We start from the raw sequence: 72089 nt of genomic DNA, 5'->3' as shown, positions 1-72089 counted from the left end.
TAATATATTTGTTATTCATATCGCCTTCTTTTATTTGAATTCAAACCCTTAACATTGGTATGTGTAATTAGCCCTTTTTATACCGCCTTAATGCAGTTTTTCTCCCGCTCGATTGAACTAATCTTTATAAAGTAATTATTCCGAGCAGCCGAAGTAAATCTTTGCGGTATTTTTTTCCCGGGGCTTTTAACATCAAGCTCATCAATCTTTTTATCCTTGTTTGACACTCAGATTGTGCATTGTCTACCAAGACACAAAAACCTTTCTTTATTCTAAAAGAGAGCTTAATTGTATTAATATAAATAAACGAGCTAAAAATCATGTTGTAATGTTTTGTTTTGGTTTGCAATCGATCACGCGCTTCATCAACACGAACGCGTCCTACTTCAACACACATATAGTTTGGAGGCTGAAGTAAAATTTTCCTGAAACTCTTAAATCTCAGAAGGAAAAAAAATAGAAATACTATTCACCGGCCTAGGTACGTCGGTCCGTATTGGGAGAAACTGTGCCCTCGGGCGGTACTCAAGACCTCGGGCACAGTTTCTCGAATACGGACCTCCCAGCCGGTGAATAACATATATATATATATATATATATTTAAGTGCGGTGGTGAGGGAATGTGAATGAAAACGATGCGATGGTGAATGACAAATTATTTTTTAGACTCAAAATTGTGTTTAAAAAAGTAATGTCGCATGCCTAAAGTCTCACGAGGTTTTAGTTTTATAGGAATCATGTACCTTGCTCTGAGGTCGCTCGTTTCCACTTTCTTAACTTCCGCTTGATTGAGCTGTAGCGCCAACATGGCCATTACGTGAGGAAAATTTTACAATGTTTAATCAATTTAGTGTATAAAGATAAAATAAAACTGAACTGAAAAGAAAAGAAAAATCATAGAACAAAATAGGAACCTATGCACCCTGCTTGGTACACTAAATTCCAGTCCTCCGTCTTGAATATTAGAGAGGTTAAACGTCTAACGGCAAATGCGAATTTGTGCCTGGTGACGAAGTTTGCCCTTTACTTGTCGTTTACTGTTCATTACTTCTACACATAAATTAGCAGTTTCATGCAATTTCTTATGCATACGAATTGTTTTGAGCTGTTTTTATCTGCTCATTTTCTATTTTGAGAAATTCTCAACTTGAATCTGACGTTTGTCGTTTGCAACATACTTGAGGCTTAAACTCTCTATCTACTTCCGTCTCAGTGGGTTCCAGTCCTCGCTCCTACTTATTTACCAAAGTATGGCACAAAACCTCTCCGATATCAATGACTCTCCTTTTTTTGAGATCGGCGTGACGCAGCTGCGCTCCGTCGCAGAAATCGCGTCATCACAACCGTTCAACTGTTGTTCTCAGAGACTTATAGTCGGGTACTGGTATTGGTTAAATAATTTTCAAATTGTCATAATGCTCGCTCTCAAGTCTACATACAAGGGTTTTAAAATGAGGAAAAGCAGGCGTAATGTAAGATAGCCGGGTGCATAATTTATTCATTTACGACAAATTTGCTTTTCATTTTTATGTTATATTTTTTTCATTTGGTTTCGACTCCGTCTTATTTTTTATAAAGTTGTGATAGGTTCTATGCCTGCGTTGCTTTCAATATGGTTCTGCACCGTCCTATATCTGCAACATAGCCGAGAAACCGGGATATATTTCTTTTATTTAAATAGCCACTCCTGATAACATCTTAACTTGGAAGCACGTTTCATTTAAAAAAAATGACTATTAACAGAAGGTAAAGACAGCAAAAAAATTGTTGTGACATTTGCTAAATTAACGAAAGAATGAGAGCGAAATTGCTGCTTAACAAATAGTGATATACATAACTGAGAAGGCTAGGTTATAATGAAAATTATTAGAAATTAAATACAGAGAGTAGAGAGCTGGAACTGAACGGAAAGCAGTTCAATAAAGGATGAAATAATCAAACTTTGTTTTCAAAAAATTATAACCAAATGACGGTTGGTTAAAATTCACCTGTTTATGTTAGTTCTCTGGAGACGGGCTAATTTATTGCGAAATAAATGCAAAAAGATTAACTCTGACAACAAAGGAGTGTATTAAAAAAAAAGAACATGAATATTATCGGTAAGTTACTGCAAGGAAAAAAACTTATATCACTACGTTAATTGCCTCTTGCGATGAGTTTTTTACTTGTTTTCTTTTTTTCTTCGATGGTCCAAGATACATATCATGTGCCGCAAATTTTCGTGGAAAATGATTTTTGGTTTATTTCGAGGATTTTCCAAAGATCCTTGACATGAAATGGAAATAAATAAATGAATAAATAAATAGGTAAATAACTAAAAAAGGCTGAAAAAAAAAATTAAAAAAAAAATTAACGCACATCCCACTGACTACGTGACGACTCTGTTTAAGGAGTCTTTGCGGTAACTGTGCTTTTTTTTACAGAAGCGTTAACCCTAATGATTAGCGACCTTTTTTCTCTTTGACTTTGAGTACGACTTCAAAAAAGCATCATTCTGTTTATATTCCCCGAGCTTACTCGGTTTTCTGCTGTTGATTAACACAAAAAGTACGTACAAAAGCCAAAAAGGATAAGTGGGGATTGCATGGCCAAAAGAGTTGGTGTACCAGAAAAGTGATTTCAAAAGCAAGGGAGCTACTTTTGAAAAGTCATGCCCATACTTGTATTCTCGTGAACGTACTCTTATCTGAAGTTCGTTATTAGTAACCTGAAGCTTACAAGCCTTGAAACGTTTCTGGCATAAAGTGTTACACTAAGGTTTTGGTTTGACGGATGAACGAATGGCAAAGAAGATATAACGCCGCCGTAGCTATGAACTCCATATCGATGATTTATGACAAACGGAAAATATGACTTAAGATAACATCCCCTATGAATAGCTAGACCACTTAAGAATCGTACCTTAAATGTTGCCAACGTATTTTTACTTTTCGTTGTTGTCATTCATGTGGAATCCAAGAGTTTCAAAAATTTGTTGTCGAGAGGCAAACTCTTAATGCGCGAAATGAACTTCCTCTTAATTTTCACGCTTCAAGGTATTCCTCAGTTGCTTACTTATAATTTTCCGGTAAAAGTGACCCCGAACTAGCACAGGTAAACCTTCTCATGGATGTTACCAACATCCGTGTGCCACTGATCAACCTGAAGCCGGAATTCTATATGAATAGTCAAAAGCTGGGATCAATAGACAATTCTATCGATCGTCTATTACGCCAAGAAAAACAAACAAACAAAAAAGCTTTTGTTATTAATTCGCTTCAGTTTCGGAAAAAAAGTTCTCTTTATTTGACCTGATGTATTACTTACTATAGATAAGGGAATCCCATTTAGCAATACACCAATGCAAGATTAACTTTTATTTTATTTTTGAATATTCTGCTTTTGATGCAAATATACCTGCTTTTTTGCTTTGCTAGGAGTACTCAGTAGAACACATGTTAACACCATTTATGGGCCAATTGAGACGTCGTCGTTTTATTGTTTTTTAATTATTTTATCTTATTTTTCTTTCTGCCTTACATTAATTTTTTTTTTGACTGCTTTTCACTTAACATGCTATTTTGTTTGTATTCCTGTTCAAGGCAAATTTCCTGAAGAAAAGAAGGATACCCACGGTAACAGTAACGCTTAGTGATTATGCAAGAATGCTGGAGAGTTTATAATGAGACTGGTAGACTTTTTTCTGAAAAAGAAGAAAGATTCTGGTCTGCAGCTTCCGCCATTGAGATTATTGTCGTCTTTTTACTGAACGCTTTCACACTCGCCATCTACACAAGAACCCGTCACCTGCGCAAGCGCAGTACATTCCTGATTATAAATCTTACTGTGGCTGATTTACTGGCGGGAGCAGTGGTTGGACTTTTGCCAATACTAGGACCAGATAACGATAAGGGGGACCTGGAACTTAACCAGGCTTTCACCTGGCAATCATTCGTGTATTTGACATTGACACATCTAATTCCAGTTGCTCAATTAGCTAATATTTCACTGATCTCGTTAGAGCGGTTACACGCAACACTTTTCCCCTTTAGGCATTGTCTTGTTGGAAAACGTTTTTACCTCACTATTATTTTGTGCAGTTGGTCGTTCGCATTAACTTTGTCATCTGTGACCGCTCTTCTTTATTTGCGCCCATCGCCAGCGTTTCTGTATTTATTTGCACCTTACACTTTCCTTATTGTTGTCATTCTCACACTTTCAAATGCTATAATCATCTCAACTGTAAAAAAAAATCCTCTCTCGCCTAATGCTGGACCAGCGCTCTCAAAAGAAAGGAAACTAACGGTGACCTTATTAATAGTTACTGTGGTTTCTATTCTGACCATTCTTCCTGCGGTTATTTGGACTGTTATCCTCCACCGCATAACTATAAGGAGTAAATTATGTCCTGCAGTCTTTTACCGCTTCAGTAAGTCGTTTTTTGCACTGTATCTTTTCAATTCTATAGTCAATCCCCTAATATATGCAGTAAGAATGCAAGAGTTTAGGAAAGCAGCCACAAAACTTTTTTGTACTAAGACACCAGAACTAGCGTGAGTCCAACCTCTTACATTGCATGTACGTACTCAAGCAATACCTGTTGAAGAAAGAACATAAGTAATGGGAGATTTCCTTAGAAAAGCTCTAACAAGATTGCAGAGGTCTTCTTGCCTAGGAATCGTTTGTAAGTTAATCAATGTAAGAAAGATATGAGTGGCGAAATAATAAAAAAAATGTAGTAAAATAATTAAAGTAATAATTAAGAAATAGCACGCAAACTGCCTTGATAAACATTGTTGGAAAACAAAATATGACATTAAACTTCATAGTAACACAACTTCAGGAGGAATTATATTGGCTGCAACGTTTGCATTTCCGTACGTATGTGTATCTTAATGCTTCTTTGCCATTCCAATCCTCACTGTGTCTTTGATGTAGAGTGGAACCCAGCCGTCTAAGGACACCCGTCTACGTTTGTCCCACAGAAAGAAAAAAGCTCAATTACTTATAGGCTGTGTTTTCACTAGGACAATTTTGACTAGATAAAGCCGGAAAAGTCCGGAAATACAGTGAAAACACCTCGTCTTGGTTTTAGCTAGTTAAAAAATGCAAGCTGTTTTCACAGGCAAAAACAAGGGATTTTCTCGCTTTTACGAGCGGAAACTCACGCAGAGTTATACTACCTCCCGAGATGGTATAACTTGTCCTGATAAACGCCGTAGCCAATCGGGTCGCGCGTAGTGGCAGATGCCTGCCAAATAATCTGGTAATATTATTTTCCAGACTATTGCCTCTTTGTTGAGCTTGAGAAATTCAACATGGAAGAGAATTCCAACAGCCATTTCTTTCGATTTACAATCCCACAAACCCCACTGGATTCTTCATTTCTTCGGCCAGGTCCTTAAACCAGAATTGTGGTCTTGGATAACCCACATAGTCTTGCGCTTATCCCAGTTATGGCACTCAATGTTGTTTCGTTGTTGGATTGACAGAATTAAAAGATTTCGTCGCATCTTCCTCATTTGTAAGGACATTAGCCTCATTTGCTGAATAAAACTCCTTCTCCCTCGCAAAAATACAGCGCAAATAATCACAAGAGAAGTCCGGCATTACAAGCACTTCGTCCCCTTTCAATTTTTATTGTGGCGCGCTTTTGCAATTTGAATCCTCTGAATAAGTGGCTTAGATTGCCGGTTAAATTTCACGGTGAAACCAGTTGTCACGTTTAACTAGTAAAAGTCGGTTTGTAAACAAATCCTAGAAAGAATGTTCAGCTAGTTAATCGCCCTAGTGAAAACACAACCATATTTTCTCTAAAATTACCTTGCTTTTCAAAACACGGAAACTCGGTTAATTTGGACACTATGGCATGTTCCGTCGGTGTCCGTATTGACCGGTTTCCATTGTAGTTACATTAAATGTCATATTATCCTTATTTCACTGCGATGGTGGACCTTTTTTATCAATGATCTCAGCATTTAAAAGGGAATGTGAATGAAAACGATGCGATTGTGAATGACGAATTATCTTACAGGCGCAAAATTGTGTCCCATCTCTAAAGTTTCACTAGGTTTTAGTTTTCTAGGAATCATGTACCATGCTTCGAGGTCGCTCGAGCTCGTGTCCTCATTATTCTTAACGTCCGTTTAATAGGCAAGTGCTTGTTTTCGTGCGAAAGCGAGGTTAATGCGGGTAACTTCTTGGCAAGAAGACAAACAAAATGAGTTATGGGAAAATGAGGAAAATCTCTTAAAGGTTTAATGTTTCGAGGGGCTCCAAAATTACTTATAGGCTTAAGAAATCATTGTTACGTACCGCAAAGGGAAGATCAGCTCTTCGTCACCGAGAAAAACAACGAGCGAAAGCAGAAATTGTCCGCAAGAGTGGGTTGGTGAGCGAGTTCAATAAAAATGCGAAGATGGTCTCGAAATCCTCAAAACATGGTAAAACCCTGAAGCCATTTTAATGTCCATTTTCAGTGATCGTTATAACTTCTTTAAGTAAGCCTTTCATTGAAATTTGGTGGCTATCAAAAAAAATGCAATTAAGTAAAACAACTACTTTTTAGTTGACATTTTCTAACGGAGCGGATAAAAAATCTTATGTATTTGAAATAAACCGAACAAATATGTTTAGTGGAAAAATATCTATCACGACGGGGCTGAAGATCTGCATATATTCCTTGCACTGTAAGGAAGTTAAATCAGGATGTACAAAGACGATTTGAAAGGTATAAGTTTATTATACATTTAGCTTACATCGTTTATAAAAACATTCAGCTACATGTAGAAAAACGATCGACGTATGCACATTTCGGTTGATTAGAAGTTGAATACAGACTTATTATACAGATGATAATACTAATCCATTTTACAGATATACACACGAGTACAACAGGATAATAAGAGATATGAAAATAAAAGAGAATCGAATATTGACTTTTAAACATAAGCATAATTTACCATTTTCAAGCTGAAGTTTACTTCTTCTTTTGGCTGCAGTTAGTCGTGGCTTTTTTCATGTCTCTGTTTGTTCGACCAGCTCTTTCAACAGTTTTGCTGTTTGAAACAGATATCCCTTCAGCGTACTGGTAAAGTTTGAGCTTTGAAATCTAATTGTTTTCATGATTTGTATCGTTTTCCAACGACTCAGCCGCACTTTGCCTATGTTTGATTATGTTTTTGTCAAGAAGTTGATCCGCATTAGCCTCGCAATCATGCTCGTCCCAGGTCCGTCGTGGAATACGAAACTTGCCTATTGGACAGTAGCGCCAACATGGCCAATACTTGGGGAGAATTATACAATGTTTACTCAATTTATTATATTAAGATGAAATAAAACTTAACTGAAAAGAGAAATCATATCACGAAATAGGAACCTATGCACCCTTATGTTGATGTTCTTAAAATAGACTTGCCTAGATTTGGTGCTCCAACACCCAGTTCCGATATGTCACGCTCTCCACTTTTGAGATCGGCACGGTCGCTCCGTCACATAAATCGCGCGTCGCCACAACCTTTCAACTGTTGATTACAGAGACGTTTTGACGTGGTCCGTTATTGATCAAATAATTTTCAAATTGTCATAATGGTCGTTCTCCAGCCTAGATACATAGGGTTTTAAAACGACGAAAAGCAGACTCAACATAAGATGGACGGTGCATAATTTATTCGTTTACGACAGGTCTGTAAGAAACCGGGGTATATTTAAATATTAATAGCCACTCCGATAACATCTTAACTTAGGAGCACGCTCATTTTCATCAAAAAAATGATGAGGAACAGAAGGTGAAGACAGCATTAAAATTGTAAGTTGTGACATTTGCTAAATTAACGGCAAACCTCTTTTTCCTTTTAGCGCGAACGCGTAATGACAGCGAAATTGCTTAACCAATAATAATATGTTGAGCTAGAAAGTTTTATGAGAATTATTGGAAATAATACAGAGTGCAGAGAGCTAGGACTGAACGGACAGCAGTTCAATAAAGGATAAAATAATTAAACTTTGTTTACAACAAATTAAAGCCAAATTACGGTTCCATAAATTCACCTGATCAGTTGACAAGCTCTCTAAAGTTGGGCTATGTTATTGCGAAATAATTGCAAAAAGTTGAACTCTGACAACAAAGCAGTGTATGAAAAAAAAGGAAAATGGATATAATCGGTAAGTTAGTGCAAGGGAAAGAAGCTATATCACTACCTTAAGTGCGAAGAGTTCTTAACTTGTTTACTTTTTGTTCTACGATAGTCAGTGATATATATCATGTGGAGAAAAATCTTCAGTCGGATATGACTTTTTAGCGGATTTCGAAGTCCTTCTAAAGATCCATGACATGAAGTATTTTTTCGCATTCATGTCATGGATCTTTAAATAAATAAATAAATAAATAAATAAATAAAATAAATCCGCGAAAAACTATTCTACCAACCATGTGACAACCGTGTTTAAGGATTCTTTATGGTAACTCTGCTATTTTAAAAGCGTTATTATATATGCCTAGATATATAAAGGCGATCATTTTTCTCTTTAACTCGCTACTACAGTGTAGTACGAATTTTAAATTTCAGTCTTGTTTTATTCCCAGAACTAACTCAGTTTTCCTATCGTTGATTAACATAAAAAAGGGCAGAAGCCAAAAAGGAGAAGCGAAATGGTATAGCAGATGTACTAACTGAAAAGTGATTATTAGAGGCAGTGCACACTAGCTGGGTTTGAAAGGTCATGCCTGTAATTGTAGTATCGTGAGCGTATGTCTTATCTAAAGATTATTGTAAGTAACTTAATTAGAAGCGTGCTAGTCTTGAAACGTTTCTGGCATGAAGTGTTTCATTACGTTTTTGGTTGAATGGATGAACGAATGGCAAAGGGGATAGCGCCGTCGTAGCTATGAACTCCATTTCAACCATTTAAGTGACAAACGGAAGAATCGAACTAAAATAACATCCCCTACGAATTGCCATGTCATCTAGCTAAGAATCGTTCCTTAAATATTGCCAAGGTACGTGTCTTATCCACAAAAGTTGTTCTCAGCATTGCATTTTTTGTATTCTTTTATTGCAAATTTCCTTTAGAAATGAGGGATACCAACGGGCACCGTAACACTTGGTGAGGATGAAATAATGCTGCAAAATTTGGAGTGAGACAGGTACAATAATTTCTGAAAAAGAAGAAAGAGCCTGGTTTGCAGCATTGGTCATCGAGTTAGATCGAGTTTGTCGTCATCTTTTACTGGTGGGGACAGTGACTAACATTCGAACCAGATAACCTGGAGAGGGAACTGGAATTTAAACAGGCTTTCAGCTAGCAATCATTCGTGTATTTGACAGTGACAGAGCTATTTCCAGTTGCTTCATTAGCTAATATTTCATTGATTTCCTTAGAGAGGTTACACGCAACACTTTTCCTTTTTAGCCATTGCCTTGTTGTAAAGCGGGTCTACCTCATCATTATTTTGTGTAGTTGGTAGTTCTCCTTGACTTTGTCATTTGTTATTGCTCCTCTTTATTTGCGCTTATCACTTGCACATCCATATGTCAATACATCTCACACTTTTCTCACCCTTGTCGTTGTCACAGTTTCATATGTCATAATTATCTCAACTGTAAAAAACAATCCTCCCTCCGCTATTAAATGCTGGACCAATTCTTTCAACAGAGAGGAAACTAACGGTGACTTTATTTATAGTTACTGTGGTCTCTTTTCTAACCATTCTTCCTCGCACTATTTGGCATATTATCCCACCCCATATGTCAAGTAAAGTCTGTCCTGAAATATTTTATCGGATCGATTGCTCGTTTTTTGCACTATATTTCTTCAATTATATAGTCAATCCAGTAATATATGCAGTAAGAATGCGAAAGTTTAGGAAAGCAGCCAGGAAACTTGTTTCTACAAAGACACTAGAACTTAACGCGAGTCCAGCCCATATAACCTCTTACATTACATGTACGTACTCACGCAATACCTGTTGAAGAAAAAACATAGGGAATGAGAGATCTCCTAGAAAAAAAGCTCTAACAAGCTTGCTGAGGTCTTGTTGCCACTGGATATCTTTTGTAATCCTTATCAATGTAATAAAGATATGAATGACGAAACCTAAGGGGTGGGAAGGAAAGCAGGGTATGAGGTGTGGATTTAGTTGTCTTTGTCGGCCCTGGAGTGGGGCATTTTTGCTTTCCCAGGGGAGAGGATATTTTAAACTTGCTTCGGTCGACGTGCACTGGGATCAACAAGATATTGCGGTATCAAAGTAACAGTACTACAAGCTTTATTTTCAAAACCGAAAACAACGTCACGTTGAAAACGTACAGCTCTGTTTGATTTTCAAGAGGTCTTTTACTGGAGGGATATAAAATCTTAATAATGTAGGATTTTGCATTTCCGTGACCATGTTTATTGATAATGCGGAAGAAAACGAAGAAAGAGCCTTGTTTGCAATTGGTGTCGTCGAAATTACTGTCATCTTTCTACTGAACGCTTTCACTGTTCCCATCTACATGTCAAGAAACCGTCACTTACGCATGCCCAGTACGTTAATACTTAATCTGACTGTGTCCGAATTTCTGGTGGGAACAGTGACCGGGCTTTCACTAATATTCGCGATTATTTTGTGAAGTTGGTTGTTCTCGTTGATTTTGTCATCTATGTTTTCTCTTCTTATTTTGCGCGCATCGCCTGTATTTCCATATGTATCTGCATCTTACTTTTTTCTCTGCCTTCTCATTCTCACAGTTTCATATGCTATAATCATCTCAAATGGCAAAAACAATCCTCACCATCCTAATACTGGACTCACACTTTCAAAAGAAGAAAAACTAACGGTGACCTTATTTCCAGTCAGTGTGGTCTCTATTCTGACCATTCTTCCTATTTATTTAGCTATTCGGACTGTTAATTCCTCCACCGCTTATGGAGTAAGTTATGCCATGCAGTCCTTTTCCGTATCACTTACTTATTTTCTGTGCCAGATTATTTCAGCTCTATATTCAATCCCCTAATATATGCAGTAAGAATGCAAGAGTTTATGAGAAGCAGTCCGGAATCTTGTTTTTACTAAGACACTACGAGTAACGCGTGTTCAACCCAATGAACAACTTACATAACATGTTCATACTCACGAAATACCTGTGGAAGAAAAAACATGGGAAATGGGAGATCTCCTTAGGAAAGCTCTAACAAGCTTGCTGAGGTCTTTTTGCTACTAGATATATTTTACAATCTTTAATCAGTGTAACAAAAATATGCGTGGTGAAATAAAGAAAAAATAATAGAATAAAATAGAGTAAAATAATAATGAAACAACTGAAAAAAAAAAAAACAGTGGCAAAAACAAACAAACAAAGAGACAAAAAAACCAGGTAAACTGCGATGGCAAACATTGTTGCAAACAAAATAAAACATTTCATTTCACTTTTAGAGTAACATACAATTTGAGGAGTGGAATTATTTTGGCTGCAACTTTCGCATTTCCGTACACATTTTTTCTTTTTATTAGTTCAATAACCACACAGCAGTTAAATAAGTCACACAACAGATCAATAACCACACCAGTAGTTCAATGACCACACATTAGTTCATTGAGCGTAAACTATATGTAGCTGCGGGAAAAATAGCCACAAATACGTTTATTTTTTAATAAGAATGCGTAGCATTAAGTAAGTGGTAAATACTCATTTAGCTACGGTACGAGAACTAAATTGATATATGTTACACTGTAATTAAGTTCTAGTGAGCTCACTAATATAGACAGGAACATAGACTGATGTTAATTTACAAATTTTAGTCTGCTCAGAAGGTCTGTCATTCTCATCAGGGGCACTGTGAACAGAGCTGGAAAGACAGTCGTCTCAATACTTCCTTGCCATTCCAATCATCACTGTATCTTTGATGTACAGTGGAACCCTGCTCTGCGGAAACTCGCTTGATTCGGACACCCGTTTTTAAAGGTGAAAGACAGTTCTGTTTTTCCGGAAGATATATTTAAAAAAAACTCAACGACATATATTTTTTCGAATTCAAAAGTAACCTGCATTTTAAAATACGGAACACGGGTTAATACGGACACTATGGCATGTCCCTTCGGTGTCCGTATTAACCGGTTTCCATTGTAATTATTTCAAATGCCAAAAATAATCCTTATTTGAGTGCTCTGGTTGGATCCGCTGGTTTACCCTTTGTCAGCCGATGATCTCAGCATTTAAGAGGGTCGGAATGTGAATGAAAACGGCGATGCGATGGTGAATAAGGAATTATTTTAAAGGCGTACAATTGTGTTAAAAACGAAATAGCGCGTGCTTTAAGTCTCACGAGGTTTTAGTTTTATAGGAATGATGTACCCTGCTCCGAGGTCGCTAGTTTCACATTCTCAACTACAGCTTGATTGGGCTGTAGCGCCAACAACGGGCCGACGCGTGGGGAAAATTATGCACTGTGTACTAAATTTAGTATATTAAGATAAGATAAAACTGAAATGAAAATAAATATCATATCACGAAATAGGAACCTATATAAGCACCCTATGTTGATGTTCTTAAAAATAGACTTGCCTAGTACCTAAGCCTCATTATTCAAAGCAGCTTAAACGTTTTGGGCAACGTGGTCTGTACAACATACGCCACTATCGATATATCAAAATTCATCATGATGGTGAGTCCAGGAGGACACAAACGAAAAAAAAAATTTTTTTTCAAATAAATAAATAAAGGAAAAACCATGTTAGTAACTTTGCTTATAGCCTCTTAAACTCTCCATCATGTTGAATTTTAAAATATTTGAAAGAGGATATTCATTTAGTTTTTAATAAGCTCGTATGTCCAAGTAAGGTTTTTCTGATTTTTTTCCCCAGGCGATAAACCATCAGCACCGTGAAGTTTTCTGTAGCTGTTCGTTTATCCCTCGCCCGCACTTTGAGACAAGTTTAGTTACGAGATATGACATCATAAGTGGCAGGTGGCCACAAGCCATTTTTGAGTGAAAATGTGTGTTTTTCAACTTCTTTCAGCAACAAAAGTAAAGCTTGTGGATAAAATGATGCAAAGTACTTAGTTACGTGTTATTTTACTAGTCAAGCCAGCAATCAATTCTCGTGGTTTTTACCTGATTTCTTATTCTTGAAAAAACCAAGATGGCGACCATGTGTGGTGACGTCACAGACCTCCAGCAACGCCACCACCCATAAAACATACCTCATATCGTAAGGTTTCCACTGAAGGCAAAATTATTTCGAAATACTCGAACATATCAAAAACTCCATCAACTCCCCCCCCCCCCCCCCCCCTGTACCACTGTGAGGGTATGCTTTGCGTGTGCCTCCGAGGGTTAAGAATAACTTTATCTCTTGTTAGGTCCCAAAACTTATATTATATGTTTAATAACCTCTCTCAAATAAGCAGGTGTCACATTGATTAGGCTATGATGGAAACTGCCAAGCTTCCTCTAATATATACTTGAAGTCTTGAATTAAAATTCATGTTTTCAAAATAAAGGAAAACAACTTGATGGGCAATTTACTTTTCACCTGTTCATTTTGAGTTCCCTCAAAGAATAGGAAAAAATATATTTTAATCCTGGCGATAATCAGCAAAAGGAAGGGAAAATACAAACAAGGAAATTACACAGTTTGACTACAAAGAGTCGAAGAACTCACTTTTCGACAGTAAGTCCTTATTCTGTTGTTATGTTTAAAATCACTCGCTAGATATTGTCCATTGATTCTTATTGTATGCGACAAACAACCGAACCGTTTCTCACTTGAATTTTGTCTAGTTTTTAACATTAACGGTTGGCAAGAATAATTTGCGTATATATAAATAAGACCATGAAATCTACAATCCATCATTAATTTTCTGCCATTATAAGAGGACGCTTCGTTCTATTTTCGATAAATACTAAAACAGTAATTATAAGTTAGTGATCCTGACACCCACAAGGATCAGCCTAATTCTTCCAAAATTCAAAATATTCAGGTAAAATATTTTCAAGTTTTCAGCAAGCTTACTCCTCCTCTTTCAAACCGTCTTGCCTACTTCTCGGCAAGGTTTCACTGCAGAAGTTAATTTTTCCTGCAGATACCTCAAAAAGCCGATAACATAGTGCGATATGTTTTGTGTATTTCTACATTTCTTCCTTTCAGTATTAGTCAGAAGTTCAGCTTTTTCGTCTTCGGATAGCCGTGAACCCTTTTTTTTTTTTTTAACTAGGCGCGAACGGCTTAAAATTTGTCTCCAGGCAAATTTTCCATCAAATTGATCGAGCCAATCAGAAACGGCGAAATAATTTGAATGAATAATAACACGGATCAATGTACCGTGTGACATGGAGTCTCCTCGGAATCATAACTTGATTTTGCTTTCTTACTTATTGCCACCCACTCTTTTTTATACAACTGAAAGATAAATAAAAGAGTAAGATAAAGAAAAAGCATTTTCGGTGTTTAGGGGAAAACAACTTTTAATAGCTAGCTATAGTGAAGGAAACCCACTGAGCGGGTGATGTATTAATTGCCCTTGAATATAATTGAACATCAATGAAAAATTACAGGATGGTGTTTAAGTCCAGTGACAGGCTAGAGCAGTCACCAATTAGAACTCTGTGGACCTTTAGAGTATTTATTATATTTGTTTATCTATTTACTCCTGCTATCTATCTATTTATTTAATATTTTTTAAATTTTTCAAGCTCGATCTCAGGTAACGTCATTCAGTGTGTTTCATTTCCAAATGGTCGTAGAAATACACTCCGAAGTTCGACTCTTTCGTTAATTCTTATCATTATCAATAGGTATCAGAGTTTCCTATATGCAAGACAACAACGTGTGGGTGAGCTATAATTTTTTAGGACATTGGAAATTTGTCAATAGAGGAACCACACAAGGTAGTGTAAGCGGACCGTATCTTTTTAATATATTTTTGAATGACTTGGAGATTTTCTTTGCCCTGTTCTTTTTAAATATTCCGATGATTCCACTATAGTTTCGCCTATCACTAGGAACAGCGACCCGTCTGCCGACTTAGTAGGACAGTTCTTAACCTGGTGTAAAGACGACAAAATGGTCTGCAACCCTTGTAAATGTAAAGAGCTGGTTGTTAGAAAGAAAAAATCACAATGTACTCTACTCTCCAATAACAATATTCCTCAATGTAATAGCTTCGTTTTACTAGGAGTAACTCTATAGAGTGACGGGAAATTTAATGAGCATGTAAGAACCAAGCTTGTCAAAGCCAACAAGTGTTTACACGTCTCACGAACACTAAGAAAGGAACACTACTTTCAGGCAGAGCTAGATCACCTTTTTATATCTATTGTTTTACCTAATTTTAGCTATGCGCTTTCAGTCTATGGGGCATCGGAGTCCGATTTTACGGTTATACAAAATTTTTTAGACTGATGCCATATATAACAAACGCCGTTTTATTTCATTTCCAGTTTTTATCAAGAACCTTTTAAATAAACAAGATCGAAACATTTTACAGAAATCAAATATCAACGGATTGTCACCCACTGAAAGATATAATTCCTGTCCAGAAGACATGTACATAATCTTAGGAAAAAAGGCCGCGCACGCCCGAAAATTAATACAGAGCGTTTTATGAACACCTTTGTAAATAGGTCGATTTTTAAGCTCCATTTATTGCTCTTGATTTATTGTAATGACATACTTTTTTAAATATACATATATATATATATATATATATGTAGATATTTCATCACAGTTTCTTTATCGTCCGCATTATTGTAACATAAGATATGTAGTTTTATCTTTTGATGAAATGAAGACTCATTATTATTTTTATTATTATTAGTGGTTGTTTTAATTTACACTCTTTTTTTCCTCCGTTTTTTCAGGTAATAAAGTTACATGAATGTCAGAGAAAGCAACGCTCTGGCTGTAAGATGAATCTGAGTACATTTTATTTGAGGGTAAACGAATGCCGTGCTACCAATGAATTTTAAGAAGTGTTCATCTTTTCTGAAACAGAAGAATGGATATGGTTTGGAAGTTTTGTCACTGAAGTAGCTTTCATTGTTTGGGTAAACGCCTTTACACTCGCCACCTTCGCAACTAACCACCAATTACGCAAGCGCAGTACGTACCTGATAATAAATCTGACTGTGGCTGATTTACTATTTGGAACAACTGAAGGCCTGTTATCCATATTGGAACCAGCTATCCTTGCGAGGTACCTGCTATGTTCTACAGAAGAGTGGTTCAGCTGGCAAGAACTTATGTTACTGACTTTGTATTACCTGTTTCTGGTAGCCTCCTTGGTCTATATTTTATTGATTTCTTTAGAAAGGTTACATGCTACAATATATCCTTTCAAACACTGCCTTATTGGAGGAAAGGTTTACTTTAGGATTATTGCTTTTAGTTGGCTGCTGGCATTGGCTCTAGCCTTTGTGTTTGCTTTTCTTTTATTGCGTGTTTCGTTTGTATTCCTAAACGTATATGCATCTTTCGCTTTTATCACCCTTCTAATTCTCGCAGTCTCTTATGTTAGGATTATTCTAAACGTCAAGAAATATCCTCACTCGGCACAGAATTTTGGCTCGTTACTTTCGGAAGAGAGAAAACTATCGCTAACGTTATTTATAATTACCGTGGCTTCGTTTCTGACCATTCTTCCTGCTGTTATTTGGGATGCCATAATTGCAGGCTTGTGGCAAGATAAAGTTTCACCAACGATAGCTTATCGTATCTCTTATACTTTTGCTGCACTGTATTTATTCAATCCTATCTTGAATCCACTTATTTATGCTTTAAGAATGCAGCAGTTCAGGAGAGCTGCTAAGAAACTTATCTGTAAGAAAAAAATCAGAATCAATACTATCGAACCTGTTGAAAGTCTTGCGATGTAGCAGTCTGTCCTTCACCCACGACCCTGTGCGTCTATTACCCAAGTTAGTCACTTTTGAGTATAATATTCTGTCTTTTGTTTAGTTTTTCTTCCAGCGAAATCCGCTGCGCTCACTTGAGTCCCCACAATCCAATAACTGACAGTTGATTGCCCCACGTCAGGTACTCCGGATTCCGAAATCGGAAAATCTTTGCTTGTGGAATCCAGAATCTGGGAATTTTTTTTTTCTCGGATTTTTGCAATTGGAATCCGGAGTCCTTGGCTTTGGAATCTGTAAGCCAGCTTGAATTATCAGGGATCCTGCAAACGATTGGAATCTGGAATCCAAATTCCACTGACAAAGAATCCGGAGTTCCATTGCCTGGAATCCGGAAGCCACAGCGACCACAGTGTGAAATCCAGAACTGTCTGGGACTGGGTTGGATTGCCTCGCATGGGAAGCTGACCTAGATACATATGATTGATAGATCCCTGAGATGAAGGCGCTTTGGTGTCACTATTCAACTACAGTGTCGAACCCTCCATAAGCGACCAAAATGTGAAGATTATGGTGGTCGCAGTTTTCTGGGTAGAGGTCCCGAAACATCTACATTGAGTGTAACTGCAAGTTACAATATATGTAGTTCCATGAGACAAACAGTAAACAGATCGGTTGGTCGCTTACAAGAAGTGGTCGTTTACGTGGGTTTCCTGAGTTTTTCGGGTGGAGAATAAGTCTGCGTTCGCAGGCTATAAATCTAATTAACCGGAAAAATTTGGGAGTTTTAGGATAGGGGGCCACTTATACAAGGCGGTCACTTACAATTTTGTCATGCATATTTTTAAAGGTATTTCTTATCTCTTCCGGAATTGAAATATGTAGATCAATATATTTCGACATATGTAAAAATAATAAACTAGTACATATAAATAAATAAATTCAACTCTCACTGCATCACTCTTCTCTTTTCTCATCAGTCATTGCCGGAAATCCTTGGAGTCCTACTCTCCTTGGAGGTTTTCTTGCCCTAAAGGGGGGTGAGGGGTAGGGGGGGGGCGGAGATTGGGGCATTCCCTTATATAGTTTTCCCTATTCCCTATTGTTGAAACGGTGAACAGTGAAAACAATGAAATCATTCCGTGTTAAATAGGAAAACTGACTGCTGCACTGGATAGAAGCCCAGCGTAATGCGAACATCAGTCCCCGTTTATTCATACAAACACAAACACTTAGGTAATGCAAAGGCAGTGAAGTAGAAAAAATGTAACAAGTTCCAAGTAAAGTTCTTTGATCAATAATAAAGATGATATCGTGTCTGCTGCCCGTCAGGAAAAACCCCCTTCACTAAGGAGGAAACCTGAACCCTCCCGAAAGCAGAGCCAGACACTTAACATGAACCTCGAGGGAGAGAGGTTGAACTAGAATACAGAATTATGAGTACATCATCCACCAACGGAAATAAATTCAAATGACACAAAAAGAAAAAAGCGTTGACAAACGAAACTCAGGCAGCGATGTCAGCTTAGAATGATCACCTCAGTAAAATCCCGCCCCTTTATACATGAGTCTCCGTGACAGCTGTCAATAAGCTGGAACCGTGAAAACAATAATTTGCTGCTATTCTTAGAACCGCAGCAAATAACAAGTTTTCCCTATTCCCTATTGTTGAAACGGTGAACAGTGAAAACAATGAAATCATTCCGTGTTAAATAGGAAAACTGACTGCTGCACTGGATAGAAATACAAAGAACGGGAGTGAAAATGTAACTAAAATCAAATTCCTAGAGATTTGGTAACTAGTAAGCGATTATCAAGAGAATCTTCTACATAACCGTCCTTGGCGGTCTCTGAACGCCATCTACCATGGCGTTTCCAGCATCTGTCTAAGACTTGTGCGTTGGCTGCTGTAGTAGCTCCGCCTGATCTGAATGAGTGCAGGCTTATGTTGGCCGTATTGGGCACAAATTCGCGCAACAGCTTAACTAGGGATTCCCTTGCACGGGTATAACTGAGAGGTTTTACTTTGTCTATAACTTTATATCTGGATCTAACTTTGACTATAGGTTTGAACAAAAAATCTGAAACCTTATATGTACTGATGCCTGTTAATTTCATGTACCTTTCTAGATTTGACACAGGACAGGTAACCTTGCCGGATCTACTGATCACCACTTCATTCCCCTTACGATATTGATCAGTCTTACTATGGGACACTTTGATGGTTAAATGAGTGTCGGTTATGCTAATGTCACCGATAGTAAGGTTTGCTAGTTCACTGAAACGGAAGAACCCCGCAAATAACAGTAAGGCCATAGAAATATCCCTACGTATAGGCAATTCATCGGAATGCTCATGTTTAATACAACACGCTGTGAGGGCCTCCTTTGAAATGGGAGATTTCTTCGAAGTGGGTTTGGCATTTTGACGCTTGGCCCCCTCCACCATATTTTTGACAAAGGTGCTACTCATAGGATTGGGAACCCCCGCAAAATCATGAGCCCATTTTAAAGCACAATAACTAGATTCAATCACAGAGGCTGATACCTGAGAGGTGGCCAAGTGGCTAAAAAACAGAGCTGCATCAACCACGGAGACAGGGAACACAACTAACTTGTTAGTATTAGCAAACTTAACCCAACGATTTAAAGAACTTGTATAATTAACTACTGTTCCACAGGCTTTGGATGAAAGGGCTGTTTGCTGCAACCCTTTAAATAGTTCAACAGAAGTAACTTCTCCATGACTGGATTTCAAACGGTCTTGAATTTCTTTCCATGGACCTTGGCTGAAAATATTCAGACCTGTAAGAAAGAAAATAGACTGTGTGTGATGTGATATAGCATTACATATTTGTGCAAAACTATAAGCAATTAACCAGTATTACAATGATGTTAAGATAGCGCTACCAATAGCTTAAAGCATATTAGTATATAATGTATCATCTCTCAACTTGGTGTGATGTCATCCATGGACTCCTAACTTCAATGCCACCCGTAAACAAGTAGTACCTTTCCTATGAAGAGAGGTAACATAAAATTGTATGTTCTTTAATTGCCACCTGTGGGCAAGAAAATGCCACCTGTGGGCAAGAGAAGGCCACCTGTGAGCAAGGAAGAGCCACCTGTGGGCTTATTGCTGTACGAGTACCCGCGGAAATACTATGTATATATATCAATATTAGCTTAACCTTTGGTACAGTGTTCACACAAACCTTTCACTGACAAACAAAACCCCCTATCACTGTGGCCTTTGCGCACAGACTGCCAATTAACATACAATGCTATAAGTTTAAACTCCAGCTTTTCACCGTGAAACAAAGAATTGTAAGACCTGCCCTTAGTCGTAGCAGCTAAATGGAATTCAGGTACTCCAACCCAGTCAATCACGCACTTAGAAAGATGGGTGCCATCTGGGCAAATGCAGGGCCAGAACGAAGCCCCTTTCCAAAGGGGTATTATGAGCACTCCCTTAGCTTTGCACAACTCAAAGTGACGCCATGCCCTGATTATTTGGCTCGGAGGGGGTACCACCCAATTGTTTTCTCCCTGCCAATTTTGAATAAAGGCATCAACGCCTTCAGACCCTGGGTTCCAGAAGCGGGAATTGAACCTAATGCATTTAGTGTTGTACCATGTGGCAAACCTATCAACTGTGAAAGGACCCCACAAGGTGTTAAGCCACTGAAAGATATCTGAATGTATGCCCCAATCATCGACATCGGTGAGTTTGCTGAGATAATCAGCAAGTTGGTTGTTATCCCGTGGGACCCAGACTGGGATGACTGAAACCCTGTGATTGTTGCACAAATTTACAATTTCTTCAGCCAATGTTTGGAGGTCAGGTTTAGTACTGCCTCTGTCGATTATGTGCATCACATTTTGATTGTCAGTGTACCACTGTACTTTGTGTCCTGTGAGGATGTGTCCAACGGATGATAACATATAATAAACAGCTCTGAGCTCTCGCCAGGTGGAGCTCTTTCTTTTTTCATCAAGGGACCACTGTCCCTGGCATACTAAATTTTGCTTGTCGGAAATGACATAACCTCCATACCCAAGTTGGGAAGCGTCTGAATAAACAACAGAATCAAAGACTTCGGTTTTGTCAAAAAGGTCTCTACCATTCAGCTGACTCACATTATTGTGCCAAAACTGAAGCTCATTTATCACCCTTGGGGAGCAGGAAATGAAAGAATCCCAAGAGTCCCTAGTTTCTATGGTAAGGTACATTTGCCTAGTGTACAAATACACCGCGGAACCAATTGCTTTATGCATAGATATTATGCGACCCGTAACTTCAGCTAAGCGTCTGGCCGTAACCTTCTGGGGGTTTGCAAGAACAGATGAAATGGATTCCCTGAGATTGGACACCCTGGTGTCGGTTACATACAAGCGATTTTCAGACATATTAAGAATATAACCTAACCAAGTCTGAAAAAGGGATGGGTTCCAAACACACTTGTCTACACTAAGAAGGAAGCCTAATTTGGCGAGATCTGCTCTTACTGCTATGGCATCCGTGGAGGCAGACTCCTTACAAGAATTGCCACCTAGGCCGTCATCCAAAAACATGCAAATTCTCCTGCCTGCACTTCTCCAATAATTAATTACAGGTTTCAACACCTTGGTGAATATGTAAGGTGCGGTAGACATACCGAATGGTAGTACGTTATAAACAAAATAAGTTGGTTTGCCCTGATATGGCCATTGGAACCCAAGGTAGGTCATATGGCTGTCAAAAATTTCAACATGATGATAAGCACTTTTGATGTCGAATGTATACAAGTAATATCCTTCCCCTAACAGTTGTTGAGCAGTACTGATGTCTTCGCATTTGAATTTGTACTTGAAAAGATGAGGGTTTACGTGTCTTAAGTCGAGCACAAGGCGTTTCTTCCCCTCGGCCCGCACGGACACAGTTAAAGGGTTCACTACCCATGGTGGACTGTGGACAATTGAAATACAATTGGCAGCTATAAGATCCTCTAGAGCCTTGGTGACAAAACAAGCATTATCTATGGCGGATTTGTTATTCGACAAAATGCATGACTCAGGAATAGTAAGCAGTGGTAATTTGTAACCCTCTGTAATAACACTCAGTACCGAGCTAGGGGACCCTATTTCCTCCCATGCTGAAAAATGAGATTTTAACCTCCCGCGAACACTTTCTTTTCCACATTCCAGCTCGGAAAAATCTCCCTTTGCGGGTGTTGTAAAAATACATGAATCTATTGGATCATCGAAAAACTCTGAAAATTCGGAATTCCCTGACACGGGTTCTACATCATATAGATCATAAAAATTAGCACTTAACTTCTTTCCTTCTTGTACTCCGGCAACCGCCAACAGAGGACATTCATTCCGCCAATGACCTGGTTTACCGCAACTAAAGCATGTGCCCCGTTTTGGAGCCGTCCCACTTGAAAATGGAAATGAGCCTATGCCTCTTGGACCTCCCGTGGAAGAAGAAAAACGGGGAGAATAGTTTCCTGCGGATAGAGAGAAAGGGCTGGATGAAGGCGATGAGTTTGCAATTGTGTTTCCCGGTGATCTAGGATTCCTGAACCAGGGGCGAGCCTTCGTGGCTTTGGCGGCGCGAGATTCGGCTATTTTCCGTTGAGCTTCTTTTTCTGCTTTCTTCATTTTCTTGGCGTCCTGATCATCGTCCGCGAGCTCGTCATCAAGGTATTCCCCGACAGTTTTCCAGCCGTAGTCAGATTTGTCTGCTATGAGAATTAGCTTTTGGCGCTGATCGATAAGTTCAATACCTTCGTTAAGCTTGGCGATGCATGCCTCGTTCTTTCCCGCCACAACGGCGTCCTTGGCCTCGTTCACCGCAGACTTCACTTGTTCGTTATGCTTATACTGTTGTTCGTGTCCTTTCTTCTTAAAAATGCGAGGTCCAGTGAGGCGTATTTTCTTTAGTTCGCTCATTTGCGTGTTTGAAGACTCCTCAAGCTGTCTCTTCATAGATTCCAACTTGTTGTCCATGATGGACGAGAGTTTTTCCAGCATTGTTGATTGTTGCCGTTCCAGTTCGGCTTGGATTGTAGGATCCATGTTCGGTGTAAAGCACCGAAGAGAAATGTGACTGCTGAGCTTCGAATCCAAAAAGATTAGGGCGATAAAAATCGAGAAAAGCTAAAAAAGCATTGACAAACGAAACTCAGGCAGCGATGTCAGCTTAGAATGATCACCTCAGTAAAATCCCGCCCCTTTATACATGAGTCTCCGTGAGAGCTGTCAATAAGCTGGAACCGTGAAAACAATAATTTGCTGCTATTCTTAGAACCGCAGCAAATAACAATTTTATATAGGTATGTGCTGCCCAAAGGGTCTGGGTTTTGCAACGTTTCGGTCTAAAAAACGGGTATAGACTTTGTCTACTTTCGTCTGGAATAGTGTACAGCTTTCGAGGGAGCTATATATGGGAGTGTATAAACGCATTTGTCGTTTCAATTCCAAATGAATAAGCCTATGCCAATTCGAAATGCAGTTAACGAAATATTTTTTGGGCGTTCTAATCTTAGTAATGACGAAATAATTTCTTAGAGACCAGGTTTGTAAACAGGTGTGGAAAATGAGATTTTTTTTACCTGTAATAGGGTCAGGATTTAGATAACCGAGGGGCGAACCCCAGAAGAATTCGCAGGAGTACCACACGGTTTTTCTTGCACGAAAGATTAATCTGTAAGTAGCTTGAAATCCATCACTCGTCCCATGTAAGAGCTCCTTTGGGAATCCAAGACAGTCTTGGACTCTGGATTCCACGCAATGGATTCTACATTCCAGGTACTGGACTCCGACCTTTGTAGTGGAACTTGGATTCCGGATTTCAACCGCGACTGGGACTCTGGATTCCTTGAGCTGCGTCCGGGTGCCATGCCCAGGATTGCGGATTCCATAAGCGAATTGTTTTCCCGATTTCATATTCCTCAAGCAAAAATTGCTCGGATTCCGTCATCCGGGCGACACCACTCAGTGATACACGTTTTACTTGAAACATGGGCACTGTTTGAAGCGACAACTCTCCACTGAATTGAAAGTAGGTTGTCATCTAGATAAAAATATCTTCCTTTAGCAATTTAGTTCAATCTATTTAAATTTGGGCTACTAATTTCTGGGAAGTGAGTGCTCAACAATTAGCTCAATTGGAGGGGATAAACTCGAAAATCACGCTAATAAAGAAAAAGGAGAGAAAAAATAAAAATAACGGGAGGAAGAAAAGAGGAAAAAAGAAACAGCAGAAAAACAACAACGACAACAACAAGAAAAATTATTGCGCTCTTAGATTTTTATACATTGGCTAGTTTGGAAAAAGAAAAAAGAAAAAAAAAAAAAAACAAATACAAAAACAAAAGAACAATAATATTATAAAATGGCTGGTCACCTAACATTTTCCAACCCCGGGCGAGCTGGAGTGACACACTGAGCCTGAGAATCCCGTTGGGGGTGGGGGGAGGGAGTACTCGACCAATACTTGGGTGTAGGTGAGCCACTGAGGTTGTAAAATCCTGATTCTGTTTAGAACAAAAAAACTTTTAAAATAAGACCCTGTTTAGAAGGATAAAATGCAATTGGTTGGCAATAATGCAAATTCACGTTATAGCCATACTTGGAGTACAAACAAAATTCATCTAGCTAATCAAATCACTCGTGCAGGCTGATAGATTCACACGAAATTATGTACCCTTTTCAGGAAAGAGATGTCAAAAACCATTTCCTGTCAACGGCACATCCCGGTATAGGATAGTGTGACATTTTCCTGTCTTTGTGACAGCCTGGCGTGAACCGGATGTCGTGACGTAACGCTATGCAGAAGATCAGAGTTTCCGTTCGTGTCATCTGTCTAAATAATGATGGCGGGAGATTGTGATGGTACGGAATGTGGCCGGTGCAAATGTCTTTCGTGCAATCCACTATGTGAACCGAACGCGAACATTTCATCGAAATCCCTACAACCAGGCGGAAAGTTATACCAGTTGGCAGTGAAAGAGAATGGAACACTGGAAGAAGGTGTCGTCTACACATTTCGTGGCATAACAGACCTGGTATTCGTATTTGAATCAACTAGGAACACGTTGGTCACTCTTTCAAACAAGGTAATGTGAAATTCTCGATAAATAGAAACGTTTTGACACAGATTACTGATGGTTACAATCAAGCATTTATCGTTTTAATTCAAGCAGGCCACTAAATCAACTAAATCAGAAGCCTGCGAGCGACACAGCGAGAAAGCTCGCTGGCGCTCGCAGGCATGAGAAGCGCTTCAAAATTTCACAGCTCCGCATTTTCTCTGCCATCCAATTAGATCTTTTCTTTTGGAGTGCAGTAAGTTTGCACTTCACTTTGTAGAAGAACGAATTGGAGCGACCAAAAGCTGAATATTGGTTACACCGACCAGTCGTGATTGAAATATTGTCAAATCGAGCCTTATATATACATCTGATCGCACCTCATACTAGGAATAATTCGACCAAGTCAGGTAATCGAGGTTAGAAAACCGCCTTTGATACACAGGCTTCTATGGTCATAATACCGCTTTTTTTAAAAAAAAAAAAAAAAAAGATCCTCTTTTGAAATCCTGAATCAAAGTGTCCAGAGCGGAAGTGGTAATTTGAGTGTCACAACAACGTAGGACGGAGTGAAAATGTTAATACGAGGGAATCCTGAAACATCGAGGTTGGATTCGAGTTCGAGTCCGAGTTAAACTATTTAATAATACTGATAATGGTGAAATATAATGAAAAATCAAAGAGAAATCTACCTGGAGTTATGAAAACCAGGTTAGCAAACATTTTGTAATTTTTCTCAACTTCCCTTGTGTAAAAGCTTGTTTACTGTGTTGTTTGCTTATGTCGTTTTTTTTTTTTGCTTGTTGTGCGGTTAGGGATTTATGTAGAAGTGGATGTAGACAGAATTACTATCTTATCCCTTTCCTGCCTCCTTCCCTCCCTCCCTTCCGCCCTATTTTTATTTTTTTGCCGTACCCACAATTCTTTCTTTAACACAAATGTCAGTTATTTGAAATCAGCGCGCGCCTGAAGCTGGTTTCGGTGCTGTTTAGCTGTTATTAGATATTGGTCAACTTGAGAAAAGTTTCCCGGAGAGCATCATGTAAAGCTCTGAGATGAGTTTTTTTTTTTTTTTCTGGTGTGAAAACAACTAAGGTGGTCCGTCGACCGTGTGACTCTACATCAGGGAACTTGAATAAGACGAGTGTAAGAAAAAAGTCCAGAGGTGTTTATCTGCCAATAGGCTGAGTTTTTTCGAGTTATTCGATCATATTTCGCTTAAGGTGTTTCGATACAGTTTTTCAAAGGCCATACCGATATTTTTCAATTACCTTAAAAGTAGTTTTTTCCTTGTCCGATCGCTATAAAATTTTCACCAGTAATTGGCTATGGATTGAAATTTGTGAAAATGTAGTTTTAAGTAAAATCGATATTACTATGACAACAATAAACAAAAAACTTTGAAATTGATAAAAGCCGAATTTTGTGTGATCTAGACCTGCTAATGAAAATCCAACACTAGGAACTTAAAGTTTGGTGTTGAGCAAACAATCTCCGTAAGAAGTAAAAAATTCTGTATGTTTGAATTCGAATAAAACGAAAATATATTTCAAACCTTAAATTTTCAATAGCCGTGATAGGTTATGCAATAAAAATGTTATAGATGACTCAAATTATTCTTAAGTAGCGTAAGAATGATGCTTAATATCATGTTTTAATGCTAGGAAATTTTGGTGTACTTTCGTTAATGCGATATTGAAATCTAACCTGTTTTCTCACCATCTGTATAAGTGCAACTTCATTCAGAATTTGGACTTCAAGCGCTTTCTTGTATATCTCCGAAACGACTCGAACGAATTTTTTCAAAATCTCTTCACATAATCTTCATAATGTATATAAAAATGTCCGAAACTTTCATTAAGATTGATTCACTGTAACACCTTGAAATTTCAAGACAAACCTATCCGACGAACCGGTCAAAAATCTGCGCTCCAACATTCACTGTTTTGACGTTATAGTAATTTTTCCAAATTAATGCGGACAATACATATATCCATGACTAGTACATTTCAGTGTGAGTATTGCCAATATTTTACATTCAAAAGATGCGATAAATTCAAACTAAGATGTACTAGTCATGGAGGTATGTATAGTGCGCATTATTCTGGAAAAATTAGCATAACGTCAAAACAGTGAATGTTGTAACGCAGATTTTTGACTGGTTGGTAGGACAGGTTTGTCTTGAAATTTCAAGGTGTTGCAGTGAATCAATCTTAATGAGACTTTCGGACATCTTTATATACATTATGAAGATTATGTGAATAGATTTGAAAAAAATTCGTTCGAGTCGTTTAGGAGATATACAAGAAAGCGCTAAAAGTCCAAATTCTGAATGAAGTTGCACTTATACAGATGGTGAGAAAATGGGTTAGTTTTCAAGATCGCATGAACGAAAGTACACCAAAATTTCCTAGTATCAAAACATGATATTAAGCATCAATCTTACGCTACGTAAGAATAATTTGAGTCATTTATAACGTTTTTATTACATAACCTATCACGGCTATTGAAAATTTAAGGTTCGAAATATATTTTCGTTTTATTCGAATTCAAACATACAGAATTTTTTACTTCTTACGGAGATTGTTTGCTAAACACCAAACTTTAAGTTCCTAGTGTTGGACTTTCAGCAGCAGGTCTAGATCACACAAAATTCGGCTTTTATCAATTTCAAAGTTTTTTGTTTACTGTTGTCATAGTAATATCGATTTTACTTAAAACTACATTTTCACAAATCTCAATCCATAGCCAGTTACTGGTAAAAATTTTGTAGCGATCTGACAAGGAAAAATCCACTTTTAAGGCGATTGAAAAATATCGGTATGGCCTCTGAGAAACTGTATCGAAACACCTTAATATGTAATAAAAGTGAGAAGATTATGCGTGGTTGTGGATAGTCTTATCAGTGCCGCGAAATTGTTAGCCTGCGTAGCAAGCGTTTTCTCGCGATGTTCGTCTAGAAAGCTGGGACAAGAGCAAAAAAAATGTGATTTTTTTTTTGCTTCCGCTCTAACTTTCGCGCAATAACTCGATTGGAAACGCTTGCTACGCAGGCTACGAAAGTGTGTGTTTGTGTGATTTCCGCATGATGTTGACAGGTATGTGATCGCGTGGTTGAACTGCGGTTTCGCCTAAATATTCTATGCCAGCCATTATTGTTTTGTCGGTGTTTAGCTCAGCTGATTGTACCATGGAAAAGCTACTTTCGACTCAGGAAAATTGGATCTAGGTCTAGTTTCAGCGGGCTCTATTAAATGGCATTGAACCATCAGTCGGTTTTTGCAAATAAGAAGGTGATAATTTGTGCACTATATTTCATTCAGTTTGATGTCTATTCCATGCGAAATCCTGTTGTTTATCGGACCGCGAGAAAAGTAGTGTTTTGCTAACTATTTAAGTTGTTATGTAAGCCTTTACCAGGCACTCTTTCGCTGCAGTTCACTCAACGTAAACATTTCTAGACTGAAGTGACACCGGTTTGAAACTTCGCGAAGTCAGATTACTGAATAAATATTCTAAAATAGGGACCATTAACTTACTGCCCGGCGTCAGATACAGTTGTAAAGGCTTTTGATCGGCTTTTGAATGAGTTTTATTGTTTGAAATTGCCAAGAAGTAGAATGAAAAAGACGCACGGTAACCTCGAAAGGGGAGGGAGATGCTCTGAGCGGTTCTTAATTTCAACTCGAAGTCTGACTCGAAGTCCAACTTGAACTCAAACTCGAATCCAAACTCGAACATACCCTAACAGTGACCTCTCTACAAGGGCCACTTTTTTTTTTTGCCCGGCGGACAGTCCATACATTGACTCTTATTAAGACCTTTCTACAACGGCCACTTCTCCACAACGACAGCGTCCCCGGATAACCTCTCCACAAAGGCCAGCGACTGATGAAAAAGTCAAGAATGGTCATGGAATTTGTTCTATGTGACGCGTTGATGATTAATTGCGGCAATCGTATTTTGATTTTGTTTCATTTATATTGCTGCAGAAAGCATAAATTGTGTACAATACTTAAAGCGAACGGCCACTTTCTTCTGTGCCCAGGGTGGTCGGTGTGGAGAGGTTTGACTGCATTCTTGTTGAATCGGAACGGTTCCGTGTGAACGAAGTGTGCGGTCAAATTTTTCAGGCGGTCGAAAATCCATCCAGTGCTGTGTGAACACAGCTAGAAGTTTGTAATTTTTCAATCGCTTGCCGGTTACTAACCCTATAGATCTGCAAATCAACAATATGTCCAGTTGATTTTTTGGTCTTTGAATAGTAAACTAGCGGAATTGAGCGATCTTAATATTCCACTTAACCCCTTAAGTCTGAATAGTGACCAACATCAATTTTCTCCTAACGATATCCATACAATGTCAAGAGATTAGGTTTTGAGAATTAATTAAATGATCACCAAAGAGAAAATGCTTTGATCTTTTCTCAAATTCTCTCAACTTATTCTTTAAAGAAATGTATAGAGATCAGTTTGGAGCATTTGTATGTGGACATTGGGGCTTAAAGGGTTGAATAGCAATTAGGGACGCATGTCAACCGAACGTGAGGCCGGTTCCCTTTTAATATGCCTCGATTGTTGAAGTTACCAAATTTAAAATGCTAAGAGTCTTCTACTCTTTTAGACACGGCTCGCCCGAAAATTTGGGGAAAACCAAGGCCCAAGAATGCGAAAAGGCCACTTCCGGTTGACGTATATGACTCAAAAACGTCTTTGCTTTAGCTTTCGTCCTGCGACGCAGGCTATACTTTGCTGAAGCACCACTGCTCTAAGCCAATCAAATTGCAGAAATTTCTCATGTGGTAGTATAAAAAATATTATGTACAACACCAGCTGTAATAAGAAAGGTAACTCTTACTAGGATATATGCGTAGTATAAAGAATACTAAGAACGTAGTGCAATAAATGCTATTGAATTAAAGAGAACGAAAATACACCAAAAGTACTTAAGACTGTTACGACACATCTGTAATTTGATGGACTTCATGTTAGCAGACAGCTCTTAATTAAAAGTTTAGAAAATATTAGATTTTAGTTTCGACCAAAATTTAAACAGCTTCAAGCATGGGTCCAATTTTTAAGACTGATTTTTTCAATTTTGCAAGATTCTACGATTTTTGGGTGGATGTTAATCGACTGTTTCTAGTTCTTGTGCCAACAGTATGTTGTTATCATCATCATCATCATTTTCATTATCTTTATCATCGTCATCGTTATCAACATCTGCACATTGGACATTACCATCTTTTGGAGCCTGGGACAGTTTACTCTTAACAAGACTCGCCACAAAATCCGCCCCATTCATAATTGGGAGAATCCCGAGCTCTGACTTCTTCGCCTATTTTATGTCAGCTGAGTGTACAAAATTGACTGTGCATTTGCGGAAATTGCACTTTTTAGAGGTCTTATTTAGAGGTCTTAAGCACCACTGCTCTAAGCCAATCAAATTGCAGAAATTTCTCATGTGGTAGTATAAAAAATATTATGTACAACACCAGCTGTAATAAGAAAGGTAACTCTTACTAGGATATATGCGTAGTATAAAGAATACTAAGAACGTAGTGCAATAAATGCTATTGAATTAAAGAGAACGAAAATATACCAAAAGTACTTAAGACTGTTACGACACATCTGTAATTTGATGGACTTCATGTTAGCAGACAGCTCTTAATTAAAAGTTTAGAAAACATTAGATTTTAGTTTCGACCAAAATTTAGACAGCTTCAAGCATGAGTCCAATTTTTAAGACTGATTTTTTCAATTTTGCAAGATTCTACGATTTTTGGGTGGATGTTAATCGACTGTTTCTAGTTCTTGTGCCAACAGTATGTTGTTATCATCATCATCATCATTTTCATTATCTTTATCATCGTTATCGTTATCAACATCTGCACATTGGACATTACCATCTTTTGGAGCCTGGGACAGTTTACTCTTAACAAGACTCGCCACAAAATCCGCCCCATTCATAATTGGGAGAATCCCGAGCTCTGACTTCTTCGCCTATTTTATGTCAGCTGAGTGTACAAAATTGACTGTGCATTTGCGGAAATTGCACTTTTTAGAGGTCTTATTTTGTTTTCACAGAATGTAACCCTGGATAAGCAGCACAAGTGTCATGCTCCGCATCACCTCTCATGTTACCAAAATAGTGACAGAACAACGACACCTGTTATAGGCGGGAATCGCTGTGGCTGTGGATTTAAACATTTTTGGAACGGAAGAGAATATGAAAACATGCCGGAGAGGTGGGTTCGATTCCCGTAATGAAATTCTGAAATAATACTTTGCTGTAATTGTGTTGAATCAGAATGTACGAAACATTTGAGAGATTTAGAATCACGTTTGCGGAAAACGGCAAACGTCAGATTTATGTTAGCCTGCCTCGCAGACGTAATTTAACCCCGGTTAGTAACGTCTGCGAAGCAGCGCCGGTATTCCTTGTTCTGGGCCCCCGATAAACTCAACGAATTACCGGAAATGCGTTTCGAATTTCCCCTTCAACCTGATTAACATTAGACGATGGCTTTTTTAACAGGTTAATCAAGGCGCGTACTCAAATTTTGGTACACTAGTAGGGGCAAAGAACAAGCCGAAGGATTTCGGCGCTGTTTCGCAGACAGACTTAACCATAAGTTTAGTTACTTCTGTGGTGCTGGCTAATTCATGTTGACAATTTCTCAAATAAGGAGAACTGAAAACTGTTCAAAATAATTCTTATCTGGATGGATCTTGCGTGAAACCGCTTATGGTTGTGTAGATATAATGAACAGTACAAGACGAGTAAATGAAAACTTGGTTACGTTACACAAATTGAGTTTTGTCTTTTGCCGTTAACATGATTTTAATTTTCTCTATTACTTATTATAATAACTCTACCAATGAAACCGCGAAAATTTTCATTTGAACCCTAAAACTTACTTATCGTTTTTTCTTGCGCTTCTTTCCAATTTTTTTTTTTCAAAAGTTGTGTTAACAGATCCTTTTGTCTTGAGACGTTTTTCATTTATTTAGAAGTCACATGTTACTAAGCGAACCATGTGCATGAAAGTATTGCACCATGTGACTGTTGAGCGTTAAAACCTAATAGCAACTTCGGGGAAACCCGAGAGGGCAAGGTGTTGTACCTCTGACAGCCCCAAACACCTCCACTACTTGAAATGAGAGGCAAGGGTGTACTTGAACGTCTACGACTTAAACTTTTTGGGAGGTTAAATCGTTAATTGCGGTTGATTTGTGTTTCCTTAGTTTTCCAATTATATTGGAATATAATGGAAAGACAATATTAGAGACAGTGCATTGGTTCCAGAATGAGTCAGACCCTTTTCTGAACTCCAACGCTTTTGAAGTTGCTGGGGAACTTGTACAGAAACACTTTCCTGGATTTGGCACCAAGGTCCTTGAGAGCGAGGTGGTAGATATCATTCTGAAACGGACAACAACAAAAACATCAAATTTAAGTAACGAAGGTAAATTTTCTACTTTACAAGTTAAAAGCAGCGCATATAGTTTGATTGTGCCTGGCTTGATTGTGCAAGTTGAAAAAAATGTATCTATATACTCTTGAAGTGGATCAAATTATGATTTTAATAATATATTTCATTCGTCATTCCAAGAACATATTAATCGACGAGACTACTTCTATTAGGTGACTGAAAAGCATTGCATGGGGTTTTTGTCCAACTCTCAGGCTGTCCAAAGGAAAACTGCTTTCAATGTATATGTCTTTTTTTTTTTTACTATTTACAGGACGACAGGCATCTACCGACCCGCAGAGTACATCTACGATGAGTTCAAAACAAAGCTCGAACACCTTCTGTCCCTTCACAGCGACCAAGCTGACCATGAATGAAGGCGGAATCACTGTGAGTAAAATGCAAAACAGAAAGAGGCAACGTGAACATGGAGAGAATAGTACACCTACAACTCACAAAGCTGCCAAAGTACCAAAGCTAAATGTAAGTATTTTTGTACCTATACGCCCACACTTTGTGCAGTACAGTCAATCAGATAGTCTCCTCCGGCCCGAGCGGCTGCGAAAGGAGACCGTATCAAACAGACGGCCTGGAATCCTTTTTTGATACATATCTATATGTTTCGGCGGGGGTGGTGTGCCCGAAGATAGTTAATGTTTACGGCTCAGATATTGACTTTCTTTAAGTTAACCCCTTATGCTTATGTACTTATTTAACGTGGCCGTGATGAGTGCTAGAGATAAATTAGTTATTTAACGTCTTCTTGTGATATACCGTGAATATCCCACTCATTGCTGCTTGATTTATTTTTTGCATACGCATTAATCAATCGTTGAGTAATTAAAAGTAAGCTACTAACAGTACTAAAAGATTGTAGTCGCGTTTTCATATGCGTTATTTTGATCGTTATTATTATTATTATTAGTAGTAGTAGTAGTAGTAGTAGCAGTAGCAGTAGCAGTAGCAGTAGCAGTAGCAGTAGCAGTAGCAGTAGCAGTAGCAGTAGCAGTAGCAGTAGCAGTAGCAGTAGCAGTAGCAGTAGCAGTAGCGGTAGCGGTAGCGGTAGCGGTAGCGGTAGCGGTAGCGGTAGCGGTAGCGTTAGCGGTAGCGGTAGCGGTAGTGGTAGTGGTAGTGGTAGTGGTAGTGGTAGTAGTAGTAGTAGTAGTAGTAGTAGTAGTATTGTTATTTCTAATTCACACAGGTGTTCATTGTTCTGGAAACAACAGTATTTTCCACGTTTAGTCTGATCCCGTCCGAGACCTTTCTCAATATGGTGGACGTTCCAAGAAATGCAGACTTTTACAAAGTTCTGACCCTATTTGAAATTTCAATTTCCTTCAAGTGACCCCTTCAGTTCTTCGGCATCCCTCCTAGTGCTCCCACAACCACTGGTATTACTTTTGTCTTCGCCCTCCAAAGTCTAGACATTCCCCTTCTCTCTCTTTGCCTTCAACGCTGCTGTCGCTAGGTACCGCAATGTCTATGATGAGGACTTTGTTGTTGTTCTTAACATGGTCAGTTATGTCAGGCCTACGGTGATCTATCTCACGATCGGTTATTATTATTATTATTATCATTATCATTATCATTATCATTATCATTATCATTATCATTATTATTATTTTGTTTTGTTTCCCTTTGTCATTTTGCATCATACACAGACTGCTGCCTCGCGACCACTCCACTGCCCAGCCAAAAATAACCAAGACTCTTCTATTCCTGGTGCAAAACGCAAGCACATTCCTCATGTTAAAGCATTGAAATCCAAAGCAGCAGCAAACAGTAACCAGCAAGGTTAGTTTTATATCTCTAAAGAGTTGCCACACGAACTGAGCCGGGTCGTCTAATGTCTAAGTCGAGTCATGTACATAGAGTTTAGTAAAGTGAGCAGTGGCGTAGCTGCCTTTAAGCCATTAAGCCCGGGTTTAACAAGAATTTGGGTCAAAATTGCTGGATAAAAGGACGTGAAACTGCAATTCAGTGTCTGTTGCCGCGATTGGCATGCAAAACTGGCACGTACTTCACCAGGAAAATCTGTCGGTGAACACCATATTGGTCTTCAAGTAGATTCGTTGTAGGGGTCCCCTTTGATAGCTCAAATCATTTAGGTAAAAAAAAAAAACAAAACAAAACAAAAAAAACAAAAAAAAAATCCTTTTGTTGCGGTGGCTACCTCTTTGAAATATCAATAAAGTAGCCTAGTGGCTCTTATAACGCCCTGGTTAACTACTTTTTTTCTGCATTTTGCTTAGCAAGTGCGTTCTAAGAGTTTAGTGACTAAATTAAAACTGCCAATTAAGATACTTTCCCGATTGGCCTATGGGGATTTATCAGGAGGTCGAAAAGGATTTTTGTTAGCGTTGGCAATACTTAGGCCTAATTTACATAAAGAAAACCTGTCCCTGGTAGAACGACCACGCTCCCAATCTAGTCAGCCAAAGACGAATTTGCCCGGCTAGAGGGTAACCCTATCATCATAAAAAGGGGGCGGGTCACTCCTCTAGGCGAGCCAACTCCTTGCTTTTCGTGTAAACGGTTCTTAACGTTTTGTAAAGGAAATGTTTGAAAAGTTCACTCGCACAGCCATGGTAGCTCGGGTGAGCAAGTGACCTTTCTACCCGACGCAAATTTTCGCCTTATCAACAGGGCCTAATAAAAAGGGGGTGTGAAATTTGGAAGATGTCGAAAACATTCACATGCCCTTCAAAAAGCCTCTGGAGCTCTTTTATATTCACCAATTTGTGCCGTGGTTTTTTTTTTTTTTTAATACGATAATTTACAAGAAAAAAAAAACAAAGTAAATAATAATAATAATAATAATAATAATAATAATAATAATAATAATAATAATAATAATATTATTATTATTATTCAAATCCAATTCAACTGTCGAAGATCCTTCGCAAAGAAGGAATATCCTTCGAATATCCTTTGCAGTTATATCCAATATAACTGTCGAATATCCTTCGCAAAGAATATTCCTACTAATATTATATTTAGTGACCAGTGTATTGATTAATTTTCCCTACTGTCCCTGGAGGGTGTTTCGAGAGGAGGTTATGTGCTTTTGTTGGGCTTTGATTTCTACACTTAAGAAATTATTAAATAATGGAACGTTTCCTGCACAAATATAAAACCTATGAATAATTTTATGATTAAACATTTTATAGCCAAACTTGAAGCATCGAAAAAGTCTTCTCCTGTTACCTCTTCACCCACTTCATTCGCTTTTCCTTCCTCGTCGTACACGTTTCATCACACTTGCGGGGCCAACGTCGCAGTGAGGTGCGGGGACAAGAAAGCCAAGAGAATCAAGTAAGGGGAAATCTTTGAAACTAGTTACTTCAATTTGTTGTAAAACTATGTTCTGGATTGCCTTCTGTATAACAGAAGAAAGAATGTAGGTTGAGTTTGAACGTGCGGGTGAACGTAGTCCTGAATAGGACTGTTGTTGTTGACAGTGATTGACGTTTCGACAACCTTTGCGGTAGTCATCTTCAGAGTCAAAGTGTGTTGTATCACGTCAGTTGATGGTATTATACTCTGGTTATTGATTTGATTTTTCAATTACGTCGTGATGTTATTGGTTGTCTGCCAGTTAAGCCGTAATGTCATTGGCTATGAAGACTCGTAATCAGTAATTGGTGCGTTTCGATCCGTCTACGATGAAGATGGCTACCGCACAGGTTATCGAAACGTCAGTCACTGTCAACAACAACAGTCCTATTTAGGACTACGTTCACCCGGACGATTAAACTCAACCTACTTTTGAAATGACTCCTGGGTTCAAACCTTTCACAGAAGAAAGAATCTCACTTTTTTTTCCTCTGTGGTGATACAGGCTATCATCATCAGATCAATAACCAGAGTATAAAACGGTGATTTCGGCGTGATTTCTGTACCGAAGCTAAGCTGCGCTGCGACGACGATGTGAAAAGTGAAGCGTCACTTATTGGATACTAAATAGGTTCTGTGCCACACTTCGCTGCAGTGTGAAAAGGTACTCGGACCGTTGCGGAAGTAAATATTAAAGAGCAGCGAGGAGTGAAATCCACTGAGAGAAAATTAACGTTCTGAAGTGAGGATTGGGATTGAGTTCACCAACCCCCTTCGGCCAACCGCTCCGGCACAGTGTTAAGTGATCATTTTACGTTTCTGTCTGGGAAACTGTCCACCTACCCCTCCCCTAAGGCAACATTTTTCCCCAACTGAGAAGTAAGTGTTAATGTTGGCTTAGGGAAGGGGTAGGTGGGCAGTTTCCCAGAAACGTATAATGTTCACGAACGGATCCCAAGACTTGTTCAAGTTCTGCGTCGTTGCTGTTCATGGATAGGTTTTCTTATTCATGGTGTACACATAGCCTTACGAGTTTCAACTGCATCTGACAGTTTTATTTTGCTCTTATATAGCACTCTTCAGTGTTCCGATGAAAGCATTGTTTTAACAAGCCAGCCTCTACAAGATGATGAACTATTCGAAGTTCGATTGGACAGTATAGCTGGCAGGTGGTCAGGCAGTTTGGGTTTTGGTGCCACGACTGCCAATGCGGAGAATTTCCAGTTTCCTAGATTAATAACGTCCTGCTCAACAGGAACAACGTTTCTACTTAGCTCCAACAAGATGCTAATAAACGACAAGGAAATGGCTACAATACCAAAGGACCTGACCAGTTTTTCGGTTTGTATCACTCGCCTTGTTTTGGTAATTGACTACCGTGAACTACCTCTCGTATGCCCTCTTTCCCATTTATAAACCCAGGGTTTATAAGCGGCAGTTTACGGCAGGGCATTCTTAGGTTGGTATCCACATGAATAATTTCGTGTGTATTAGACAACCCTCAGCGTTGTATATAACCTATTTCAAAGGTGTTTGTCACTTGAACCTTGCTTTAATTAGCTTAATGGTCTTATTACTCGCACGTGTCATCCGTTGCTCGGTAGTGGTTGGTGATGAGAGAAATAGGATTAAAAAGAATTTTAAAAAAAGCAACGACAACAACAACAACCATAGATTGGAGGCGTGCTTACTGTGCCTTCACTTATAGAAAAAGGATACTCTTTCGTCAATGTGTCCTTCTTCCCTTTTTCTTTAGGAATCCCCCCCCCCCCCCCAAAAAAAAAAAAAAAAAAAAAAAAAACCCTCATCGCAGATTATCGTTCATGAATTCATGTAGCTTTCACAACCGATGGTACAGTATTATACGAAAAGCTTATTTATTTTATTTTTTTCGTTATAAGAGAGTTTTAATGCACGGACATCTTTTGAATTACCATTTACTAAAGTTTACTAATTTTGGTTAGGCCTACAACGTTTCAAACAACAGCGATGAGATAATAATATTTTTTCAAAACCGGGTTTAAACGCCCTCCACTTTGTCTACTCATGCATTTTATATATTTGTTGCTGTTGTATCTGAATGTTCCGTGTTTTAATTTCACTTTTGTGTTAGATTTGATACACGGTATTAGTAAAATCCAACTAGTGGTCTATTACCAATGCTACGTTCTGATTGGTTGAGCTACTACTAAGCTATATGTTATAGCCAACTAGTAGCGAAAAGCGCCGGCTTTTTGGCGGCAAAAAAGGATTAAAGCCTATTTTTAACTAGCTAAAGTTGTTTTGTCTCGATATTTTTGACCAACTAGTTGAATGTTACTAAAACAATTATTCCTCTTGCCCTCATGGCCTCTGAGTCAATAGCCCATTCGGCCTTCGGCTTCATGGGCTATCAGAAAGCATTCGGGCTCGAGGAATAATTGTTAAATATCTTTTTTTAGTAAACATACAACATTCTTTAACATATACGAACTAATTTTACTTTAACTGAAATAACAGCAGGTACGTGTAAAATGGCTTAGGCCTTGGGTCACTTACATTTGTGAGTGAATCTATGTAAAGATTGAAATACAGCCATGGCTTTCTGCATAATATGTCTGTGGGTGTTTAGCTCACGCCGTAGAAGTGTTACTGCTTAACTGTTATTTCTTTTTATATATATTTCGTACCATTTGTTGGATGTATTTAGCGAAATCGCTTTAAAGTTCTTTTGAACGCCAATCATGACCTCAGTGGTAAATGGAACAAACCTTCCGACTTTGTTTTCCAGGTAGGCGACCGAGTTGGGTTAATGCGCAAGTCAGATGGAACTTTACATTTCTTTATCAATGGTATAAATGTTGGCAAAAAGATAAATAACGTCCCTATTCTGCTTTATGGTGTAGTCGATGTATTCGGCCGAGCTGGAGGAGTCACTATAACTGGTATGTTTGAATACAATATGTTTTCTTAACCGCTGTTGATTCTACTAATCCAGCTTTATTTCGCTAACCAGTTTCAATCATTTCGCACAACATTGCAAGCCACCCACATCCTGTTATATAGGGCAACGGATAGAACTGCCAATCGCTTCAGTTATATGTTGAGGTTTGACCTACATCCGAGTCTGCATCCGAGACCCGTGAAAAGTACCCGCCACACTATATAACTTAGCATAAAGATAAGAGAAGAAAGGAGGGAAGGAAAGATATGGAAGGAGGAAGGGATGGAGAATAGATGGGAATGGAAGAGGGAGGTAGGTAGGAAGGCGGGGAGAGAGGCAGGGAGGGATGGGCGAACAACGTAGCAGACAAACCCAATGCTTTGTCGACTTAACATTTTCCGTGAGATCGGACTTAAACAAGGAGTACGTTCCTGGCTACCGCAACTGATCAGTGTATTTTTGTTTTTGCTGTTACCCTTTCAAGATTAGGTTAGATATGTGATTTAAAGGCACACGATAGCAAGATTAGACCCCTCAAACGGGGCCTCAGTTCCTTGGTCGTCTCTTAGTTCTCTAGTTACTTGCTATCCATCATATTAGGTACTGTTTTCTCACCTCAGCTTCTTTTCATTTTCAGGCGGGGGAGATAAACAGAATAACTCTAAAGACCTAACGGATACCGCTGTGGTCATCAATCGCATGTCCACCGCGGTCAATTTTCTAAAGGAAAGACGATACCGTGACAGTTATTTGTTGGTAGTTGGTGAACTTGCCAAGTATATTTTACAACCGTACGAAGAAACACAAAACCAAGAGCTCCGACAAAAGTACGGTGACCACTTGTCCAACGGGAATGCTCTATATTTTCTCGCAACCTTCCTTTCACGTCTGTTGAATGAAGACATTGCGTCTCGGGGCTGCTGGCTTGGGATCTGCGTTGTTCTCAGTATATTTCGGTACTTTTCAGCTGTTAGTTCAAAGCAGGCAAGGCGAAGCTTGTTGGATGTATTAGGAAAGGGTCTGGACGGAAATTCCATTAAGTGTTCCACAAATCAGGTACGGTAGGTCTAGACAAGGTTGTGATAAATTGTAATTACTAGAGTAACTCCCTCAGCTAACCATGTCTTCTTTAACTGGGCCAAAAGCTAAGTTGTTACTAATAGATTACAGAGTACTTATATTAAACATGATTCACATAATATAGGATTATCTAACTGATGAGGTTAGTGTACTGATAGGTGATTTGTATTTATCAAGCTACGTTAAAACCTATTGGGGCGCAAAGTCGTAAATCGTCACTTTCATAAACTTCCTTTAGGTAAGGAAAGACTAACAGTACTCGCCTCTGAAAACCCTTAACTTGTTTTTTGAATAATAATAATAATAGTAATAATGATAGTGATAATGACAATGATAGTGACGATGATGATGATGGTGATGATGATAACAACAAGAAATAATAATAGTAATAATAATAATAATAATAATAATAATAATAATAATAATAATAACGCTCAAGTATGGGCCCATGATGTGGGAGCTGAAGCAGAGATACAATGGTTACAGAGTTGAACAGTCCAACGTAATAATTGACCTACTGGGAGGCTCTAAACACCTAGAGAAGTCGGTGAGGAAGCTACTTGGAGCGAGAGCACGGAGCGTACTTGAGCGGATGCAGAAGTCGGTCATCTCAAACACTTTAAACATTACCAGAGCATTTAAGATAAATACTTAGTTAGGGCGCTAAGGACTCCAGTTTTTAGGGTTTTTTTTCTCTAGAAATCTAGAAACACAAGCTTGCTGATGTTTTTACTTAGATTTTTTAGAAAATTAGAGTTTGATATTATTATAAATAAGCTTTTAGTAGAGATAATCACATTAAAATGGCCTCGTTTAGGTATATAAGAGCTAATGAGAGTATTCAGCCTGGTTCTCTGAAGGCAAAACCACACTACTCCCGAAACCAGGAATTCACCATCGATAACGAGAGTCCGATCACCTTTTTAAATACTTTGTATAAGTCGTGCCTGTTAGGACCCGCGAATGAACACCTGGAAACGCACGGTTTACTGGATGGAGCCCAGAGGGGCGCACGCGCAGGATGTAGCAGAACTATAGACAATTTACTGATGGACAGAACTGTGACCTTAGATTGTCATCGGCGAAAGAGTAACCTGAGTTTGGCGTGGATCGACGTCAAGAAGATGTACGACTTGGTAGACCATGGTTGGTTGGAGGAAATGATTATCCTGCATAGATTCCCTGTTTGATTGTCAAGGACGGTAGAGAAGTTAAGTAAGAGCTGGAACACAAGGGTGGTGGCGACTACAAAGCAAGGGCGCGAGACATCTGAGCCAATAAGGTTCCTCAAAAGGCCTACCCCAGGGTGACGCTCTCTGTCCCTGGCTCTTTACGGTTTGTTTGAATCCCATCGCATGGAAGATCAGCGCCACTAAGGGCTATCTAAAGGTAACAGACCTCCTGTATATCGACGATCTAAAGATTTTTGTGTCTTCGGAGAGTAAGCTAAACCGTGTTATGGCGTCAACTAAAAGTCATAGGAGGATGTCAGACTTCAGTGGAACCCCAAAAAGTGTGCGGTCGTTCATGTACGAAGGCGGGTATAGACCCATACCCATGATGCCTCGGGGTAGATGAGAACATCTGTATTTCCGACCTCGAAGAGGGAAATCAGTACAAGTTCTTGGGTGTCTTAGAGACGGCCAAGAAAGAGGAGAAGATGTAGTTGGAGTGCGCAGCTAAGGAGTTTCTTCGCAGATGTCTATCATCTGGTCAAGTCCCCTGTCTGATCACAACCGTGTAACCGCCTCGAGCCAATTTGCATTACCAGTGTTGGGTTACCCAATGTGGTTGCAGTTAGAAACAATGCCCAACACATACAGTGGCGGGGATGTTTGAGCTCTACGAGGCTGTATGCCTGCCAGAAAACGCACATGGACACGACGGGTGAGGCGATGTGCAGGCTACGTAATAATGCCCCTGAAAGTGTCGCCCATGTCCTGTATGGTTGTACTGCCCTTGCGCAGAACAAGTACGTTACCCGACATAACGCAGCCCTGAAGATACTTTTGTTCGAGGTTCTCCAAGACCTAGGCCTTGTAGACTCAGTGCCACCTTGGTAATCGCCACTGAAACCGAAGCGAGTGACGAGGCGAGCAATGTGCTAGCATTCTGGGGTGCCCCTCTATTTGCGGAGCTTCAAGAAGTTAGAGCCAACAGAGTAGATGCTCGCATTATCAACCACGAGTCAAAGCGAGCCATCACGCTGGAGATGAGCTGCCAATGGGTTACAAATCGCGAGAAAAAAGAGGAGGAGAAAACCACAAAATATGGACCGCTCCGTTGGTAATTGAAGCAGAAGCAACAAGGATATGAAGTGAAACAATACATTATCATAATGGACGTACTAGAGGGGTGGTGCCGAGACTTAGGGCCTGTTTACATGGAGGTGGGGGACCCCAGGGAGGTGAGGTAACCCGCTTAGGTGGGGTAAAAAAATAACCCTCCTTTACATACAATCTTACAACCACGCCATCTCGGGGTGCACTTTCTCAAGATTATTGAATGGTCGCTAAGCACTTAAACGAGAAATATGCTGGCAAATCATGTGCTTTGGCGATTAATGCTCTTCTACACTAACTTGCTGCCCTTGCTACAACCTTCAGTGCTGTGGCTTTCTATTTTTTCTTTTAATAATGATGCAAAACTACCGCCAAAGTGAATTCTGCTCGAATTTCATGTATCACGATTCGGACCCCGGCTAGGCGGGTTACCCCACCTTGAACGTTTACATGGCAAAATTTGACCCCGGCTGGGAGGGTTACCCGGTCTGGTAGACCGGGCTACCCGCCTTGGCGGGTCACTCTACCTATCATGTCAACGTGATCAAATGAAAATGAGAGATCATATGGACAGGCGGGTTACCCCACCTAAGCGGGTTACCTCACCTACCTGGGGTCCTCCACCTCCATGTAAACAGGTGCTTAGAAGCCAAGCTAAAGGAGTTGGTCTGAAGTAAGAGTAAGGGAGTTTTTTATAACATGCAGAAGGCTGTACTTTCGGGAACGCTAAACATCGCTCGGACGTATAAAGTTGCAACATGAACAATGAATATCGCATTCAAATTTATTAACTCTCTTCCTTTAACATCTTTTGGACTTTAAAAGTTAAGAAGTAATGGTCGATGAATTTTTTCAGCCGAATAAGTGATATGTTGGAGTTTTTTTTTTTTTTTTTTTTTTAAAGGAGTATCATTGATGGTGCTAATTTTTATATATATTTTAAATTTTAAAATTTATATTTTTATGCTAAGTTTAACGGGGTACGCTCACGCGCCCCGTCATGCTATTTTAACTGTATACAGCATACAAAAGTTGTAACTGCATCATCATCCTCATCATCATCATCATCATCATCATCATCATCATCATCATCATCATCATCATCATCATCGTCATCATCATCATCATCATAAACGCTACTCTTGGCGTGCTTACCATTAGGTAAGTACTACCCGTCTCGACTAACCCTTTCGTAAAGAGAATTCATTTTTTAATTTGAGAATGATTGTTTTTTACTGGTCTAGCTGGCCAGTGCTGAATGTTAGCGTCCTCATATTACCATTAGTCTGTCTACTGTAATACTGCCCCAAGAAAGCAGAAGTTTGGTTTGCACTTGCTGCTATGCTATATGACTTTTTTTGGTGTGTTTTTTGCTTTCATCTGTTTAGTCGAATTTGACACTCGCTTAGAAGATTTTTATGGCAGAGTAGACGACGCAGTTCCGCTACAAAAATTCCCGTTATTGATATTTTACGCTGATGCTCACTCCACTTTCCAATTACCAGTTAATTCCAAAGTTTAATACAGTCATTGCTTACTTACAAACAGGACAGAAAGTTTATAGTGTCTTCTATTATGAAGACACTTCACCTCCTTTCTAAGGGCTCAGAAGGTCGCCAGGCCCCTTTTCCTCCACGATTAAGCGAGAAGATAGTTCCACATCTAAAGGCAAATGATATGGAAGTTGCTGTTTTGGCTACACTAACCTATTCAAATGTTGCATCTCAAGGACAGAAAAGGTTGCTGGAAGTCGACAGTAGGGTATGCTATCTTCATGGTGTCACTTTTTTTTGGGGGGGGGGGGAGGGGGAAGGGGATCGTCAACAAAATGTATTTAGCAATGTTAACTTTGAAGACTGCTTTACCCTTCGTGCTGGAAGATCAAGAGATACTTTATCTTCGGCGTGTATATTGGTTTAGGTAGACCTTTTTCTTTGGTAAACTGCCGTCTATCGTAAGCTGAACAAAATAGCCCGAGCTAAGTTTCCGCCATATTATTCCTCGATCACTGCATTTATGTTCGGCTCCTGTTGTTAGCCTTAGCTACAATTTGCTCGGTAACGTTTTGGCAATCTTCGCTTTCTGGAGCAAGTTTAAGGCAACTTTTGCCATTTTGAGCAACTTTTGATTTTTGAGGAGCCTTCATTAAATTTTAGATATTTTATGGGAATTACAAAGTCCTATCATCCCATTTATCTTTGTAAGAAACTTTAAGTTCTTTAATGCTAACTTTTAACAACATGCGAACTCAACTTTGTGCCACCACGCCCTCCCCCTCGGTTGGAGTGTCCGTGGTATGATGTCAGCGATTCGCAAATGGTTCGCAAATAGGGACAAACATCAAAATTTAAGGTAGTTCAGAGGAAAAAATTCCAGCACCGACTTCTCTGCCACGAATAATATATAGATTTAGCCAGGGCTGAAAGCGAAGCTCCCATTAATAAATTTATAATTTAAATCAAACAATAAACTTGTATTCCAAAATTCAGATAACTTTACAGCACATTCATGTGACTTTTGAAGGAAAGGCTAAGAAAAATATTTTGCAAAGGACCGCCAAGAGTGAACCAAATCTTACATCAAGTTTACAGCCTCATATGTACACCCAAAAAATAGCAACCATCTTCGATCACATTTAAGAGCCATAATGGGCAGGCTCTTGATCACCGTAGATTAATTAGGCATGGAAAAAAATTAGGCCGAATTCTTTGCGTTCGACAAGTTTACCTTACAAAATCTTGCCAACAAATCTGGGTGAGTGAAAACCAACCTTTTTACCATTTGTACATCACATCTGAGGTGAAACAGTGCTATGAGGCACTGTTTTCATCATACAGACCTCTGACAGAATGCAGTATTTCACAATTGTCAATTGTCAGTTGTCTGAAACCTTATAAACGTGCATGAACTAAATAGCCGCATAAACTACGCTCGACTTCATTAAATTAGATATAAAAAACCAACATCAAATACAATAATTACTCAGGCTTACCATTCGAGATGCAGCTCCTGAAAGGTATCAAGTAAGGCCAGTATCGCTTCAGAGTTTTCAAGCGTGAAAAACGAAAACGATGCCATCCGAAATCGGATTTCCGACTTTGACAAGCGACGCATCTCTCAACCAAAAAAACAATAAACAAACTAGCCACGAATAACAGAATACTCTTGATAGCAGCTGTATTTCATTTTTGTACATTCTGTAGAAAAAGACAGTTAAAAAAAAATCACAAATTGACCCAAAACTCTGTCAGCTTCAGCCGTCAAAGTAAACAAGATTCAAGATGCTGCATAAATTTTCCGCATGAACTCACCTGTCAAATTTTGACCAATCAGAGCATAAAAATTGGACGTAGAGCGTCACCAACGCGTGACCTTGGCAAGAAAAGGTCTTCCCCGCCTGTATTTCTAAATAACTGGCTGAATTTTCGCGTCCAAGGTTAGTTTGAAATCAAAATCTTAATAGTGCGGGGCCATAGTGACATAAACACAACATATTTCATGACTTTTTAAAAACTAAACTTGAGCCTGAGATCACTTGAAAACTAGTAACTTGTCAGCGGATAACTTCAAAAAAGTACTCGACCTCGATGTGTCGACACCTGAGCCCGCGATACGGTCAGGTGGCCAGCCAGCGGATACTTTGTTTTGACAGATGTCACTCCTGGGCTCCCAAAATTGTTAGAAAGTGTGAAAGTAAGCATTGGTTGTCCTGTGTTGCGGACGGATGGTTAAAAGCAACTGTCTTCCTTGCATAGCTGACTGAATTTTCGCATCCGAGGTCAGTTTGAAATCAAAATTTTAATTGTCCGGCACATAAACACAACATATTTCATATGAATTTTTAAAAAAAATATATACTTGAGCCTGGGATCACTTAAAAACTAGTATCCTGTCAGCGGATAACTTAAAAAAATTACTGACCTTGATGGGTCAACACCTGAGCCCGCGATACGGTCAAGTGATATAGTCAGCGGATACCCTGTTTCGACAGCTGTAAATTGATCACAACGTTGATGTCCAAAATGTGTGCATTATCAGTTTTCCTGTGCTCCCAAACTAGCTACAAGGTATGAGATTGAACATTGATGCCTTGTGGTGCGGACGGACCGGCGGTGTACGGTCACGTGATTACCAAATTTTCTGGGGTGGGTAGATTTCCTTAGCTATGGGGCTCCGCCCAGGCGCGCGCTTCAAGCGCGCGTAGAGCTCCGCTAAAAACGACCGTATAACAGAACACATCAATGCACTTGAGGAAACCATTAAGGCAGCAGTTTGAAATTGCATTATTGCACTTTACCAGCGGCACCTGTGTTGTGGAAAAGGCAAAAATTGCTGTATTTTAAATTACTTAACGAGCAACTTTTGATTAACTTTTTAGAGGAGCCGAGCAACTTTAGGCAACTTTTAAAACAACTGGGGTAATTTTTAAAAAAAAAATTTGAGCAACTTGTGGTTGAGAGTACCGATTGTCGTCTTATATGTATGGGTATAATTAAAGATACGGGAAAACAGTGTAGAGAAACTTGGTGAAGACAATCCCTTGACTGTATTTCTGTTCTATGTCGTATTGTTCCTTAAAACCAAATTCCCAACCTTGCTGCAATAGCTTATAATTATCGCTTCCTTTTTTGACACCAGGTGTTAAGTTATTTCCTTGGGGTGTTTCGCAATGCACTGGATCAACCAGACCTACGAAGCAAGTCGATGGGGACAGCATTGTCAGCTCAAGAAATCAAATTAGTTTTGGATACCTTCCTTTTTAATAATAGAAACGTGGAGACTATGCTTGATAGAGATCTTGTTCCATTGCTTTTTTCATTCATCGCTAAAGGAAAAGTCACTGAAAAAGAGAAAGCTTTTAAATCACTTCTGGTCATTTCAAGTAAGAGCTCCAGAGGCAAAGGACAGATCATATCGCACCTGCGCGCAAATTATGGCAAACCTGGGATTCAAGAAGCAGCGAAACGGCTCGGGTTAGAGCAAAAGAGGCCCCAAACGACACAAGGTAACCTCTTATTTTACACATTTTTGACAGTGCTTGACAGCAAAATTGTCAGAAAAAATCACATTTTTTTATACTGCATCCCAGGGACTAGCACCATGTATGAACATATGTGACACCCTTACAAGATTTTTGCCTACCCCCTATACGGTAAAGAGTCCACTAGATATGGTATACCATAAACTTGTTTGCAATTATTTTGACTGCATGTTTGTCGGAGACGTGTAGAGGTCGTGAGAATGGTCCTTCTATTTGGTAGGTGTCAGTAAGGTGCAGAGGCGATCAGGGTGTGACTACCAGGAAAGATGTCGCAGGTTTAAGTTATCACTTGAACTGTCAGGTACGACTCGACTTAACAGCTTAAGGAAATTGCTTGACACTCCATATTATATTTCTAGGCTAACAATGTGATGCAATTACTTGCTCAAAGCAATTATTGAGATGAATGCTATTAATATTTAATTTACGCGTCATGTATTTTTAAAAGTACCAAGATAAAGAATAAAAACAAACGTGTTGCAATTCAAGGCGAAATGAGAGGTATCTAGTAATGGTTTAGGTATTGATTAATATTTGTTTCAAATTTTCCCAGATGTTTTCTTTGACCAAAACTACGATAGATGTTACTGTATGAAATGTCACGACGCCCGAGGCGACAGTCTTTATTATAGTCGAGGAAAACCGCCAAAGACCTATGGTCTTCCCGTAGGATGGTGTCGATTTGGACTTAAGTAAGTCAAAAACGCTTTTTGTAAGCTGGAACATTTTATGTAACATCATAAAGCTGAGTAGATATTTTCGTGAAGGAAACTTTATTTATTTGACTGGTTATATTATAGCGTTCTTCACGAAGCCTAGACTGAGAGCTTTCTTTTCATCGTTCTCGGACTTTAGGAGGTTATTTAACAATTATTCGTCGAGCCCGAATGGGCTCTGATTCAATAGCCCATGAAGCCGAAGGCCGAATGGGCTATGGACTCAGAGGCCATGAGGGCGAGAGGAATAATTGTTTTAGTAAAATCCAACTGGTTGGTCATAAATATCGAGACAAAGCAACTGTAGCTAGAAAAACGCGATTCAGCCGCCATTGTTTTGGTTTTCAAAGCGGGCGCTTTTCGCTATTAGTGGGCTATAACATATAGCCTAGTAGTAGCTCAACCAATCAGAACGCAGCATTGACAATAGACCACTAGTTGGATTTTACCAATATGTTTTATTCGAGTAATACGGATATGCCACCTGGATACCGCACAACTTTCAGAAATAACGGTGTTCATTCAGTTATGAAAGCAAGCCTTTATTAGCTTATAATTGCTGCCTAGATGAAGGGATACTTCTAAGGCGAAAGTGTAGCATAGACAAAATCAATTACCTTTTCCGTACATAATTGTTGTTTTTAGGGTCCACCACAGAGCTCTTGCCTTGAATGTGTTCAATAACTGGCACGCAGCATTCCATGGCACAAGAGTTGATAGTGTCAAGGCAATTTTGGAATGCGGTGATCTTCTTATACCAGGTGTGTCTTTGGGTGCCCAAATGCAAAGCCCCCATGGCTAATCATCACTGTTTATGTACGTGCTTCAATGCATATGTTGTAGTTATCTCAGTGGATTTTTATTTTTCCATTGTTTTTGGCTATGGTAGTGTTGCTAGTAAATTTGAAACAAAGGAAAAATAAAAATTAACTGAAATAATAATAATAAAAAATTAAATGCAACATATACATGTATGTGCTGTGGTTTGTTTATCAAAGATATAATTTTGGTGAGCGTAACACCAGACTACAGCAAGGAAATTCGAGGCCTCTTTTGCGTCTTCGTTTTTATTGTATCCTGAGCAAGATGAGATAACTCTAAACTCTTAGCCATTTTGTATTGTCATAGCCTGCAAACCAGCTTAGAAATCGCCAGAGTCTTAATTCATCTGTGTTCAAGCCGCCAATACCCATGGCGTGTACATCTCGCGATCCTGAAATAAAGAGCTTTCTCTTAAGCTAGTATTGTAATTTTTTAAAAAAAGCCATCATTGTAATGGATTTTGTGTCTTCGCGCTAACCCCGGTCGATTTTTACGTAGGAGATGTAGGGCTTGGAGGAAGAAAGCTTAACGAGGAGGAAGGACATTTCAATGACAAGAGAAAACCTTCAGGATTTGATACAAAGCAAATCTTCGTCTCACCGAGTATACGCTACTCAGGACGTAACACCTACGCGAAACCCAAACGGTGAACCTTTTTTGACTTTTTGTACTTGTTTTGCGTCAGGTCCTTGTTTATATCTTCGTTTGCAGTTGTTATTTTACGTGCTCTTGTTCTGCATACAATATTTATATAGTCACATGTACCCTATTGGTTATCGAGAGGAGGCTAATTGACTAATTTGTAAAGATACGAGCAATATACCAACGATTGTATGGTATATCTGCGTAGAAACGAGGTTGATCGAAGGTATATTTCATGACCACGAGGCTGTTTGGGCAATAATGAACTAAAAACTGGTGTTAATGTCTATGTGAAGACGAAATAGCTTAATTTCTGGCTAAAACTGAATGGACGAAGTGCAAGAATTCGCAAAACATATTGCTTGATTGACGCTATTTACTATTTGAGGAGTATCTGCAAGAAAAAATCATATGTTTATATTCTGAAAACTTGCCGAGAAATATAATAGGCCAAAGTTTTGCAGAAATACCACGAGGAGGTAGGCCTGTTAGAGTTGAGGAATATTTTGAATGAAGAATAATACAATTTTTCAATTCGGCATTCGTGCAATGAAGAATTATGCTGATCTTGGAGGCTGTTAGCCACTTAGGACGATAGCATTCTCCTCGATCGGTTCATCATACTCAGCCTCTTTCAATAACACAAGGGTAGATGACTTGAATTTCCTGAATTCCAGTATCAGACTAAATATCTTTACAATCATTTATTATTAGTAGCAGTCTTTTACCTACTAATTTGCAACATTCTATTGAAACCAATTGAAACCCGGAATCTTGATTATAAGGAAGATTTAAATTATTGCCATGACGTCATCCTAATTGAACACCGCAGATAGTTGTTTTAGAAGGACATTCAGGTGCTTAATTTTATTGCCTTGAAATTGCTAATTTTTAATCTTTTTTCCTTTTTTTTTGGCTGTTTAGTTTTCTGGACCCTGTGACGAAGAAGGCCTTAAATGCCAAGGTTGTTCTTCAACTGTATATCAACCCAGATAGCTATCAGGTTGGACCACAGACAATTGCTGCTACCTCTGAGATTGACCCTAAGTTTAGCAACCAGGAGATTGAATGGTTTACAAAGGAACGTGGATCCATTATTCTTTATGGACTGCTTGTTAAACTTGATGAAGCTGATTAAGGTTCTTTTTTTTTAGGATTTTAAGGCTCATCGCCACACCATCGAGGGATGTTTTGCTTTGTTACAGTTTTGTTTGAAAATACGGGGCACACGTTTCAGCTACGTGAGACTTACGAGAGTGTCAAAAATCATTAAAGTGAAACTTTTAAACACTTTTCAGCTCACCCGATTTGGGATTTATCAGATCGATTAGCGTGGTGAAAAAAATTATTAAAGTAGAAGTAAAAGAAAAGAACACTCCAAGTCTCGATACCAACCAGTATTCTAATTGCACCCGATTTAGTAAGAATCTTGTAAGTGAATGTAGTTTCCTGGTTGAGGTAATATAATTAATTATGGTTTCCTCGTGCTTAAGCTGACTCGTGCGGAATCCAGAGAATTATTCTTTTCAGTTTTCGATAAATGCCTCGAAACCTGAATTTAATGCTTGACCTTTTACTCTTTAGTCTGCCTTACGATGTTAATATTCACTGACTACCTTGCTTTTAAGACGCGAATTCCGTTTGGCGACTTTGAAAGAGGAAAATTGGATTGATTTATATTGAACCCTCTGATATACATGTATACTTTTAACTTGTCTGAATCTAGAAGAGCTGCATACTGAACGTTTGTGTAAAAACACCCTTATCAGCAGCACTTGCTACACCCATTTTAATGGGTGTAGCATGGGGCAGTAAGCTAACCGTGTGGCAAATGACAGTATCTCTCAAGTGCAAAGTTTATCTTTGTTTTAATAGTGATGGTTATAGTTTTAGCCATAAGGCTAAAAGCGAGCCGTTCATCGATATTCTTTTAATTACTGGAATTAAAAGCAAAAGGTTAACTGATTTTAAAGCAAAAAGAGAAAATTTTAGATCTAATTCGATCACAGTAAGGGACTGGTCAAAAAGTATAGGGGGGGGGGGGGGGTGGGCCGGAGCATTTGGAAATGTGGTTAATAAAAAACACATGACCCACCCCCTCGCTTCGGCACAAAAATGACTGACCCACGCCTAAAGCAAGGTTAGAAATTGCATGACCCACCCCCTAGTTAAAACATGGATGTTTGGTTTCCTCTTAATAATCCAATAAAACCTTGTTCTGTGCTTGACACAATTTGCTGATACACTAGCTGCGGTGAAGTATATATGAAAATAATTCATTTTTGAACTGCGGTTGTAGATGAAAGTGAAGAATGATCATCGCAGTAAATTTTCCAATTAAAGCAATTGGAAAGAAGAAGCCTGAAAAAAAATCAGGGCTTCAAGGGTATTCGAACCCGTGCCCTCCGCGTTACCGGTGCGTTGCTCTACCAACTGAGCTATGAAGCCACACATTGGGAGCGGGGTCAATTTATTGAGTTCATATCTCCCGTGAGGAGTGAAATGATGTGAAGTATATATGAAAATAATTCATTTTTGAACTGCGGTTGTAGTAGTAAATTGACCTCGCTCCCAATGTTTGGCTTCATAGCTCAGTTGGTAGAGCAATGCACCGGTAACGCGGAGGTCACGGGTTCGAATCCCGTTGAACCCTAGCCTGTTCCAAGCGTTCAGATAGTGGAGAGCGGTGCGAAGTAAAGAAAGCGATAGAAAGTAGAGGGGGACTGGGGAGAGAGGTGAGGGAACGCTTGTAAGAATTCTTAACAAAAGTGCCTTCCGGTATACCAGATCCTGGTATACCCTCTGATTGGTTGATTTTGACAGAATGTGTCAACACTGGAGCGTCTTCGATCACAGCGAGAAATGCGATATGGCCGTTATGACAGACTCTACGTGCCGTCACGCAGAATTCAAACTCGCAACAAACACAGCGCTGAGTGACTTTCCAAACTTGTAGGCTAAAAGCGAAGAGCAAAGAAACTGTTTAAAACACGTAGTCGGTAGGATAGATGTCTTAGCAATTTCTCACCGACTGGCTTTGGAAAAATTCTTATTTTCCAGTTTTTTCCTCGAATAAAGCGTGCGTTTGAATGAAGGCAGGATAGAATGCCATTTACGATTGTTGTGGTAACTCCGTTGATTACCATCATGGAAGACCAAGTGGAATATTTGCGGCGGCAATGATGGGAGAAGATGTGGATGAAGCCGTTAAAAGTGGAAGCTGTGAAATTGTTTACTGAAGTGCCAAATCGTGGTTGTATAGTGAATGGACAAAAGGACTTCAAAAAGGAAAGCTTGGAAAGCAAGTTGCAGCTATCGCTATTGACGAGGTCCACTCAATCACCGAATAGTAAATTTTCCCTTCAATTGTTGTGCATTTTCATTGCTTGAGTTAACGATCTGTATTGAAACGGCTTTCTATCGAAATGAGCGATATTTGTTTGTCACTTGATTCATAATTTTTTGTCACGTACACGCTGAAATCATGTTTTAAAGCCGTAAATAAATTCATTATACATGAATACTTCTCCCGCCTTCTATTGTCTGAAAGTCTTACATTGGGTTTTTAGTAAGATTATGTATACATAATATTAATTTTTGATCTGACAAACTTCGATTTATTCGCAAGAAAAATAATAAATGCATCGGGCTGTAACAGCAGTCTTGATTGACAAGTGAAGACCACCTACAGCTGATGCGGTCTGACTGGGCGGAAGAGTCTATTTAAAACAAATCTAACAGGCGTTCCCTCTCTCACCTCTCCTCCTCCCTCGCTTTTCTTTTTTCGCGCTCCTTTTTACTTCGCACCGCTCCCCACTATCTGAACGCCTGGAACAGGCTAGTTGAACCCCTGATTTTTTTCAGGCTTCTTCTTTCCAACTGCTTTAATTGGAAAATTTACTGCGATGATCATTCTTCACTTTCACACTAGCTGCTACAACCAATATCAAAATCACAGAAATCATACCTTCCACTGAAAAGACAAAAGTGAAAAACCGAATATTTCTTGTTTCGATGGACATTATGAGTCTTGACACAAATATACAGCAAAACGAGGGTCGTTGAAATTGTCTGTCACAAAGCAAATTAAAATTTCTAGAAAGACAACCCATTCCTACACATTACTTGCCGGAAATGTTTAGATTAATCCTCAAAGAAAATTTCTTCCACTTCAATGCAAAGCACTACCTGCAAAACTATGGAACTGCAATGGGCACAAAGACAGCAGATTTGATTCCTTTGCCAATATTTTAATGGCATATATTGAAACAACAACTCCAAGCAAAACTGTCTTCAGAACAACAGTTTGGAAATGCTACATACACGATATATTTTCCCTATAGGACATGAGTAAACCAGACATCGAAGCCTTCATTGAACAAGCAAACTTACATCACCCAACTATTGAATTCACGGCTGAAACATTTGACACTGAGACTGCGTTTTTAGACACAGTTGTATACAAAGGCACAAGATTCAAGGTAAAATCTATCCTTGATGCAAAGACACATTTTAAACAAACAGAAACCTTCTTGCACACACATTTCCCTCGTGTCACCCTCCAAATGTTAAAAAAGGATTTGTCAAAGGAGAAGCCTTGAGAATCCTATGAAAAAACTCCTCAGAAACAACCTTTGAGAAAAATAATTCAAATTTAAAAAAAAACGCTTGATGGACGGAGGCTACCCACAATCTTTGATAGAAAACCTACTATCAGAAATAAAATTCACCAAAGGGAGTCTAAACTTCTAAAACAAAACAACAGGAGGAAAAAGAAAAATTGCCATTCGTGACACAATATCAGCCCTCAGTGTCTACTATAAAGGAAGCTTGAATGAAAAAATGGAATCTTATACAAAACCAACTATAACCTCAAAAAATTTTTAAAGAACCACCAATCATTTCCTTACAAAAAAGGAAAATCACTAAAGGACATGCTCGTTAGAGCCAAAAAAAGGTTAACAGAGGGTTCCACGCCCGTATAGGTGTGCGGCCTTTCACCCTTTGTATTTTTTCGCACAACACTCAGGTTTCTGAGTATTTTAGCAATAATTCCAGCTGGCTGTGTTTTATATAACAAGTGTAGTCAACTGTCTTGTTAGTAGTTAGTGCCTATTTATGTAATAAAATAGGGTGACCCACCCCCTAAGGGTAGTTGAAAATTGCATGACCCACCCCTTGCACTAGGCTCAAAACCTCATGACCCACCCCCTCTCTGCTCCGGCCCACCCCCCCCCCCCACCCCCCCTATACTTTTTGACCAGTCCCTAATAGTATTGCAAAGAATTCTTACCCCTGAACCCCATATAAATTCATACACTTGATGCTTTCTCTTTGAAAAGATTAACTTATACGAGTTCAAAGAAACAATACACAAAATCTGGAGTGCAATGAAGTCCGTGATCAGTTTTAAGAAAACCTTGGTTTTCCCATACATTTTCTGTGATTCGACAGTTCTAAAATTACAGAAAATGTATGGCAAAATTGAGGTTTTCTAAAAACTGGTCACGGACTTCTTGGCACTCCAGATTTAGTGTATTGTTTCTTTGAACTCGTAACACTATGAAACTGAGATTTGTGAAAATCCCATGAAAATCACTTGAAAATACCATGAAGATCATTTCATGGCCAATGAATCTTGCAAAATAATTTTTCATGACCTCATCTGTGGCCATGAAATTTTCGTGGAAAAAAAGTTAAAGGGGTTTCATGGCCCATGAATTAATTTGGACTACTTTCATGGGTCATGAATTTCCAATGAAACACCACATTATGGAAACATACCAAGAAAGTTCAATGATGGAGCCATGAAAAACGTTTAATGGGCCATGAAATAAATACTGAATTTGATTTGTGAGTCATGAAAAATGTATGAATGATTTCATGGCTCATTAATTTCCCATGAAAATGCTGATGAGGAAAGCAGTGCCACTGTGAATTAATGCCTTGAATAAATATTTAACAACTTTGCAGCAAGAACACTGCATTCCATAATATTTACAAAATGTACATGTATTCAATAAATGAAATAGTACGTTTTGGGTTGTACTAGAATTAGCTATACCCTCAGGAAACTAGTACTTTGGGCTGTTCTATTAACAGTCAACTTTCAACAAGACAGATCCACTCTGAGACCAGCTACAATCAGGGACAAAAGTAGTTGACACACTTGTTTAAAACGGGTGCTTTTAGCAAACATTTAATTCATCTATTATTTCATTCTTTTTAAACGCCGTAAATCCCCTCACCCCCCGAATCAATGTTGTCTGAAGTAAAAAAAAGACTTGAGGGTCCAAAATTCAACATTGATTTTGGGGGGGTAGGGGTTGGGGTAGACAGGGGAATGGGATAAGTATATCCACTATGCAAAAAGGGGCCATTTTACGGAAGTGTGCCAACACTTTTGTCCCTCATTGTCTGAATGCAAAATTGTGCTACTGCACACAAGTTGAGCCGTGCATGACACTGATTTTAACTGAAATTAAAGAAATCAAAGACATAATTATGTTATTGGTGGTGGGGGTGACATTGACTTATTCACGACCGAATTATAGGGCCAATTGGAATTACGTGATGACGTAATAAAAGGGCTGCGATATCCAGAATTAACGTCGATATGGTTTACAAGCTAAAAACTAACGCTGAAACTCGCGCACATGTACAACTTTTGATGAATTTCAAGGGTACGCGTACTGAAAATGTTTTTAATAAAGTGAATATTTCTCGTTCTTCACTTTATCCGATGGTTAAGGCGCAAACAATCACGGGTAGGGTAAGGATTGACACGTAGTGGGGATAGTCACTGGCCGGCCACGGAAATATGGAGCGTTAGTGCGGAGCGGCCGTCACTGCGTTCAATATCGAAACTACGGAAAAGTGAAGGTAAATTCATGGCCAATTCAATAAAAAACTAAGGACAGCGTAGCAAACATTGCAAGTGTCCACGAAAACAATTACTTTCAATCCCACCTCGTGACACCATGAGTGACATGATAACGCAACGCAAATAGCGTGACATGAGCGCATATGGCTGTGTATTTGGACTGTATTTCTCAAGCGAAACCCTGTGTTTTTGTCTATTGTCGGCAGAGAAAATGAAAAGAGAGCTTTGAAACGTGAACTGGTATTTGACTCTCAAAGAAAACGACAGCTCAAACTGAGGAAAACACTGCTTCCTTCGTGTTACAACGGTTAACCACGTTTCGGAAAACGAAAAGTAAAATGAGTCTGTTATGACCTCTTAATGTCCATATGTATTCTCGTGGTTAACCGTTGAAACTCCTTATTTGCACCACATCGCTGGAATTTTTCTTGCCAAGAATACGTATTGCGAAGTACTTTCTACATAGCGGAATCTTCTTTTGCCTTTCGTGAGGAATTAGCGCATAAAAAAGGAAAATTTTCCAGCGCACGGCCGTCATTGATCACATGTTATCCCGCTTTCCTTGTCATCAAGTGAACTTCTGGGCAAAAGTAATTGCTGTTTTGGCGATGACGCAAACTGGTGTGTCTATCTTGAAAACAATTTCTTTGGTATTCTGTGATTTACGAGCTGGGAAATGAAATAGTTGTCCATCCAACATCAATAAAAAAATTATGCCACTGAATAAATGGCAGGCGGTCATCTAAAATCATTACAAAAGTACATTCCAAAACCTGGTCTAACCTGTTCGACGCCTACCTACGCTAAAGGTTTGGATCACTTAGGTTTGAAAAGGTCTCCAAAAAAAACACACATCTATATATAGGACATAGCACAAACGGCTGGCCCATCATTTATGAGGTTCATAACCTGTATATTGTTCACGTCCTTTCACTAATGGCACAAGTCAATGTCAAAAATAATGCATGTCCCCTCAGTTACTCTGCAGTACTTCATTCGCTTAAGTTAATCATTTACCAGAACAATTTCCATTGCACCTTAGTGTTTCCATCCTTTTTCCACTATTGATAATACTTGTGAAAACATTACATCCGCTGCAACGGCATTGATCATAACACAAATGATTTCCTCTCGACCCCACAGGGTATCAGGAACGCGCGCGGAAGTACAAGATTAAGTGATGACATACGCTTCGTACATTTTACTCTACGTATACTACAAATCAGGACGAAACTTTACAAATTGTTGTTTCTAAAAAAAACAATTTGGCCCATAGAGTAACGTCATCGCACAAAAATTCAGCAGCGTCAAAAATCTAGCCGGAAAACACAGATACATATTTCAGACAATCAGGGACAAAAGTAGTTGACACACTTGTTTAAAACGGGTGCTTTTAGCAAACATTTAATTCATCTATTATTTCATTCTTTTTAAACGCCGTAAATCCCCTCACCCCCCGAATCAATGTTGTCTGAAGTAAAAAAAAGACTTGAGGGTCCAAAATTCAACATTGATTTTGGGGGGGAAGGGGTTGGGGTAGACAGGGGAATGGGATAAGTATATCCACTATGCAAAAAGGGGCCATTTTACGGAAGTGTGCCAACACTTTTGTCCCTCATTGTAGCACAACATCTAAGTTTTTGTCTATTGTATCAATAGTTAGAGAAAAAGACAGAGACACATGTATGAACAGGCTCCAAGTACCTATTAAAAGAAAGTTGACTGTACTGTACATGTATGTGCTACTCAACATGAATTAAACATGCAAAGTACAATACCATTCAGATGTGTATACTTATTATATACACATCTGAATACACTGTACATAAAAAAATACCAGCAAAATTCTATCCATGCATGTAGAGGTATACACTGTCTACTGCATGGTTCGATTATAAAATGTTTTCATCTGCTAAAGACAAAAAAAAGGAGTTAAATATTACAACTTGGAATGAACCAACCTTTACTTCCTGTGGAGAATGCTTTTTCAAATGTTCTACTGAAGTACCCTTAATGAGGCAGAGTGTGGTCATGTATCAAAAAAGGAATATCCCATAAAATAGTCTTGAATCGAGATACGATCACGGGGTCAGATCATCTACTTTCTATTTGTTAAACTGAATCACCAGTATAAAAACTGAATTCTTCTGATAAATCTTCAACACTCTGCAAATTATGTAACGTAATCAATTCTTAAAAATGATTTGGATGATTTAAGGTGGCTCGACTGGATTTTTTGGGGTTGATACCTCCCCAGTTTGAGCATTAACTACGTCGGCATGAGTAAAGATATGGAAAAAAGGTTACCACAACTGTATTATATAAAGGTGAAAATTTCTTATGATCTGGGTTTTATTGCAATCGGAGTCGCCATGGCAACGTAATGACGCCATTACGTTTTTCATTTATTGTTGTGTTTTCCTGTGCCAGGAGTTTTTTGAAGAAATCGCTTAAGGGAGTATGTACCTGCCATAATTACCTCCATTATGGCAAAGTTTGAAGAAATTCTATGAGAGCGTTTTCGAGATATTTCGAAATGCAGTTTTAACAATCATCAAAGCAGTGAAATAGAATGCTAGCAGCTCAATTCGCTAATATTTTAAGACAATGATAAGCTTTGGGAACGCAGCTTCATCTCTTACTGGTTTGATTCCATTGAAAACTGCATACAAAACAAGAGGGGAATTGCTCTGGGCGATCGCGAGTAAGAAGAATTTTATTAACTTGCATTCAGCTGCTTTTGATACAGTTTTTGGAAGTAATTTGGTCCACGCCTAAAAATTTCGCATTTTTCCAAAAACCGCTCGATAAATTTTTTTATAAATTCGACAATTCCGAGATCAGTCGTCAAGAAATATTCCCTGCAAGTTTCAAGAACATTGAAAACAGGGAAGGCTTTTAAATAGGGACTCCAACATAACCAATTTTTCCCCCAGATTTTGTGTTCACAAGTGAGCGTCCTTATTATTCACTGGCATTGTTTTCAAGTTTCATATGCACGTGCACAAGTAGCAAAAGATATAAATTTGCATCAAAAATTACTTTCCGAAGAAATATCCGGTATATGCTAATAATTGGCTTGTAGTCACAGATAGCAATGAGAGCCGAAACGGTGAACGTCACGGCTCATCGTGTAGGAAGCAATACTTAATTATCTTAATTGGGTTATAACATCACAGAAACTCTCATAAAGAATTGCTCTGATGTTATAATGTATCACTAACCTCTTTACCCGGTAATTAGCATATCCCAGAGCTTTAACCGAGGGTCCTTTTTGATGCAAATTCTATCTTTTTGCTAAATGTGCACGTGTATATGAAACTTGAAAACAATGCCAGTGAATAATAAGGACGCTCGCTTGTAGACACAAAATCTGGGGGGAAAATTGGCTACATTTGAGGCCCTTTTTAAAAACCTTCCCCGTTTTCAATGTTCTTAAAACTTGCAGAGAATATTTCTTGACGATTGATCTCGGAATTGTCGAATTTATAAAAAAATTTATCGAGCGGTTTTTGGAAAAATGCGAAATTTTTAGGCGTGGACCAAATTACCTCCAAAAACTGTATCAAAAGCATCTGAATGCAAGTTAATAAAATCCTTCTTACTCGCGATCGCCCAGAGCAATTCCCCTCTTTTTTTGTATGTAGTTTTCATTGGAATCAATCCACTATCAGATGAAGCCGCGTTCCCAAAGCTTATCATTTTCTTAAAATATTAGCGAATTGTGCGGCTAGCATGCTATTTCACTGTTTTTATGATTCTTAAAACTGCATTTCAAAATATTTCGAAAACGCTCTCATAGAATTTCTTCAAACTTTGCCATAATGGAGGCAATTATGGCAGGTACATACTCCCTTAAGTGATTTCTTCAAAAAACTCCTGGTACAGAGAAACACAAAGATAAATGAAAAACGAAATGGCGTCATTACGTTGCCATGGCGACTCCGATTGCAATAAAACCCAGATCATAAAAAATTTTCATCTTTATGTAATACAGTTGTGGTAACCTTTTTTCCATATCTTTACTCATGCCGACGTAGTTAATGCTCAAACTGGGGAGGTATCAACCCCAAAAAATCCAGTCGAGCCACCTTAAGTGTAACTTACTTGATTAAAAATACAGTGTTCAGGCCGTTTTATGTATTACACACAGCACAAAATGTAAACAAGATTTTTCCTGGCTTTCATGATAATGTTAAAGCTATCAAGTCAAGAGGCAAGAGCTGGCCTGGGTTGAAAAGTGCATGCTACATTTCTAAAGTACAGAAGTACAGTTACAAATAATGTTTCAATAAAGAGGCATCTTCAAAGGCCAACAATGCTATTTTATTGAAAAAAGGTAACCAAAATTTAGCAACAACTGTGACTATTGCACATTTTGAACATTATTAATAGTTTATGGTAGTACCCTGAATTTCCAATCCATTTTAACATGTAGAAATACAGTCATGTACTTGTTGTAAACATACACTTAGGAGGCTAGCAAGACATTTATGAAAAAAAAAAAGTATATATATATATACAATGCAGTGTTGAAGGTTTAAGTAAATCCAGTTTACATGCTAAAATGTGTAAATTCTTAGCTGCATTTGTTGCCTCCCATAGCACTGCTTGAACCTTGGTAGTACATTTTCCTTCTGTTTGAAAACTGAACCTGTCACAGAATGATTAATATCACAATTAGCAACTGAAAATTTGCTCTAAATTAGAGGTTCTGCAACTAAGATGTAGGTTCACTATTTCAGTAAGACTGAGTGGAGTCCAATTTAGTCTGCAATCATACATGTACAAGTGTTTCACAAAATCAGAAAACTGTGTAGCAGGAGTCCAATTTGTTTAATCACGAGTACAGCTGTACAACACTGTATGAATACTCACTGAATTAGAGGACATGAAGGTCTGTTAGACTAATGATTAGTAATAAAAAATTATTAATCCTAACCTTTGCAAAAGAAAAGGGAAAAGGTCACCACATGGACAGTTGTATATATGAGCCAGTGCTTTTGTATAAATTGTGACTAAATAAACTCGTTGCTTGTTGATAAAATAATAATCAAGAAAATGCATATTGTGGTTATCGCTGTACAAAACAGTCTAGTAAATAAAAAAACTAGAGAGTTAAATTTTGATATCAATAATACATTTGCAACGGACTGATGTCATGTTGAAATGTTGTGATCAACGTCTCTTTTACATGTAGTACTGGCACGTATTAAAGCAGTCCACTCATCTTCATTACCACGAGCCAAACCATTTTATAAGCCACTCTCAAATGAAGCTGTATATTTATCAACCAGAACAGAACTAAATCATAGGAATTACATTGTATACAGTGTGTCAAATGGACATGCAAGTGCAGTTTTGGCGATGCAAGCATAAGCATAAGAGATTATATGAACGTTGGTGAGGATGGCCGTAACAGAAGCACAAGAATAAACACAAGAATAAAACGTAAGCTTACGTTTCTTCAGGTTTCTTGGATCACAAGAAAATTAAAACCGTACCTTGTGGAGAATTGTTTTTAGCTTTGCCGCCGAAGGGTCCAGTTTGATAAATTATCAAATCCTAAATCCTAATTATTAGGATTTCCGTACGGCCCCACTCATATATTATGCTTGCAGGAGCCATTTTCATACTATTTTACACAAACAGTTGATGTGAAGGGAATCGAAACATGCGTAAAATATGATCTGAATATTGCTGTACGGAAATATTACACGTGCAGTGTATAAGTATCTTGTTAGCTTTAATCTGTTACAATGCTTCGCTACATATCGTACCTCACTGTGCACTGTAAAGACTGGTCCATCTTCCGCTTTGATGTAGCTGACGATCTTTTTCCTTGTAAAACTATTACAGCACTGTAAATTCCCCCAAAACTCGCCTTGAAGTTGAAAATGATGGCTGCTGATTACTCGATCAAAGTTCGATTGGTATTTTAGCGCTGTAAAAATGGTCAGCAGTGATGCTCGAATTACAGGCGCGGTCGCAAGGCAAACCAGTTTGAGGGCGGTTCAAATTGAAACTAACGGCCAAGTGTTGGGCTTTGTTCGCTCTGATTGTAATTTTAGGAATAATTTTCGGATTCAAAACATGTTTTAACCTTTAGCGCAAAAGTTTAAGAAACGTCACTTGTTGCACGACTGTGAGGAACCATAATCGATCGCTTTTTTGTGTAACATGTAACGAAAACTTCGCACCGCTGATATCAGGTCATCGGCTGGATTCGGTAAACGATTTTAGGTGAGTTTTGTTTTTAATCATTCTTAAGTAGTGCTTGTTTATTGTAGATTACTTGCTACTAAAGCGAAATAATCATAGTTTCGTCGTTGTGTGCTGGGGCACAGTCAGACAGAGCCGCGATTACAGTTCAAGTTGATCATGATGTAAGAAATATAAGCTTTGCGGAACACAATGTGACAGAGGCTGTGCATGGTCTTTGTTAAGTTTATTTTTACCGAAATGATGTTTGATGGGCATGACGATCCTTTTTTCAAGCAACAAATCAGTTTCTTCGACGAACAGATTCACTCAGGGAAAGCCATACAAGGCCATGACCTTGATCAGAACAGAAATGAAAGAAGTAAATTGTTTAGACACCGGATGTGCATGTGACCAAAATGAAAGTCTTGCTTGACACAAAAAGTCTCACTATTCTAACCTTGAAATTGTAATGCATCAGTCAATTCCAGCTGCGCCCAGAGTTATAATTTATGTTATGAATAGTTTTATAAATATGAAAGGATGCTTTTCAAATAATATCAACAGAAATTTGATTTAATGACCAAAAACGCTGATTCACTTTGATAGCTCCAGATTTCGCTATGTAATTCTGGCTTGATAAGCAATGAAGAAATGCATGCATAAAATCAAGAACATGCTTTTTCATGTCCTTTGAGACAATCTGTTTTCTTTCCCAGTAAAATCCTTTGTGTAGTTATATTCTGATAGGAAACAACGTGTGTGTCAAAAGCTCGGGAATGGCCGAGGGGTTGGCAAATGCCCGGCCCCCAAGCAGCACAAAATTTGCAAATGCCCCAGCCCCGGGACTGACAAGGCGGGCAAATGCCCTGCAGTAGCCCTGGGGGGGGGGGGGGGGGGGGGTGCTGGGCACAGCTGGAATTGACTGATCCATTACTCCGTTGTTCTGATCATTAAGCACTAGAGCATATTATTTTCCTTCAAAGTAGGGGATTCTTTTTTTTAATAGGGGAAGAAGTTTCAATCTTTGTCTACACTACTGTAGCTGGCTTAGCTAGGGTAGAAAAGTTGAACTACAGTGTGCTATATATGGTTGGCTCTACTGATGGAACTGTTCAAAATTCATTTCAACAAACCTGACAACAGTAAATTACATGTATGTATTAAAGCAGATTGTTTACAATCATGCCAGGGCATAGTTAGTAGAGGGGTTAGTAGAGGGTTCCCCCTCTACTACCTAACTATGGCCAGGGTAAGCAGGGATGTAGCCTGTGTACAAGCGCCCCCTCTTCTCAGTAAGAATCAGAGAAGGGGCGTCTGTGATTCACCATTGGTAATCGTGTATGGAGGCCACGTGATTTTTCCTGGAATATGTGGAAAATGATTTGATTGGCTGTTATTTGTAGATCATTACAGTGTGTACATCATGAAATTGAGGGATTTTGATTGGCTTTAGGGCCTGTCATCAAAACTCAAGCAAAACAATAATGCTAAGGTCATGTTTCACACTATCATGAGCTCATGAGTCATGTCTGACTTGTCAACACTTTATTTCAAACTAATGACCTCCCGTATCCAGTGGGAAGGCTTACATAAGAACATGGATCTTTTCCTTCAATATGGGCTTGTAAGAACATTTTTCTTGCTCGGTATAGAGTAATCGTATTTTAGAAATGTCTCATTCTCTCAGTTACTCGATGGAAATAACACGCATGCACCGACAGTCATTTTGAGAACTGGAATGACATGAAACATGAGCCATGAATATTTTGTTCAGCAGAAACAATTTTTTTAATTTATGAGAAGTTATTCCCATTCACGATTAGCGACAGTGAATCACAGACGCCCCTTTTCTGATTTTTACTAAGGGGAGGGGGTCGTCTGTACACAGGCTAACAGGGATGTCGTTAAGAGCTGGCTGCCAGCTAGTTCAACCAGCTGAAAAAGAGCTTACCACCAGCTGAATTTGCAAACCAAACCAAAGACATAGGGGAATTTTAGAGATGCAGTAAAGCAAAAAAGCCGGCTTGACCTTTAACAAAGCCTGCTTATCCATATATTTAATTAATGAATCGATTATTTTAAAAATAATGATATCCTTTTGTGTGGTTTGCATCATCTAAACCATTGTTTTATTATTTAAGGATGGATCAAATATTCTACATGAAATCTTGACATGATTCTGCTGTTAATTTTGTTTAGATGTTGCTGCATTTCAATATTCATTGTATCACTGTAATTACAAGATGGATCTGATGGCTGAGGCAACAACAGTGACCAAAGATAAGATTTACATTTTTGTTATTGTAACACAACAACTTTAGTTTTCACTTAAATGATTTGTCTTGTACAGCTGTTCATTTGGTATTAGCTAAAATAAACATCTGTATTGGCCTTGAAAATGAGCTTTTTTTACTTCATTGAAACTTGTCCAAACTAAGTAGGATGAAACCCTTGAAATTTGTTGTTCATTTTCAATGGTGAAATTTGGTACGTCATGATTGTAGCCTGGAGAGGAGATACAGTACTTCAGGGCGGAAAAACGTTCTGCGCAAGCTTCTGCGCATCCCTTATCGCAGGCTCAAGGCGGGCTTTTCTGTGTGTTGACTGTGTTTGTTTGTTGCTGGAGTTCTGAGTGAAATGCACGAGGTGCGAACGTTTGTTCCCTGTAAAGCATTTTTATTTGACATGTTTGCTTTTTTTACGTCGCTTGAAAATTACTTTGGATTCGGAACAACCAATGTTAAAGGAAAAACGGATCATTCCGTCAGTCTGAGGTGGAATAAAAGGTTTTGAACATTTCTTAAGAGGCGAGTATTTTTCTGATTGTGCATCCGATTAATTTACGAGTTGATTTCGCCGGGTTGAATTAAAACCCGCTTGTATTCTGTTATTAGTAGTTACGGTTACGTTTTTACATGCCCAGATTTATTACCTTTGCAGAACCAGCTTTATCTTTGTCTTCAGTCAAAGAACCATATTGCTGTTATCACGCATCAGAGTGAACAAACTTGTGCACTTATTAAACTTTCTCGAAAATAGAAGGCCAGCAAGCTTACTCAAGATCATTTTTCTGTTGCTCAAGTAATAATAGTTGGAGTTTTTTCATTTTTCATTACATAGTTTTGTTTTCCAGTGCACTGCGAAAGTTTCTGTTCTTTATAAGAATAACTTTCTGTACGCAAATTGTCCTTTTCACTCGCTGTGAAGTAGAGAACGACAACTGCCAGCAGTAACTTCAAAACAATTGACTCTTTTCCCGTAAACAATTGCTGCAGCTTGATTTGACTGAGGCGAGCAAAACAAACCCTTATGTGCAATCTTCTGTATTTTCTAATGATCGGCTGAGTTTAATTTGCTTAAACGAAGACCCTTGCATTGATAATAGCTAAATGGTGAATCATGGCTTGGCTGCCAAGTTGCAACTGATCTTTTGCTTTTACGATCTTTAGGTGGGTTGTTTTCGTACAGAAAATTCATTTCTTCATTGTCAGCAACAAGTTTTTGAAATAATGTAACTTTAATTTTGTTTGAAGGAAATCCTTCTTACTTGTAGGTTTTTGACAGATGTTGTGCGTGTTCAACTTGACAACACAAAGCAAAATTTATATATCTGCGCGAAACGAGCAAGTTTAAAAAACTATAGTTGCTTTGAAACCGATTTTTGGGAATATTTTACCAGATAAAGATTGACCTTCTTTCTGCTCACATATCAACGCAATAACTTCTACATTGAGGATTTTGTTTATATTTTAGTGATCCGCGAAACTACGAGTGTCCGATCGAGCGAGGGTTTTAAAATATTCGCTCGAGTGCGACAAAGTTCAGTGACTTCAAACACATTGTGGGCAAGCGTTAATTTTTTTGGGCAAATCACTGTCCAAAGATATATTGTTTTTGTGTCCACAGTAGAGCTCCGGACCTTATATATCCAGAAACTTCCTTATATGAACACATTTTGTGAATGCATCTTGAAAAAAATGGGACTTACGCATGCACATTTCCAGTACAACGCAAGGAAATTAATGTCGTTAAAGTCCGTTTTACTATGAGGTATTCTTCGAGAAAATTAAGTAACCACAAGGTTATAACCACAGCTTGCAACTTTTGAAGACAAATTGCCTGTTCTTTCCAGGTTATGGGTGGAAACATTTTATTTTTAGGCAAGAAAATATTTGAAATCCCGCCATTTTTTCAAACCCGGCCAGGGGATCTGGGCTAAAAAGTCCACGCATGCTCATTACGTTTTTCCGCCCTGAAATACAGTACATGTATTCCAGATAAATTTTGTATTGCAATGACACTTTTTGTGTCATTAATGGCCTTATTTACACTGTAGTACACGATACTAAAGTGCAGTCATGTTAAAATGCAGACTGCAGACTGTGCAGACTGAAGATTTTTTTTAAAATAAGCCCTGAGAATAGTAATTAGGGTTAAGCACTGACTTGAAAAACGGTTAGCTTTTATTTAGGGTTAGGGTTGTTGCTACATGTATATAGCTTCAATTTAACCAGCCAACAAATCCTCAGTGATGTATTTGATTTAACAGTCGAGAGTAGTTTAAGACTAAATTTTCATGGTAGCCATGTCTTTGTCTTTCCCATGAAAAATAAGAGAGGGCCATAATTCATGGGTAATGAAAATGTCATCAAAAGCCATTTCATTTTTTCATGACTCATTAATATTCAACCGTTCACGGAAAAATCATGGTTTTTTTATGGGGCATGAATTTAACAACCCCATGAAAAACCCATAAATTCCGACACCATGAAAAAAGGGCTTTTTAATTCATGGCTTTTTCATTATCATTAAAAAGCCGTGAAAAAAAATAAGCGGGCTTCATTCTATTTCATGGCATTTTCATGGGATTTTTGTTTGTTAAAGTTTTTTCATGGGCCATGAAGCGTTGAATTTTAAGGGTTTTTTCACGCTTTTTTCATGAGATTTTCATGGCATGTTCCCCATGAAAAACCAATGAAAATTCCCCATCAAAATCTCCTGAAAAACCTGTGAAAAACATGTGAAATTACCATGAAAAATTTCACTGGATTTTCATGGGTTTTAATTTCATAGTGTAAGTTAATCTTTTCTAAGAGAAAGCATCAAATATATGAATTCAGGGAGAATTAGCTGGCTTTGAATCCTAATACAAATATTCTAATTTCCCGCCATCTTGCCCCGATTACCCATGATGCAACTATAAGTGTGAACTCCTCTATTGACATAAATTTTTCATTACATTTCATGACATGAATAATTACGCCTGACTTAAAAACAAAACAACTCAAACGAGACAAAACTGTAATAATTACTCAGGCCTTGGATGCAGCTCCTGAGTAAGCAAGAAAATGAGGCCCGAAACTTTTGCTATACTCTGCTGTAAAAGCCCGTGGCGAAGCCCTCCTCAAACCAGCTGTATTTCATTTTGTGGTGGCAGTGGAAGAACAAGAATAGTTATAAATTTGAAAACTTTACTGAAAGATTACACCTGTTGTCCGCCGTAAGAACCAGCATGAACTGTTACAAACGCAACCATCGATTAATCCCTTTGCGATGCGACACTTTCCCTCGACGAAAAGCCAAATCAACAATTCAGTTCTAAAAAACTCAACAAAGAAGACAGCAGCTGTATTTCATTTTTTTGTGGCGACAGTACAAGAACACGATATTTAAAAAACTTAACTGAAATGCAAAGAATACTAGGTTGATCGTGGAATATGAACAAAAGCGTGACCAAGCAAAAAAGTAAAGCGTTAGAAATTTATTTTTGAAAAATTTGTCGAAGTCGAACACAAGAAACTTCAATTAAGATTTTTACTCAACCAACTCCGTTAGTTGCCCCTAACAGGGTTGAATTTTGTGCCAAAATGAAACGCAACGTCAATGTCTGGGACTCCCTTCCCTACCCTACTGAGTTTTCCCAAAATGGACACTTAAACGTTGTAGAAAAATCTTCGTGCTATAGAGCTCAATTCATTGTTAAAATTTGCGCCAAGAAAAACGCGGGTTTCCATTTACCTTTGGGAATGGGGCTCCGCTCGCGCGCTCGTGAGGCTCCGCTATAAAGAGCCGGGTTCGTTACTATCCAGACAAACAAATGTTAAAGTAAACAACTCTACTACATGTTTACTTAAAACAACAACAACAACAATAACCACATCCATCTGATGTGAGCAGTACGAGTAATGGGTTTTTAAGATCCGTGCGATTTTAGCCTCCGTCCACACGTATCCGTTTTTGTTTGAAAACGGCTATTTTTTTCCCCAGTTTGGCCTACCTTCGTATCCGGTGATACCCTGAGATCAGGCCCAATTTTAGCAGTTAATTTTTTCATACATTATCCCTTACGTGGTCGTGCTAAATTGGACCTGATATAGTCTCACAAGTTTGTGGTTTCTATGGTTAGACTTTGGCCGCAATGCTGATTGGCTGTTAGAACGATGCCACAGACCTGATTGGCTGACTGACAAACCAAGTCAAACAACTGCCATCCGGCACAAGGCCTGTAGCTAATAAAAACGGAAAATCGGTTTCTTACCACATTTAATACTATTCTAATCGATACGTAGGCGCAATTACCACCAACTTTCAATGGCCTCATCTAAACGCCATTTAATGTTTATCAACCGATTCAACCGAATTTGTCCGCTTTATTTTAGAGTATTGCAAGACTGTTTAAAGTGTGATCATTCGCACCTTTCTGACCTGAAGTGGAGAAAAAGGTAGAAGAATGACTATTGGTAAGTTTAATTTACTCGCTTTCTCTTTTTTATCTCGTTCAAATGAAAATGCAGCTGTTTTTTCGTCGCGAGAGAATTTTCTTAAAAAAAGGAGGCTGGCTATGGGCGCACATTTCAATTTCGCCTACTAATGTTTTCGTTCAGGGTTTCGCTTTATAAAGAGCAACTCGTCAGAAAATATACAACAGCAGGGCCAAAACGCGTCAAAACTGACGGTTTCTTATAAACAGAACTTTGTAAGTTTTGTTTGTTGACTTGTTTAAAACTTATTGCCTTCAGGCAGCTGGCCATTTAAATGTTTTAAAACTGGTAAGCTTCATTAATATTGTTGATTAATTCATTGATATATTTATTTCCGCGCAAACTGTTTTTTACTAAGCAGTATATTATTTTGTTTGTCAAAATTGAAAAAGTAACTGGAGAATAAATTCAAACCACTCTATTTCTTTTCTTTATTATTATACATGTAGCTATAAACCATACCCTCCAATAACCCCCCTCTACTCATGCAAATGAATAATAAAACAAGTCAAACTAGTACTATCCGACAGAAGGCCCGTAATTACTAACAAAAGAAAATACGGAGGCTTGTTAACACATTAAATACCATTGTAATCGATCTGTAGGCATTTTCTATTGGCTTTTCCCAGTTGAGATTTATTGCCTTCAGACAGGCCATTTAAATGCTACAAAACAAAGTGAGCCATATTATTTATTTATTTATTTATGCGAAAACAGTTTTTATTAAGCCCTACTCTATTTTGGCATAGATCAAAATACCTAAGAACAAAAGAAAAGTGAAAGTAAATGCGGATAAATTCAAACCACATTATTTCCTTTTTGTTGTTGCTGTTATACATGTAGCTATGAACCATGCTCTCCAATACACCTCTCAATGGCTCATTTACCTTCCACTTTTTTTGAGTTTGCATACTAATACAAATGACTGACAAAACAAGTCAAACAACTGCCATCCGGCACAAGGCCTGTAACTTATAAAAACGGAAAATCGGTTTATTACCACATTTAATACTATTCTAATCGATCTGTAGGTGCAATTACCACCAACTTTTAATGACCTCATCTAAACGTCATTTAATGTTTATCAACCGATTCAACCGAATGCATCCGCTTTATTTTAGAGTATTGCAAGACTGTTTAAAGTGTGATCATTCGCACCTTTCTGAGCTGAAGTGGAGAAAAAGGTAGCAGAATGACTATTGGTAAGTTTAATTTACTCGCTTTCTCTCTTTTATCTCGTTCAAATGAAAATGCATCTGTTTTTTCGTCGCGAGAGAATTTTCTTAAAAAAGGAGACTGGCTATGATATTATGGGCGCACATTTCAATTTAGCCCAAATGTTTTCGTTCAGGGTTTCGGGAAAAAAAATGCTTTAGGTAACTAAAACAAGGTAAAGGGAGAATCAAATCATGTGCATGCGTTGGTTCGTGTCTTGATAAGGGAACCGGTTTAACAGTTATTGTGCTCGGCGATGTCGGTAGAGAAAGTGAGGCTAATCTACAGTACTATTAAAAATATCATATAGCTTACAATGTACCGACATGAAAAAGATTTATACTCCGGGATCGATGGTACGAACAACTGTTGCATGTTCACACTGCCACTAAAAGGCTGGTACAGAAGCCTGTTATGCAGGCTAGCCAGTCAGCTTGATATGGAAATGGCTGAAAAAGAGATTTGCAACACAAGACTGCTCAATTGGACGTACAGAAGCCAAAATTTGGACATATCTTACGAACCTATATCGATCTTTTCCTCCCGCTCTCTTTTTTCCCTATGCCTTTCTTCTTCTGTTGCTCCGGCACTTGATCGTCTTCCCGCTGTCTTTGTTTTGCAAGGCATTTTGGCTGGCTAACTTTTCAGGAAAGGGACATTTAATTAATCTGTAGAGAATAGAAGCTGAATAGAAAAATTGGAAGTAGATTTTTTTACCCCAAATGTTGCTTTTTTGTGTGTGTAACTTTCTCAAGATACATGAAGATAGGTGAAAATTTGCTAAATGAGGTACCAGTGGAAAAATCTATCCTTGTTGATTTTGATCAGTTTATAACCTTGGTGAATAAATGGAAAGCTAAATGGGTTCATGAAGGATATTCATGGTTTCAAAAAAAAAAAAACACCAAAAAGGCCCCAGTGTCGGCAGTACTCCGTCCATCGGATTTACTTTTTCTATTGAGAGGACAATTGCAAGGATCCGTGAGGGTCCATTCAATGAAGGTTTCAGCTAATCAATGGCACAATTACGGGTCGGTCCACTTGGCGATCTTTGACCATCTTTGGCTGTTCGAAATCCTGTCTGGGCTTAATTAATAGTGTTGAACGCACGAACAGTGAAGAGGCAGAAAGAGGAGGTGGAAGAGTTTCAGAAAAGAGAGAAAAGGGGGCGATGATTACTTTAATCTTGTCTTTACTTACGTTATTTTTAATATGCGAGACGTGGCAATTTTACCAAAATATAACTTTGAAAAACTACCGAGAAAATTAACTATTTGGGATTTTTATTGATTGAAAACTTATAGGGTCTGATGTATAGTGTAAGTTATTAATGGTAAATCCCTAAAATACCTTGACGAAAGATCTACATCGGTACCATAAAAGCATGTGCCCACTCCAAGAAAGATGTATGACCGCGAAATTCATTCAGGTGAATAAAGTAAAGTTAAGTCATCTGACATGAATAATATTTCTTTACACACTTCAAAATCTCTCATTTTTTTTATCGAGTTTGACAACTGTCACGCAATTGCAGAATACAGCACTCCAACACCCAACAACAATTGCTGAGCAACCTTAATTTTATAATGTACAATTAAGAAGAGCTAACATTCAAATTACAAAACATTTAACATTAGCTATTCTCCTGGTTTTGCTATTTCAAGCCTCAAATATTGCGTGATGCTAACAGTATTGAAACCCGTCCTTGTGTACGATAGGAATATGCAGATGCATTTATATCCAAATTTCCCACATTAGGGCCATTTATACGAGGAAAAATAAGACGCGTCTTACATAAGACGCGTCTTAAATAAGTCGCGA

At 38.6% G+C, this 72089-nt stretch overlaps 1 protein-coding gene across 1 annotated transcript; it reads left to right on the top strand.

Annotated features, from left to right (window-relative positions):
- The first annotated feature begins 32675 nt into the window (after positions 1–32675).
- Positions 32676–50394, top strand: LOC140926344 (neuralized-like protein 4). The gene is made up of 13 exons (XM_073376098.1): positions 32676–32846; positions 34025–34157; positions 35534–35678; positions 36773–37040; positions 38470–38623; positions 39260–39678; positions 43533–43745; positions 46623–46989; positions 47246–47326; positions 47579–47717; positions 48387–48502; positions 49062–49209; positions 50130–50394. Exons 1-13 carry the CDS (start codon positions 32676–32678, stop codon positions 50341–50343), a joined length of 2568 nt encoding a protein of 855 aa, XP_073232199.1. The 3' UTR covers positions 50344–50394.
- The last annotated feature ends 21695 nt before the right edge of the window (positions 50395–72089 follow it).

The sequence above is a fragment of the Porites lutea genome, chromosome 2 (assembly GCF_958299795.1).
Source record: "Porites lutea chromosome 2, jaPorLute2.1, whole genome shotgun sequence".
Classification (NCBI taxonomy): Eukaryota; Metazoa; Cnidaria; class Anthozoa; order Scleractinia; family Poritidae; genus Porites; species Porites lutea.
This window is presented reverse-complemented; position numbering and strand designations above follow the sequence as displayed.

Coding starts and splice junctions, on each gene's coding strand:
- LOC140926344 (XM_073376098.1), top strand. CDS start 32,676: ATGAGTTCAAAACAAAGCTCGAACACCTTCTGTCCCTTCACAGCGACC. Junction 39,679..43,532: donor TTAAGTGTTCCACAAATCAG/GTACGGTAGGTC, acceptor ACTTACAAACAG/GACAGAAAGTTTATAGTGTC. Junction 46,990..47,245: donor GAGGCCCCAAACGACACAAG/GTAACCTCTTAT, acceptor TCTATTTGGTAG/GTGTCAGTAAGGTGCAGAGG.